This window comes from Canis aureus, chromosome 12 (genome assembly GCF_053574225.1).
Source record: "Canis aureus isolate CA01 chromosome 12, VMU_Caureus_v.1.0, whole genome shotgun sequence".
In the NCBI taxonomy this organism is placed as follows: domain Eukaryota; kingdom Metazoa; phylum Chordata; class Mammalia; order Carnivora; family Canidae; genus Canis; species Canis aureus.
Genome location: NC_135622.1, coordinates 34,909,262 through 34,981,350, shown reverse-complemented (window position 1 = coordinate 34,981,350; position 72,089 = coordinate 34,909,262). Strand labels below are relative to the sequence as shown.

At 43.5% G+C, this 72,089-nt stretch overlaps 1 protein-coding gene and 1 long non-coding RNA gene across 4 annotated transcripts; one reads left to right on the top strand and one right to left on the bottom strand.

Annotated features, from left to right (window-relative positions):
* Positions 1–27,492: 27,492 nt before the first annotated feature.
* CDC42EP3 (CDC42 effector protein 3) lies at positions 27,493–51,005 on the bottom strand. 3 transcript variants are annotated; one of them, XM_077843584.1, is made up of 3 exons: positions 50,852–50,897; positions 30,146–30,233; positions 27,493–29,487 (listed from the first exon to the last, which is right to left on the bottom strand). In XM_077843584.1, the coding sequence occupies exon 3, from the start codon at positions 29,249–29,251 to the stop codon at positions 28,490–28,492; it is 762 nt and encodes a 253-aa protein (XP_077699710.1). In that variant the 5' UTR covers positions 29,252–29,487; positions 30,146–30,233; positions 50,852–50,897; the 3' UTR covers positions 27,493–28,489. The 3 variants fall into 3 exon arrangements, with proteins under 3 accessions (XP_077699710.1, XP_077699709.1, XP_077699711.1); XM_077843583.1 differs by lacking the exon at positions 30,146–30,233 and having other exon boundaries at positions 50,852–51,005; XM_077843585.1 differs by lacking the exons at positions 30,146–30,233; positions 50,852–50,897 and adding an exon at positions 50,926–50,949.
* On the top strand, positions 33,717–38,498 carry LOC144280970 (uncharacterized). The gene is made up of 2 exons (XR_013349421.1): positions 33,717–34,613; positions 36,252–38,498. It is a non-coding gene; the product is annotated as an uncharacterized LOC144280970 (long non-coding RNA).
* Positions 51,006–72,089: the final 21,084 nt, after the last annotated feature.

Sequence of the window (72,089 nt, the reverse complement as noted above, 5' to 3'; positions counted from 1 at the left end):
AGAGAGGAGGGTGGTGTATAGAAAATGAAAAAAGAAAAAAAGGGAAGGGAGTATATTGAATATAACAATAGGCCTTGGAATTTGGAAAGAAAAAATAAAAGTGCTGGGTGCTCTCGTGTGTATGGGGCTTCTTGTCCCCAGGCAGCCATTCTACCATTGGCAATCATTCTTTCTAATTCTGGCATTTGGGATGGAGAAGTCAGCTTGAGTGGGTATAATTAGGCTAACCAAAATGTGAAAGAATATAATGCAACATTTCTTTTCATCAGCCTCTTGTTTTAGTCCTTGGCAAAAAGAGTCCGTCTTTCCTCTGGCTGTGTTTTCCAAAAGTTCTCCCCCGAACAATTTGGGAAGCAGAGGGCTGGAGAAAGAATGGGGAGTGGAGGGAGCTATACCCTGTAATAATGCAGATTTCAAAACATAGCTTAGATTTTTGGAAAATCCCTTCATGAGCATGAAAAGTGCAACGACTCATGTTCGGTTGCTTCTGCCAGCTGAAAACCACCATGACACTTGAGTGTGGTTGCAAATGTTCTCTCCTTCCCCACCAGCGTCCAGGGCTGTGTTCCAGGCGATGAACACAGTGTTTGGCCTGTCTCAGGGCTGAGGGTGTATGAAGCATGGGTATTGTTGGGTGAGCCTGGTTGGAAGGGCCATACTTAAAAGCAAGAGAATCATGTGGAAAGATTAATGGAAACTTATATTAAAATATGATACCTCCAAAAATAATTTCTTGCAAGCAGCAAGAATTAATACATTGTGAAACAAACAGAACTTTCACTATTAACCTCAGGGAAGAAAAAAAGAGAGAGAGTGGCTGGCTCAGTGGAAAATACCGCCTGTGATTTTTTTTTTTTTTTTTTTTTGGCCTTTTCCATGCTAGATGGCACTAATTGATTGAAGGGCTTGGTTGTTTGGAGGGAGGTGGGGTGCCCTAAAGGGAAAGAATAAAATTAGACCGTGTGATTTTTGATCTATTGTTGGGGGGCGTGTCTTTATTTCATTTTCAACCCTAAGTCTCATTACTTAGCTATTGTTTTGATCTTAGAGGTAATTTTTAATTTTAGGTCGATTGCTTGGTTTTTCTGCCTGTTGGCACTTGGAGGAAAAGCTGACTAATGGTCTGCCAAATCCCTGGGATGGGTGTTGACAGATCTGAGTGACATTTGCATGGCATTTCCTTATGTCCTCTCCCCCCACCCTGCGCCCTAGTGGCAGTAGTTTACTGGTACAAAAATCCTAGAAAATAGCATCTCTTAACCAATTTCTTTCAAAGGGAAGCCCATAGAGAAAGGACTCATTTTATCTGAGCAAATAACAAATTCCTACAGAAGCTTGTAATCGCTATCAACTCTCCCCCTCCAGTCCCCAAAAATAGACCTTGTGGTGTGACATGAGGACAGCAAATGATTCATACGTGAGTTTGTAATTCATTTTAGAAATAAAGCTGAGCCCATAAAGTACAGTCCAGGAAAAATAGGAAGACTGAATAGCTTTAAGGACACATCAGATACTTGGGCCAAAATTAAAATATTTGGTATAACTTAAAATAGATCTATATTTATTTTTTGAAACATAATGTGCAATTAAAGTTTCCTCTGTCTATTGAATAATTGCTTAAAAATAGTTTTGTGGTATTGATGGAGCGACTTCTAATTTATGTCAGGGCTGGGTGCTCTGATCTCATCAGTGGTTCTGTGAAGAAAGTTTTTCACATAATACTGTTGACAGATGTCAAAACAGAGGCTGGGAGGTTTTGTCATTTTCCTTAGGTTACATGGGTCGTAAGTGATAGAGCTAGGACTTGAACTTGGGTATTATGGCTGTAAAGCTTATTCTCTTCCCATTAAATTGCTCTGAGTTTTGCTCTACAAGGCTTTGTAGCAACAGTAAGCATGGGCCCGCTCACCTGCTATCTGGATGGTGGAAAGAGTTTTGGGGCCCAGAATTAAGAGCTAGATTAGACGGATGCCTGGATGGCTCAGTAGTTTACCGTCTGCCTTCAGTTCAAGGCATGATTCCTGGGTCCTGGGATTGATTCCCACATCCCACATCCGGCTCCTCGCAGGGAGCCTGCTTCTCTCTCTGCCTATGTCTCTGCCTCTCTCTGTGTGTCTCGCATGAATAAAAAAATAAACAAACAAACAAAATCTTTTTAAAAATAAATAAAATCTTTTTTTAAAAAAGAGCTAGATTGGAGTCTCACCAGATAGGACTTAGCTGAGGGACTTGAAGCACATCACTAAACCTCTCCCAAACCTCAGTTTGATCATCTGTAAATTGAGGGGAGATCTTCATCTACAGGGCTGTTGTGAGAACAAGGATCATGAATGTAAAAATTCTTGGTAGATGGTAAAGTGTTGTATAAAAGCACACCATTGTTATTTATTTATTAAGCACAGACTATATCCGGTAAGGCCAGAGCTATGAGAAATTCAGAAGACTTTTTTTATGGTCCATCCTGACATCTGCTCCTTACTTACTTCTTTCCCATCTGTTCTAGAAGCTCCATGCCCTAGTCACATTGAACTTTAGTTTTTCATACATAACTTCCTCTCTCTGTGCTTTTATATATTTTAATCTTCCTGCCTACAATGCCCTTCCTCTAGGAGCTCTTACACATCCTGCAGAGGCCCTTTCTAACTCTTCTGGGTAGAGTTCATTTTTACTCTTCTGGGTTCCCATAAACTGTGTTCACATCTCTATTAGAATACTTCCTGCAGCATATTGTAAGTCATCTGGTGGTATATCTGCTTCTGTCCCTTCCTAAGCCATAAGCTCCTCAAGGGCAGGTGCTGCCATGTGGATTAGGTGTGCCTGGCACATAGGACACACCCAAAGGCTTGCTTGCTGAATGAATGGTTAGAGATGTAAGAATTACTGCCCTCACCCGCACAAACATCGCAGTCTCACTGAGGGACAAATACACAAGAAAATTGAGTGAAGCATGCTGGACAATGGATTATATGATACAGTATGTACAACCCTTAGCAGTGCTTAAATTCTGATGAACAGGAGATTATTTAAACCTAAGGTAACTAGGGAAAGTTTCAACAGCGTGTGGAATTAGTTAATGATATGAAATGAGTGGAGAAACATTAAATCCACCAGAATTTCTGTAGGGAGGAATTGGTTTGGAAGCCAAGCTGTCATAGACACTAAGTACTGCTGGGTATCTAAGGGATCTGCTTGGGGGCAGGACTGTCCTGCAAGAGAAAGGGGGTTTACCTGAAGTCCCAGGGAGATTAGGGATGACAAAGAGGAGGGGAGGATGGAGGTGAAATGAGGACCACAGCTGAAGACCACATGCCAACAAATCTCCATAAGATTGCCTAAATCCTAAAGAGCTCAAACAGAATAGATGATTCTTTTATCATGGAAACAATGGATAGATTTGAACCAGAGACCTTCCATTTGAATATTGGGACAGGGAGGCAAAGAGAAAAGCAAAGCATAGGCACTTCTAGAAGCATGACAAGGACTTCTGAGGGTCCAAGGAGATAGATTTGGGATTTGGGCCAGGTTCAACCAAATCTCTAAGAAATAGAGCCAGGGAGGTGCAGAGGGAGGGGAAGGTTGACATCCAGATGATCATATAAAATGAATTGTTCCTCCAAAGCAAAGAATGGGCCATAAAGTGTTGCAAGGAATCATGCATGTTAAAGCAAAATGATACTTCAATCTTCTTTATAGACATTGCTGTAGCCACTGGTCCTTAGACCCGTAGTGCGTAAGTGTCAGTCCTCCAACCATGCTGATGATAGAGGAAGAATTTTCACCTGTCTGGCTAAGTGAGGAAAAATGGCAATGGGAGTCAGTCACTTGTAACATAAATTCATTTAATTTCAAGATGTCCTTACATGGCAAAATTAAAATGTGTCAACTTTATGCCCATCTCCTACATTTCTTTTTTATTTTTTAAAGATTTTATCTATTTCTGTGAGAGAGAATGAGCATGAGTCAGGGAGAAGGACAGACGGAGAAGCAGACTCCCCACTTAGCAGGGAGCCTGATGCAGGACTCAATACCAGGACCCTGAGATCATGACCTGAGCCAAAGGCAGATGCTTAACCAGTTGAGCCACCCAGGTGCCCCATCTCTTACATTTCTGGGAAAATTAACTGGTGTAGAAAATCCAAAAGTGTAGGTACCACTTCTCTTAATGTGACTGACTCTTAGTGTAATTTTAATTAACTAGTGTGTCCTGAATAAAATGGTAGGAAGGAGACTGATTTTCATCTCCAAAATCCACTACTCCTGATCTTGATTGATGCTGTTTAAGATGATGCTTTTTTTTGAGTCACAACATCCAGAAACTCTTCAAAGTAAAACGTGTGAGCAGAGGAATGGCCATGAGGTGAAGGCTGTCTGCATATTAACAGGGTTTAATTCTCCAAAAGTAAATCCTGCACCTAGTAAAAACAATACCTGGCATTGTATTATTCCAAGGCAGTGTTTATGTAATGATTACATATTTTTACTTACATAATTATGAAATGCACCACTGTTATTATGCTGCACAGTAATTGACCACAAATGGCACACATTTCATGTATATGGTTATAATTCCTGTAACTTTCATAACAGGTCCACCTTCACAGGCATACAGGTTGTGCAGTCCCACAGGACCCCATTCTTAGGAGGGCCTGCACTTGATTTAATGATCTGAGGGCGCTGTCTCAAAATTGCTAATAATTTCTGAACAAGAGGCCCCACATTTTCCCTTTACACTGACTGCAAATTATGGAGCCCTCTGGCACTGGCCTCTGCCTTATTCTCGAGGCTAAGCTCAGATGGCTTTAAGTCTTATTAAGGCTATATGTACTAAAGGGATGGGCACAACAATCTGGGTTATCTGATCTTTTGCAGAAAGATTGTCATTGCAGAAAGATATTATGCCCTAAATATCTCCCCATGGTCTAAAATCCCATATGATAGAGACTATTGAGGTTAATACAGACCAATTCCCCTAGAAGGGTTCAGGGGTAGGATGGGGAACCCCTCTTCTATGCCTGCTCTGGTGTAACCCTTGTGCTGGAGGTGGGCTCTGCTGGGAGAAAAACAGAGAGGGTAATTCACAGTAGTCTAGTGGCCAACAAAGGGCATTTGGCAGATCAAAAATAATTGGTGGGCGTCAATTGTTGCTGTGAGATATGTACTGTAACCCATCTGGCTCCCTCCAACTCTTCTATAACACCTTTAGTAGAGGGGTCATTGCTCCTTATAGTTTTGTGTTAGTGGCTTTCTTTGGAGAACTCAGAAAAATGTAAGTTCTGAATCCAAGTTGATTCAACATAAAAATAAGGATTGTTCATGTGGGCTCAGGTACCAGAAGACAGAGATAGTGGGCAACTAGCTTCTGGGTGGGTGGCCTTAGTGAGAATTTTAGTTCTGCCATAACCTTCCCCATGAGGTCAGGAGAATAAGTGTCCTGAATAAGGTGTCCTGAATAAGTGTCCTGAATAAGGAGAATAAGGTCCTGAATTTGTGGGGAGGGGAACAGAGGGCATTCTTTGCACTTACGAGCAGAGTGAAGCCCAGGTGAATCTGTCAGCTTTGGGGATTGTCTTTGCCCAGGCTCTTTATAAGATTTTTGTGTTTAAAGGTAAAATGTTTTGTTTAATTCATATGGTAGATGTCAGACATCATCGGAAATAGTACTTTTGTCATTCATTATGTTATCACTTTAATTATTTTTTCAAATTTCCTTCTTTTTTTTTCTCTCTCTCTCTGTCTTTATTCCTCTACACTACCCAAAAGTACACTCACAGCTTGACCATTGCTATGAAGTTAACTTAAGACAGAAGGTACATTGCCAGCCACAGGCCAGAACACTGGGCAGGCATGAAGGAAAGAAATATTTTGGCAGCAATAGAGCTTGAGAAGCCAATATTTTTTACCATAACTTACAGTAAATATTTACAAATTCAGGCTCATGTGGGTGTTCAGGGTTTTAGTGAAAAGCGATCTCATGCACTGATATTTACTTTGAATGTGTTCTCCTCTTTTCAGTAACCATGACTAATTCCCCTTTTCACAGACAGTAGAGAGTAAGTTGGCTCTCATTCTAGCAAAACACACACATGCATCCCAAACAATTTATTATGCATATTCTGGTAGCCGGTACATAGAATGCAGGCGTAAGAAAACAAAGGCAACCCCTAAGATCCTAGTACCAATCAGTAAAGGAACTGAGGAAGCACTATTGCTACAGGGCCTGAATCACTGTTCCACTGATTTTTACTTGGATTTTGCTAGGAAAGAAAAGAATCTGTAAATTCTGAGTGTGATGCAGCCAAAGAACTAAGTCCAGTAAAGATCCTTACTGCATATTATTGTTGAAGCTGTGAGAGAGGTGAGGGTAATATGACAAGATCCTTGCCTTCAAGAAAATTATGTTTGTAAAGAAAACACACCAACAATGCAAAGTTACGTGACTGTAAAAGACACGAATGCCACCTGAAGATAACCACACAAGACAGGGGTGATTACTTTATAAATGGTATTCATGGAGTTGTTTCTGAGGGGGAGAGATTATCTGGGATTGGCAAGAAAGGAAAGCCTCTCAGGAGGAGGTAGATTTGAGGTGAGTATTGAAAAGGGACATTCCAGCATGAGGCCTGAGTAGAACAACAGAGGTGGCCAAAGATCCGGGCCTAGGAAAGAAGGACAAATAAACCAATCTGGCTGAGAGACTTTCAGCTGGTGAATAATCTGAGAGAGCACTGGAAATAGCCTGTGTGTTGGGCTATTGAGGGCCTTGACCTTTGGGGTAGGAGACTCACGATGCACCACGAAAACCTTGCTCTGAAATGGTAACCATCTCTGGAATCCACATTTCCCTCAGGTCTTCAGGGCCTTCTTTCCCTTTCTGCTTTTCCCTTGAAGCCAAGAGTCCATTCCCATGGGCTAGGCCTATCCCTCCTGACCCCACTGGTCCGAGTCTGATGCAAGTCTAGGCATGGCAGGTGAGTGTGCTAGGCCATGTGAGAGCTCCTTAAAACTCATTACTATTCCAACCAGGGAGGTCGCTTTAGAAAATGGAGCGAATATTGTTGAAGCCCCAGAGGAAACGTCCTCTGTGTGCACAGTAGACACGGAGAGGGCTTCTCCTCCTCATGACCCCTAGAACCCACTCACCTGGGCCCTGATCCAAGAGCCTGAGAAGTAGGTGTACAATTGGGAATTTACTCAAAGGACAGGTAATGCATAAAGTTCCAGCACAGTCCCTGAAAAAGGCTTATGAATGCAGACCTGATAATGCATTGTTATAAGACAAGGAAAAGCATAGACTTTGTGGCGATGTCTTCAGACCTAAGTGATTCTGGCGAGTAATTATGAAGCAGGAGAATGACTGTATAAACTGCAGACTAAACATTTAAGCCCTGCGTGTGGGGCCAACTGACAAGTGGAGGTAATTAATAGGCAGTTACAATGTGGAAGATTCCAGAAAATAGTTTTGTCATTTGAAATTCATGGTCTCTGACAGAGGAATATTAGTAAGAAGAATGTTGTTGGATCAAGTAATCTTGAGAGGAGGGGCATTCTCCGATCACTTTTGGAAAGAATCCCTGGTGGTGTTTGGTTTCGTCTGTCCCTTGGTGAAAGACTGTTCTCCTGGAGCATCCCGGTTGGCGAGCGCGCGGCTCAAGGAGATGTCACAAGCAACGGGTACAGCTGTACAAGCAAGCCGCTGGGAGGATTAGACACTTGTTAGTTTTTATGAAGTTAGGTGTCTGGTCTCTGTTTCTTTGCCTTCCAGAGGCGCTTCCTGCCAGAGAGTTACAATGATGCCTCACAGCAAAGCGCAGGCCGGCAGCATCTGCTCTGGAGCTCTGCAGACTACAGCTGGCCCTGAGCGCGGCTGGCTTATTCTCTGGCTCAGGAGCTGCTGTGGTGATGGTGGGTGGGCCTCAGCCAAACGGGACCCTCCAACCTCTATTCCCCTCTTCTGCTTCAGATGCGCTGATTGTTAGGTGTGACAGGGATTCCTGCCTGCATTTGTGTCACAGGGGAAGGGAAGGGAGCTTTTTGGAGAGCCGGGAACTCAGTCTCCAGAACTGAGTTTTGCAAAACCATGAAGCTGACTACTTCTTTTTCTCCTGTATCCTTTTGGGACCCTTTCCTGCTGACCAGCCTAACCTCACTGCTCACGGATACTTTGTCCTAGTCTCTAGATATCCAATTTAATCTTCTTTTGCAATACCATCAAAGTTTTCTTTTACTGTTATGTACCCCACCTTCCAGAAGGACCCCCAGCCCCATCTCTTCAGGGCTAATCCTAGAAGAAGCAAACGGATTGATTAATTCACACTAATGACTGATGCCTTGGAGGGTTGAAAAATTAAGGTGATTATTCACCATAGATCTTTTAAAGCCAGGTGGTTAAGAATATTTCGTAACTATCCTTTCACATGTATTATCCTGTTTATCCATGTAAAGCAGATATTTACTATCTCACTTTTACAGAAGGGGAAACTGAGGCTCAAAATAGTCAAGTAACCTAATTAAATATAGAGTCTAGGCAAAGCTTGAACTGAGATTTCTGGCTCTAAGAGAACTGTTCATTCCCTCACACTTCCCTGGCTGAACAACAGATGAAAATATATTTTGATAGTTAATTCTTTTGAACTCTTAGGATGACTAATAGGTTAATCTCTAAAAACCAGCAATCTAAGGGGGCACAATGAGTTGAATCATGTCTCCATCAGATTCATATGTTAAAGCCCCTAACTTCCAATCTGTTAGTACTTAGATATGGGAGCTTTGGGACGTGGCCAGTTTTAGATGAGGTCATGAAGGTGGGGTGCTTAGGACAGGATTAGTGCCCTTTTAGGAAGAGCCATCAGGAAGCTTACTCTTTTTTTCTCTCTCAGTCTCATGATAGTCTCATGAGAACCCAGTGTTGCTGGCACCCTGATCTCAGACTTCTAGCCCCCAGAACTATGATAAAATAAATTCCTGTTGTTCAAGTTACACATTCAATGGTATCTTGTTAAAGCAGCCCAAACTGACACTGGGATTGTCATGCCAACACGTAGCCATGTGCCCATATCTGCTGTTTGTTTAGCAAATGTCTACGTGATGAACCCAAGAAACCAGAGAAGAATGAGGAGGAAAACAAAAAAGCAAGAAACTAAAAAAGCCTGAGAAATTGGTTTCTTTTTTACTAGGTTTTCCTAAAATTGTGTTTTGCTACAAAGCCCTGAGTACAGACCACTTACTATAAAATAATCCATAATTTCTCTCAGCCCAGTGATATCAGCTTGGAGGTTTCCTTTAGAAAAGCTTTCCCTGATTGGGCTTAATATTCCCAATTGTATTAGTTATAAAAAATAATTGCAAAGACCAAGCCCAGTCATTTAAAGTAATTATCCAAAAAATAAATAAATAAATAAATAAATAAATAAAGTAATTATCCCTCTCTCTCTGTCCCATTGCTCATGCTCTCTCTCTCTCTCTCAAATTAAATAAATAAATAAATAATAGATAAATAAATAAATAAATAAATAAATAAATAAAGTCATTCTCTTCTTGACCTAGTTGATTCCATTTGGCCCTCTAGATGAAAGAAGTGCCCTCAAATGAGCTTTATTCTTTGGAAGTTACTTTCAATGATGCCAAAGCCACACATCTGGTGAATGGCAGATGGGAAAGTTTCCCTTGGTATGAGTCAAATGGGGATGATTCACATCACCCAAGGGTGATGTCATCACAGTTCAAGATCAGCTGAAACTTGCTTGGGCAAAGGGATATTCATTGTCTCTCTTAACCAAACCAGGAGAGGACAGGTTTGTGGCTTGACTTTGGAGGTGACTGGGTGAAGACTCCATCATAGGAAGCCTCTGTCCTTCGAACCCTGGCTCCTGCTATTTGCTACTCAGTGATTCCATTCTTTCTGACAAATGTCCTCCTGGCAGCTGGAAATAAGACCAGCAGAAGCAGTTCACTGCTTGGATCCAGAGCTCACCTCCAAACTCAGCTGGCATTGATGGTAGCTATTTTAAAACATATGACTAGAATAGAGGAAGGGATCATTTCCCAAAGTTAAGAAATGCTGTTTATAAAAAAAAGTACAGGAAGGGGGCTGTGTAGATTCCAAATAGATGATCCTATAAATGGTGATAAAGCTGATTATGCATTACATGTGTCCCTCCTTCCATCTCTTTCTCTCTCACTTCCTTCCTTCCTTCCTTCCTTCCTTCCTTCCTTCCTTCCTTCCTTCTTTCCTTCCTTCCTTCCACCCTCCACCTTCCTTCCTTCCTCCCTTCCTTTCTTCCTCTCTTCCTCCCTTACTAGCTCTTCCTTCCTTTTGTCATTGACCATTAACGATTGAACTGAATCTCCTGTCCAGCCCCAGTCCTCTCCCTGGAGGTCTGGTTGGGACTGAAAATTCCAATCCTCTAATTACTCAGTTGTTTCTCCTGACTACCAGACTCCATCCTTAGGTGTGGTCCCAATGTCATTTCATTAACATAACAAAAGACATATTTATTGCTCTCACTACTTAAGAAATTCCAAGGGGTTTAGGAGCTGGGAGCCAGGAACTACGGACAAAGATCAAATATATAAGAAATACATATTTCATTTTATTATTTGAGAATAATTGACATACAGTGTTACATTAGTTTCAGGTGTACAACATAGTGATTCAGCAAGTTTATACATTGTACTGTGCTCATCATCTGTCACCATATAGCATTACTACAGTATCATTGACTATATTCCCTATGCTGTATCTCTTATTCCTGTGACTTATTCATTCAATAACTGGAAGCCTATATCTCCCTCCCCTTCACCCATTTTGCCCCTCCCATCTGGCAATTATCAGTTTGTTCTCTGTATTTGTATGTCTGATTGTGCTTTCTGTTTGTTTATTCATTTGTTGTTGTTGTTTTAGATTCCACTTGTGAGTGAAATCATATGGTATTTGTCTTTCTCTAACTTATTTTACCTAGCATGATAGCCTCTAGGTCTATTCATCTTGTCTCAATGCATGATCTCATTCCTTTTGATGGCTGCATAATATTCCATTGTATGTATGTGCCATATCTTCCTTATCCATTTGTTTATCAATGGAAACTTAGTTTGCTTCCATATCCTGTCTACTGTAAATAATGCTGTTATGAACATAGGAGTGCCAATATCTTTTTGAATTCGGATTTTTGTTGTCTTTGAGTAAATATCCAATAATGGAATAACTGGATCATATGGTATTTCTATTTTTAATTCCCTAAGAAACTTCCATACTATTTTCTACAGTGGCTATACCAATTTATATTCCCAATGGTGCACAAGAGTTCCTTTCTCTCCACATCCTCACCAACACTTGTAATGTCTTGTCTTGAGTTTAGCCATTCTAATAGGCATAATGTGATGTTTCATTGTGGTTCGATATGCATTTCTCTGATTATTATTGGCTGAGCATCTTTTCATATGTCTGTTGGTCAACTGTAGGTAGGTCTTTGAAAAAATGTCTACTTGAATCCTCTGCCAATTTTTAAATAGGATTCTCTCTTTATTTTTTTGGTGTTCAATTATAGAAGTTCTTTATATATTTTGGGTATTAATTAATCCCTTATCAGATATATCATTTGCAAACATCTCCCATTCAGTAAGTTGTCTTTTCATTTTGTTGATGCATTCCATGTGTTTTTAAATTGTAGGTTTCAAGGAAAAATTTGATTTGTAGTATCTAAAATTCCCAGTTTTATGTTACTGAAGAAAAATGGATGAAAAAAATTTATTTTAAATACATAATAAATCCACACTTAAGAGATATCAGCTCATTTTTGTAATTATTGCAGCATAGTTAGGATACAATGTTATATTGGTTTCAAGTGTGTGCAACATAGTGATTAGATAACTATATACATTAGTCAGTGCTCACATGATAAGTATACTCATCATCTGTCACCATACAATGTTATTACAATATCATTGACTATATTCCCTGTGCTGTACTTTTCATCTCTGTGACTTATTTATTTTGTAACTGGAAATTTGCACCTCTTTAATCTCTTTCACCTATATTACCCAACGCACCCCTCCCAATCTCTTCTTGGGCAACCACCAGTTTGTTCTCTGTATTTAAGAGTCTGGTTTTTTGTTTGTTTGTTTGTTTGGATTCCATATATAAGTGAAATCATATGGTACCAGCTCATTTTGACTCACACATTTCAAAGACAATGTCAGTTTTCAGATGGCAAATAACTCTAGAAAGTTTTTAAAAATAATAGTAATGAAGAGGAATTAAAAAAATTAATTATATACTCACCTATTATTTTCCCCAAGTATATACAATATAACTGTAAAATAATGAGACAAAAAAAAGTGACAGGCATACTAAAACCTTACACTAACAAGTTTAGAATGTAGTCATTCTGTTGGTATAATAATAACAGTTAATATTTATTGAATGTTTTTTAAGTGTGGGCAACTTTTATAAAACTTTTATTGGCATTATCTGAACTAATACTCAGAGCAAGTAGTTGGCAAAGTAAGCCCTATGTGGGCCAAAGCCAGACTACCGTCTGTGTTTGTATAGTCTTATTGAGACCCTGTAATGTCCATTCACTTATGCATTGTCTACAACTACTTTCACACTAGAAAACAAATACTTTCAACAGAGACTGTATGAACTGCCTAAGGAATTATAATCTGTTCCTTTATAGAACAAGTCAGCTGATCCTTGGAAAACAACCCTGTGAAGTAAATACTATTATCCCCATTTTTTTTTTTTTTTATTTATGATAGTCACAGAGAGAGAGAGAGAGAGGCAGAGACATAGGCAGAGGGAGAAGCAGGCTCCATGCACTGGGAGCCCGACGTGGGATTTGATCCCGGGTCTCCAGGATCGCGCCCTGGGCCAAAGGCAGGCGCCAAACCGCTGCGCCATGCAGGGATTCCCCTATTATCCCCATTTGACTCCAAGGTCACATACTGGTATTGTCAGGGTGGTGAGTCAAACCCAAATCTGTCTGAATATTACGTTATAATCTTTTTAGATATTTCTACAGCAGAGAACACAGGCCCTAGAGCCAGACTATTTGGATTCAAATGAGACTCCACCACTTAGAAGCTGCAAATTGGTCATTTTGTTTAACTGCCCTGTGTTTTAGATTTCTCCACAACTCTTCAGGTTGTTAATAGATGTTACCGGTCATCATTGACATCAGCACAGCCCTTGGACCCCAGCATGCGTGTTCCAGGCCCTGTACTTCAGGGCCTCCCATGCTTTGGAGTGACTTTCTCAACATTTTCAAAGTTTTCCTCAGGTATCTGGGAAAAACTGGAATGGCTATATTATCTGGTCAGGATCCTAGGATCAATATCCTTATGGATTCTTGTTCCCATTTCTCCCTCTTGGGGGGTTCTTTGATCTTTACTCCCTATACACCATGTGGAATCAACCAGATGCCCCAAAGAGCTCCAGGACTCTTATCTATGGGATCATTCTGGGAGGGTGGCCTGACAAGCAATTGCTACCAGCATAGCCCAGTCTGTCTTTGTTGAGACTTCACGAGATTGAACCACCATACAAGGGCAGACACACTGATTTTGATAACTTTCAAGTAGGAGACACCAGTTCAGGGCTCCAGAGTACCCATGGCATACTGCCAACTCTTGGGCTGCCACATGTTGCGTGTATGTGTCAGCTCTCACTCCCCATGTTCCAATATATAGCAGCCTCTGGTCTGTAGCACCCCAGGATAGTAAACATGGCAGCATACATCCTTAATTTTGCTCACCTCTCATCATAGGCACCAGAATGGTCAAATCTCCTCCCTGAGTGGTCCTCCAGAGGTGGCTATGTCATTCTCTTCTGACAGCTTTTAAGCCATTGCTCTGTAATGGCAGCAGACTCTTCTGATGGATGCCCTCTCTAGGTGCCAATCAATGTGTTGACAATGAAATCTTGTTTTAGCCGTTTTGGTGAGAGACAGATATTCCTTGCACAAATGGGACTACTCTTCTTTGTCTACTCACAACTCCTTCTCCCCCCCTCCCCTCCCACTGGTGGTGGAAAGCAGAGGTGGTGTCAGCATTAAAAGAAATCACATTCTAGGAATTCAGTGATTACCCAAAGGAGTTCAGGAGAAGATAAGGTTAGAAAAATGTGCTGTTCTATGTCTATTGTATACAGTTTTAAATAGTGAATTTCACATGATGAGAAAGTAAATTAACATTTGATATTTCCCTTCATACTCCGGGTGAGACTGCCAGAGTACAGTCATTATTCTCAAAGCCAGTTGAGAGTCACTGGGAACTGAGATTCATGTGTGGCAAGATAGATGGGGCATCATGAGTGATGATAGATCAGCATTAAATAAAGGGTCCTAGGGAAATGCAAAGGCAAGAAGATCTATGTTGTTTCAATACAAACATATTCTGAAGAACCATGGTGTGAGTGATAACGATGCTGTTACCCTTTCCTCCCAGTGGGAAAAGTGAAATTAGCACATCTAATGCTAAAGAACAGAAATAGATGGTTCTGGCATCTGCACAGGAAACACTGGTACTTAGGCACTATAAATAATCCTCACACACGCTGACTGGACAAGAAACAAATATGAATAATAATCTGTTATTCTAAATCTCCATTGATAAACCTTATGTGTCACATAGGTACACCATTTTGTATACATTTTAAAAATCAAATTGTTTGTATACACAGGAGCCCCACAAAAATATATTTATCCAGGGACCCATAGTCTAGGGATAGTCCTGCCTACGATCACCTTATTTTCTTTCCAATTAAGTCACTCTTGATTCCATTTGTAGTTTCTCTTACATCTTTTCAGGTTTGTGCTTTCCTGTATATATTCTGCTCATTTAAGCTGCTCTTTCTTGTCTCCCTTGGAAAAATCAACTTAGGCTTTGTAGTATTGTGTACTCCTTGCTTTCTTTTCAAGCAGACAATTTGCCACCCTGTCCCTCTGTCTCTTTGATCATCTGCCTTCGCCTGTCAGCCGTTCTCTGTCTCTCTCTGTCACACACACTCGCACGCACGCTCTACCCGTACACACCACATCATGCAGGCATGCACACAACTAATGAACATAATGCTTTGATGTGTAGGCAGTGCCATGAACTTACAGTGGTTAGTACTCTGCATTGTGATGTGCAGGCAGCATATTTTTATGGGATTTGTTCTTGCTTTAGGAACTGTGAAACTCATGAAATAAAGGGCTTCTATTTGATACAGGAGAGTCCAGGGTTACTTACCCTCATCCTCAGCTCTAGCGTTGGGACAATGAGGTCATCCATAGCATGCTAAGAATGCCAAGATGTCAGGATGGCACAAATGGGAATTCTTTTAGATGCCCTGTTGTGTGCTTCAGTCTGTGGTTAGAAGTTGGCTCTGTAAATCTTTACTGGCCTGTGGATCAAGTGTCCTGTGACTTGTGACAGCTGCAGTGTTGGGGGAGATAAGGGATGCTATGTGTAATTCATGGCTGTGTCTACATTTTCACTATAGAAAGCTAGTGAACTAAAATCACATTTCGTGGCATTTAAAGATATTTGGATAGTCCAAGATCCAATTTTTGCTTCTTACCAGGAGACAATACAATCAATTTTACACATTGTTTCTCTTTGTTATTATGGATAATTTATATGTCTTTATTCCTAGCACTCTCTGGCTGTCCTAGAAACAGCCAATGCCACCAATTAGGACATAAAATCAGTTGCTGCTGACTCCCTGTCCTATTATGTGTTCATGCATCAGCAGGGAAGGGCACTTGAAATGCATTTGCTTCAGCACATTTAGATAATGTATGGTAAAGGTGACAGCTTTTTTTTTTTTTCTTTTTTGCCAACTTGCACATTAGTGTCTCTTAAGTGGCAGATTAAAATTTTCATAAAGCACTAACGCTGATTAAAAATGTTTGTTTAGGCTTGTTCCGGACTGTAAGTGCCCACAGGCTCCAAATCACATTCTTGTCCTTCTTTAAACCAACAACATTTTAAAACCTTGCTATAATGGTTCTGTCTTATTGTAGCAAACAATAATACGTTTTTATAGGGCTATATCCCTTTATACGATAGATAACAAAAATGTGTGAATATGAAAAAACAATCCATTTTTCCACTTGCGGAAACATTTGCAAGTATATATATTCTTTTAAAAGTCTTAGTTCTGCTAATCTATAGCTCATTTTAATACAATAGAGACATGCATCATACCTTGTTTTCTTTTTCTCAGAAACTCTTTTTCAGAATTTATGGCATGGCTCTCATCTAGTTAAGGTTCCTGATAAGTCTTAACTTTCTGTGGAATAATAATAAAAAAATTCTTTGTCAAGCATTGATTTTAGTTGTCTACTTCTTATCCATTTATTCATTCTTTCATCTTTTCCTTCATTGAACAATAGCTCCTGCACCTGGCCAGGGGTCAAGTGTGAGGATGGTATCATCTCTTCACAAAGATGGACTCAGCTAGAATATTGTGGAAGTCCTGCAGAAAGAGGCCTGTCCAAAGTGCGATGGGTCAAGAAGGAGAGAGTGGCTGACCAGCAGGGTTTCTCACTCAGGCATCACAGAAAAGGTGCCAGTGGGTTTGGAATAGAGGAGGAGCTCCTGCCAAGGCACAGAGGCTGAGAGGTTTGGTATTTGGGGAGGTCTGTGGTAGTTGATATGACAGAAGCCAGGAGTATAAGTGAGGTTGGTTCATCACATCTTCAAAGAGAAGATAGGTGGGTGCCTAAGACCTCAAATCCTGTGCTAGACCCTGTTACCAGTCCCCAGCAAAGGGATATGTTGTTACCTACCATCCAGGGATTTAGCCCTCACACCAATCTGGCCCCCCATACCTGTGGGATGAGCCTTGTGGGACATGTAAGGACCCCCTGCCTCCTCTAATCTCAAGACCAGTAGCCGGTGAGAGATGTCCCTGGCTTCTTTCTACTGGACTCGACCTGGTTCCTGATTGACTCTCTAGGACAGGGAAGAAAGATGATGCTTCTCTACAATCATGAGACCCCAGACACGTTTATCCCACCAGCATCTAGGAAGGAAAGAGAAGTGATCTAAATTTTAAGAAAGTTGAACTTCAAAGATATTTATTTATTTATTTATTTATTTATTTATTTATTTATTTAAAAGAGAAAGAGTACATGAGCAGGGGGGAGGGGCAAAGGGGGAGGAGACAGAAGAAATTGCAAGCAGATTCTGCGCTGAGTGCAGAGCCCACCAAGGAGCTCGATCTCATTACTCCTAGATCTTGACCTGAGCTAAAACCAAAAGTTGGAGGCTTAACTTACTGAACCACCCAGGTGCTGTAAGGAAGTTGAGCTTTAAAGGAAGAACTTCTGAATGAAGAACTACCCCTCACCCTCAGAAGCCAGGATGTTTGTCTTCTAAACTTAACCCTTAGCAGCATAGATCCAATTTTTACCTCCTTGAATATGGCTTAGGGTGTTGTGGAGGGGGGTAAGCATTAGACTTTGATTTGTGAAATTTGGGTTTTTATGTACAGGTTCGGCTACTCACACAGTGAGTTCACGGAGAGCCTTACATGCCTGCTTAGGAGTTTGGACTTTATATGGTAAGAGGGAGTCTCTGAAGGTTGTTAACTTGCAACTTTATGGGTTTAGATTTTCATTTGAAGAAGTCTAAAAGATTTTTTTTAATATTAAAAAACACTTTGAAAACTTGCCACCAGCAAAATAGCATGAAACCATTGACAAGGGTCAATATGAAAACAGGGAAATCGTTAGGAGCTGTTGCTATAACAGAAGCAAGGGAAGATGAGGAACCGAACAAAGTTAGTGGCTATAAGAATGGAGAAAAGAGGTTGGATGTGAGAATTATTAAAAGGGTGGAAGGAGAGGATTGTAGGAAGGAGTCAACTCCCATATTTTTGTCTTGAGCAGCTAGATGGCTGGTGGTATCATTCACTAGGGTGGGAGAAGGGGAGGAAAGCATATTGTTAGTGATGGTGAGCTCCGTGTGTTTGCAGGACAAACAAGTGGAGGTGTGCAGTGCTCAGGTGGGTATTCAGGTATGAAGCCCAACTGGGCAGGAGATATAAACCTGGGAGTCATCAGTAAGTAGCTGGTAGTTGAAGCTATTCCATAAACAGAGGGACAAAGAGAAGGACAGGATGACCCCCAGGGGAACAGTAGCGACAGTGTGACTGATCGATCTAGCACAGCCACTAACTCAGGAAAGGAATGGTGAGCCCTGGCCCTGCTGGGGCGACCTGCTCCTCCTAGGGAATCCCAAGGACGCTGGACAAATTGAAAGCATAGCTCCTGGCTGGACTCACTAATGCTACTGCCAAACAAACTCAGATAAACTCACTGCAAGAGAAGCCAATAACTCAAGAGGTGAGGGTTTGGAAAGGAGAAAGGGAGAAATTTATTTCAGGTGTCAGCAGCCCTGGGAGGTGGCAGGAGCAAGTTTTAACCACAAATCTCTGCCTGCAAGATGGACACTTCTCTAGAGTTTTATAGGAGAGGTTCAGGGGGGTAATTGCAAAAGAACAGGCAGAGAGTGCTCTAGAGGGCAGTAGGTGTTCAACTCATGATCTTGAGCAGAGAAGCAGACGTGTGGTGTGTGGGCTTCTAGGCATTGTGTTGCTTTCAGAACTTTACTGGTCTGGTGGTCAGAATGTTCTGGTCATTGCAAAACATTAATTGTCTCAAGAAAACTCAATGAGAAATAAGCACAGTGACTTTTAGGGCACAAGTGAAGCGGTCTTGTCTATTTCTGGTTTTGGCTGTTGAGCTCTATAGTGCTCACTGAAGACTCACTGAAGAAGGCTCACTGAAGACAGGGCAGGTCACGGAAGAGGGACCAGAAAGGACCCAGAGTGGAATGGAGGGAGTAGGGAGGAGGACAATCAGGGGTCCAGTTGAGTCAAACGCTGCAGAAAAGGAAGGGAGGTGGGAACAGGAAACACCTGTGACTTTAGGAACAGAGTTCATTGGTGACTGGGTTGAAGCCGCTTGGGTGGAGTGTGGTGGTGGAAGCCACAGGAGAGGGCTTCAGTGACCATGAAGTGAGGAATGGAGACAAGAGTGCAAACTACCCTCTTGAGGCTGTGAGAATGAATCACAGGTTTGAGGTGGGGCTGATTGGTTTTCAGAGTGAGAATTTAGCATACTCTCCAACCCACTTTCTCCAGTGGTCAATAACATCGATGAGCTGTTTCGGCCATGGGCAGTCACAGGCAGACTCCGTTCTGCTTCTCCTGTCATCAGATGGAAGGCTTTTTGCTCTTTTCTTCAACTCACTGTGCTCAACTCCTGGGCTCCCTTTCCTGACATGGCTCCCTGAACCCTGTTACAGGTGAAGGGTTTGTGTGTCCCTACTGCCCCTACCACCACATAGCAATCAGGCCTCCCTTGGTGTGGCATTCAGTTATCTCTCTAGAGCTACCTTTCTCTTTCATCTGCTTGTGCCATACATGGGTCTCAGGTCTTAGAATCCTATGAAGAGCTCAGGGTGGTCGTATAGTCAGAGGGGCCAGTGGGATGACAAATTCTCTGGGGTGGGACTTCCCATAGTGCCACTCTTGGGTGTTCACAGGTTACCAGGGTGTGAGGCATTGAACCCATGGCACCTGTGGTAGGTGGGGCCTGCTCAGCTGTATAGTCCTTTCATTTCCCCAGGATGTCCTTCAAATGCCTCCATCTCCTTTGTGTGCCATGATGTGGGGAGCACTGCGTCGAAGGGCTCCACCTCCAGCACACCAGCTGTCTCTTTGCCAGTGGAGGGTAGTTACCATTCCCTCACGTCACTCCTCAGTTTCAGTGAGCTCTCTGGCCTCTTCCTAGATTTGGTCTCTGCAGAGAAGCAAAGGGAAGGTCTATTTAAGTTTGCCTGCATCTGGGTGGGGAGGAAGGAGGAACAAGGAACACGTCTTTGGCAAAGAGCTACTGAAGAGTATGTCCCTATCAACAACTGAGTGCCCCTCTGAGGTCTTCTCTGCTTTCCTTTTGTTGTTGTCTGGATGACAGGGGTAATCTGGCCCCTGCCCACATCAAATACTGCCTAGGCTGGAAACAAGCCTCAAAACATGTTTTAAATCCTTCATTTCTCTCCATCTCTCCCAAATCTGCCCACCAAGCATACACTTGACTTACATTACATAGCAACAATCAATTGTGAGTGACAGTGACCCTCCTGAAGGTAGCAGACTTGGCCCCCATGGGCCCAGGAATCACACCTGTGTCTGATTAGACACTGTGTTACCCATCTAAACATGTGGCACATGAAAGCAGCTTTCTCTCGTGCACTTGTAGGGGGATGCTTCCTGGAAATGGTAATGCAGGACCAGACTTTGTTCCTACTGATCTCCTGCCTGGAATGTTCTCTCCTCACCCTTGCTCACTGCCAGCCAGAGCACCACTAAATCAGTATAAAATCCTAGTCTTACGGTGGAGACTGAGGTCCAGGGAGGTGGGGTTATCTTGGCCTTATCCCCTTAAAGAAGCAGTCTTAAAGGCTGTCTTCTTTGTTAACTCTCTATTGGTCTGCTTGGACCACCATAACAAAATGCCATATACTGGGTGGCTTAAACAACAGGAAATAATGTTCTCACTGTTCTGGAGGCTTAAAAGTCCAAGATCAGGGTGCTGGTGGGGTTGTTTTCTCTGAAGGCCTCTCTTCTTGCCTTGCAGATGGTATCTTCTTGTTGTGTCTTCACATGGCCTTTGCCCTGTGTATGGGGTGGGGGGAGAGGTGGTGGGGGAAGAGATCTTTCTCTCACCCTCTTCTTGTAAATCTTCCAGCCCCAGCAGGCTAGTATCCATCCTTATGGCCTCATTTAACCTTAATTATCTAGCCAAGACCCTATTTTTCAAATAGTCACACGGGGATTAAGACTTCAACATATGAATTTAAGGGGAAACACAACTCAGTCCATAGCATTCTCTGTCCTTAACATACTCCATTTTTCTGTCTTCTGTCCAGTGCTTCAGTATTACATTCATTTCCTACGCTGCTTTAACAAATTACTACCAACTTGGTGGCCTAAACAACAGAAATGTTTTCTCTTACCGTTCTAGAGGCTAGGAATGAAAGTATCCCTGGGCTGAAATCAAACAGTCAGCAGGATCACACTCCTTCTGGATGCTCTAAGGTCTAAGGGAGACTCTGTTCCATGACTCTTCCAGCTTGTGCTGCCAACTAGCATTTCTTGACTTGTGGTCATACCACCCCAATCTCTGTCTCTGTAGTCACATTGTTTCTTCTTCTTCTGTATGTCAAATTTTCATCTCTTTCTTATAAGGACAATTTTGATTGCATTTAGGGACCACCTGGATAATCCAGGCTAATTCCCCATCTCAAGACCCTTAACTTAATCATATCTGTAAAGATCCCTTTTCCAAATAAGGTAACATTTTCAGTGATTAGGGTTCCAGGGATTAGGACTGGATATCTTTGTGGTAATTATTCAGCCTACCTCAGATATAGGAACATTTGGTGTTTTCATAGGGGAGTCCATCTAGAGATGAGCCCTTGTTGGAAGGGCAAGAGACCCAATCATGTCTTTCTTGAGCATGTCCAGGCGAGGTCACACCCTACAAAGCATCCTCCAGACAGCTGGCTCTGTCGTCTCCCACGGCATTCTCATAGGATCGAAGGGAGGGCTGGGAACTGGGATCCGGGGGCTGGGGAGTCTCCCTGGAGAGGAAACACTCAGATGATCAGGTGTAGGAAGGAGGGTGTCTTCTCTGAAACCTCATTTCACAACTGCTTAGAAGGGTGGGCTATTTCACTTGTTGCACTTTGTTTACCTCTGGTTCAAGTAATCTCTGAGAGTGAGGTCTCCATCAGGAAGACCCTGCTTCCTCTCCTCTTACACAATAGAGTCTGCCCCCCAACCCCCCCCCCCCACCTCAGTTCTCCTTTCAGGACACAATTTCCCCTCTCAATTACCTAAAACACCTGATCAGTTTTCAATGTGCTTATGAAGTCCAGAGAGCCAACTGTGTTGAAAATTAGCAATTTTAATAACAGTGAAGCCACCACTTTATTATTATTTTAAAGAAGGGGATTACTGCAGAGTGAATCTTCACAAACAGTGCTTTATTTGGTCACAGGACCAAATGGTCCGCTATGAGGGTGGGAGAACTTTATTGGTTGCTAATCTAATACCTCAGCTTGTGTTTGTCTGCTTTTCCTCCTGGCCATTTATGGAAAAAAAAATCTGAGACCAGAACACTATAAATGTTTTCCTTCTTGTTTCTAGTCCCATCCCAATTTCATTTTCATGCAATGAGAGTAGGGGTTAGAAGATAATTAGCAATTTTCTTATCCTACTTTTAACAACGCCTCTGCTTACTTTACAAAGAGATGTTTGAACGTTACTGCTTACTCTGAAAAATTCAATATGTAATTTTAATGTTTCAGGCTTTTCAAAATTTCATTGTGTTTCTGGAGCATTGCTAATGGTTTACCTCAGAATGCAGAAAAACTATTATGAAGGAGAGTTTACGAGAAAATCATAATCTCCTTAAGGAAGCCATGCTAAAATGCCAGTGTTTAGGGCAAGAGGGGAAAGGCAGAGGGAAGATCAGACAGTGATTCAGAAATATCAACTCTTGGCATCAAGACATTAATGTCTTGTATCCTGTAGGGTGAATGGAAACATGTAACTCACTGAGAGCTTTACTTTAATCTCTTCCTGTACTATCTAATTTGTGTTGATTCAAAATTAGATTTAATTGCAGTGGTTGCATTTACTCCTCTGGCACCAGGGAGACCAGCCAACTATAACCTTTATTATCTCTTCTGGTGAAGGCCACATTTGGTGAAAGGTAAGTATCTTGGAAAAGCTTATCTCCCCAACCCCCTTTTATTAGATTTCAGGCAAAATTCTGCATTAAGTGAACTCATTCTTCATGCTTTACCAGGTTTCTCTTAACTCTTTGTCTCCCTTGCCCCAGCCCATTTGCTAGAGGCTTGTGTTCCTGGAGTAGATGTCTGATAAGCAAGTTCACATCCCATTGTTAAAGGGTTTAAGATGCTGATTCTCCAGGGAATATTCTAAGGGGACCCCATGCCTAGCATAATGTCTTATCCAAAAGAACCCATCTCCATTGGTGGATTTTCTGGCGTGGGGTAGCTACATAAAGGAGAAATTGTTTTGATCAGGATTATCTTTCTGGGGCCACTCAAGTTCTTCCTACTTGACTTACAAACAACTCTGGTCATGGGTACAGAGACAACACATCCTTTGGGGATTTGAATTCACATTTCTTGTGACTCAAATTAAAGACAGAATTTTCCATGGAAACACTACCTCAAGGGTGTCTTTGTTCAAGACCCAAATGTAATGGAAAGATCTTCCCACTTCCCACTGGTGGTTATTTGTGGTGTAAATGTTGGGGACTTGATGCTGTGCTTAGATGACCCTTTTCTTGATGTGCCTTGTAGGATAAGGGCTAATCCAATGAGTGGATGCCATCATTCCTGAGGGGGGAGTGGCCCAGAAGTCACCACTGGGAAGAGACACATACTCAGGCAGGAAGGCGGAGTCTGGAAGTCCAGGACTCCTGCCTGTTTCTGAACCTCATTTTGTGAATGTGGACTTCAAGGAATTTGTGAGAACGTCAAGGGCTATTTGCTTCTGCTCCATTGAGCTTGTTTTCCTCTCAGCTGAGACTCTTCAATGGCATTTAGACTTTTCTTTCTATTTTCCAAGGACCTTTATCCCTTAATCTTGGGGATGTTCAATCAGAAATTGCAACCCAGCTGGGAAAAGATGGTTGAGGGGGGGCTTGAAGAAGCAACCCGGAGGTTCTGCTGGTGGGAGAGCTGCCTAAGTTGGTTCAGTCCAGGGAGTGTCCTTGCTTCATCTGGTGCTGTTTCAGGAGATTCTTTGCGCCTCTTGCTTTTTCTATCATCATGAGTGACTTTAACTGAATACTCATTGGCTTCACAATTGAAGTGTCCCCAGGCTGGCCTTTGGGTTAACTGGACATGAACTTTCATCTTTCATAAGATGGTGGCTTATTGTAGATAAATTTTTAACCTTAGGAGCCAACTGTTCAGTAATCTCAGAGTCTTCTTACTGCACTGGGAGACCATTCTCAGGCATGGATGCAATTCTTTCAGGCACACCAGCATTTTCTACTTCAATCCCTGTTCCTGGACTGTTTTGAGTAGAAAACTTCCTAGGATGTTAATGTATTCTTCCTCCTGAGTATTCTTCACCTCCTGAAAAACAAATCTCACTATTTGGGGCCTTTTCTTCCATGAAGCCATCCAGGTCTTTCCCTCCCCAGAACTCAGAGGTCTTTTTTTCCCAATGATCTTTTGGCAGTGAATCACATATGCCTTATTGACTTACTCCAGTAATTGTTTTATGGCAAGCATAATACTCACTTTACTTATTTTGATGTATGGCAGGCATCTCTCTGTGCAAGGAGACTCTGGAATATTAACTGTATTCAGCAAAGTGGCTTCAATTTGGGCAGATGTTTTCATGTATCTATCACCAGTATTTATCTACTTTCTATAAAAGAAATTTGGCTGAACTTCAAAGTATAATTATTGATCTCTCTTGGAAGCCAATGGAAGTGAATTCACTATCAGATTTTTTTAAAAATACAAATGGAGGACAATTAAATGCAGTACATTACAGTTGTCCCACTTTATCCACAGGGGATACATTTCAAGATCCCCAGCGGATGCCTAAAACCACAGATAGTACCAAACTCTATGTATACTGTTTTCCTGTACATCCATACTTTAGTTTGTAAATTAAGCAGAGTACAATTAACAACAACAATAATAAAAGAGAGCAATTATAACAATATACTGTAATAAAAGTTATGTGAATGTGGCCTCTCTCAAAATACCTTGTGTTATAGTTACTCTTCTTGGGATGTTTGGTGATAAAATGCCTACATAATGAGATGAAGTAAGGTGAGTAGGCATTGTGACACATGGCATTAGGCTACTATTGACCTTCTGGCAATTGGTCAGGAGGATCATCTGCTTCCAGTCCGGATGGCTGTGAGTAACTGAAACCACAGATAACGGGGACTATTGTAGTGAAACAGACTTCCCTGTGTTATACATCTCTTCAGAGAACAAGCATGGTTCCCATTCTTCCACGTGACTTTCTTTGCAGCATTTTACCACAAAATGATGACTCTCTTACAACTCAAGTAAGAAATGTTTAGGCCTATTTCTTAATAATCACTTGCTCCAAGAATAAGAATTCCACATTCTCAGATGAAAGACTGGATGGATGAAATCGTGTGCTATCCCAACAAAGCATGCAGCTTTCCAGGTATCATCAGATGAAACAAATATGTCAATCAAGCAACCAATGAGGGAGATCATCTTCTTCCCTAGAAAATAATTATATTGCTTAGCCATATGTAAGTTAATGTCTGAATATCATTCTGGGTATTGTGACATTTTCAAGTCCCATACAGCCAAATAAACCAGAAGGCTACCTATCTGAGTCAATGCTGGCGTATCATTTAGCATATGGAAACTTCTCTTATTTTGCTGGATCTGGCCCTAAAGTATGGGTGGAGACACAGGGCGACGGCCAATAACCTAATTATGTTATGGTTTATTGACTTGTCCAAAAGAAAATAAGTCAATCATTCATATTAGTCCGGTAAACTAATTCTGAAGTCTGAGGATTTTATTAGAACTGATAAATTAGGTACTAGGTTGGCAATGGTTTCCCAAAGAGAAACTCTTATTGGGGAGAAACCATCACGTCAACTTGTTTTATTGTTTGTATGTTTCATGGCAAAATGATTCAGTCTCACTAGGTTTCACATTAAGAGGAGTGGAGCCATCCCAGAATGTATACTTAGTTGTCTGTTTAAGAACACTTATCAAGTTAATGGATTCATGACTTCCTCCATTCCATGACTTCAAGTATTTTGTGGGTCAGGAGACTTGAAAAATTTAACTTTGAATAATATAAAAAAGACTGTGATTCTGGAGATCTGAGTTTCTGTTTTACCGGTTTAGTCTACTGTGTTTGTTGACAGTGAGCTAACTCACTAAAATGTGCTAAGTAATGACTTTATATCCATGAAGAGCTAAGTTACCCTGATGTTTTGATTTTTTTAACCAAATAATTTGAGGCAAAAATAATATATTGTGTCCTTTGTTAGGTCTCATTGCCCAAGGAAAAGATTACCTTCAAGAATCTTGCCTACAACATAAAGGGTCTTACTTTGACTAACTGCAAGATCTCCTTTCTGGTTGTTGGATCACAGATGGCTCCCCATTCTGAGTTTGCAAATAAAGTGCATCTTGATAAGTTAGGTTAAAAGTGGTAGAATGTTCGTAGATGAGAACATCAATTCAGCTCTCAGCAGGTGCAAGTTCAAAGTGCCTTTTTGCCGAAAGCCACCACCAGCTCTGCACCTGCTCCTTGGAGAAGGAACCAAGTATTAGGAGGGTTGCCATGGGAGAAATGACTTAACAAAATCATAAGCCGGATATAGCTGTTTCCTCTCTAGTAGGCGCATGTGTGCCCTCTCTGTTACACCCAACCCAGGAGACTGCATGTGAAAGTTGTCACAGAAAGAATAAAGGCTAAATATCTGCGAGGATGCACTGTTACTTTGAGTCTATCAGACAAACCCAAGCAGAGGAAATGTGCACAAATTCTGCTTCACCTAATAATCTTTTCCTTGAGGTCATGCTGCAGGTGAAGAGTAAACAGAATAAATCTGACTGATAATGAAATGAGGAAAGTGTTGAAAGGGTCTGGCTGACAGAAAATGAGCACTGGAAAATCACAGGATAGAATTGCAGCTGAGAAATCAAGGCAGGTACTCTGGTGCTCCAGGGAAACTGGTTTCCTCTTCTACTTGGTCCTGTGTTTCTCTCCAAGTTCAGAGGTTGTTCCAGATGATTGGATGATACAATTGTCCCAAATCAGGTGGGACAATCACTGACGTGTTTGGGTGAGGAAGTAACTTCAGGGATACAGAATTCTAGGAGAAACGAAAGTTATTATGTGCAAGTGTTTGACTTTGAAGGGGGCAGGGGTTGTTGACAGCAGGACAGGAAGTGCTGTGTACATTTCCTGTTCTTGTTTCCTTAGCCGACATCCTTGGGCATCTCTCCTCCTTGGCGAGGCGGTGGGGGAGGGGGAAGTGTTCTCTACTGCCCTGTTTTTAGTTTTCTTAATCTTGTTTAGGACACCTGCAGCAAGGAAACATCTGTCCAACAGGGATGGGTCTAGGGTTGCAAGAGTGCTATACAGTGTGTTAAAGTAAGGTTAAGAGATTCACAGAAATGAGTTTTGAGAGGCTGGCATCAGTGTTGACTTCAAACAGAAATCTGACCTCACATGTCATGTTTATTCTTCCTAACACTGAAGGGCTTCAGGAATCTCACACCTTTGGGAAATAATCAAAATTACAGAGTGGATGGCAATCACCTCTTATTATAAAGGCTCACGTACACTTTAGAAAAGCAATTTTTCTAGTCGTGGACTTAAGGAAAATATTACTATTCTCTTATGTTTTTATTACTATAAACAAGCAATTTCATTTCAACATTTACTCTTTATTGTGTTGCATGAAGTACCTATGTAATGCAAGTATGTACTGTACTAAAATACCTATATTTCCAAATAACATTATATGGTGTAGCCCACAGTCTCTGCAGAAGCATCATGAGTAGCCTGTGCCTTTATACTTTACAATCCATTGCTGGGTGCTGTGAAAAGTATGCTGACAGATGAAGAAAAAGAAATAAAGCTAAGTATGAATACACTTTTCCAAACATATACATACACAGCTTACAATGGAGCCCCAATGGTAACAAGTCATATGACAACATTGGATGTAATATCTATAAAATGTAGACTCTGCAATAAAAAGCCAAAGGCACATAAAAATATATTTTAACTTTAAAAATAACTTAGTTACAGTAATACTTTGCTTGTGTCTTACCAACATGTAGCTGACAGTCAAAATTTCGCGATATAGATATAATATATAGGGATATATAAGAGCTACAAGAAAATCCCCCAAACCCATAAGGTTGTTCAAATGTGAAAACAGAGAACAGTTTTAACACGGAAGAATTTGCTACTGTGAGCCCAAATAATGTAATATAGAAAAGAGTCTAGAAAAAAAGGCCTAGGCGTTAAATAAATGGACTTCTTCTTGCTCAGAAAATGCTGGAGTACTGCCAAGTTCTTTAATGTGATTTGTGCAGCCCTTCATAGCTAGTGCCAAATCCTGGCCAAGCCAGAGTTCTCACATGTCTGGAAACAAACAACAAAAGAAGTGAGCTGAACATATGCAAAACCTGCCGAAAGTGGGTTCTGACCCACTCCCTTCCTTTCTGCCAGGATAGTTTGTTTTTGCAAACAGGGCATTAACAGGTACAAAAAATACTTCATTGGAACATTATTTTAGAAAACCCATCACACACAACTGCAAACATAGCCGGGGAAGCTCTTGTCTTCGACTGCGGTTAGTTTTGTTTTTATTTTTTGATACCTTTTTACCCCACAGGCCAAGAGTTGGCGCTGTTACTTATTTTTATCCATGACATTCAGCACCTCATCCAAAAACGAGGGCCCCAGGTCGAGCTGCAGGGAGAGGAGGGAACCTGTGAGATCAGAGAGGGACTCCTCTGACTTGGTCTTCTTGACGAGCTCGCACGCGGCCGAATGCTCAAACATGTCCTCGGCCGACCAGTCGGGGTACTGTTCCGAGAGGCTGGAGGAGTGGCTGTCCCTGCCCTGGCTGGACTGTGACGCCGACCCGCTGGAACCCCACGAGACGTCGCCCTGGTGGCCCGTCCCGTTCTCCAACAGGCTGCTTTTCTCCGGAGCCTTTTCCTCCACGACGGGCTCACAGCTAAGCCGGGGCAGCTTTGCTGGCCCAAAGGACTCCTGTTTGGAATTAAATGTCACTGGCGACAGCAGGGGCAACATGAGTGCTTGGGACCCCCCAATGGTAGGTAGGGAGATGGCGTTTTTGAGCACTGGGGAGGGCGTTTCCGTGAACATGGAGTCGGACGTGCTGTTGGCCCGGAAGAACTCGCTGTGCCCCGGAAACTGACCTGCGCGCGCTTTCTCCTGGTTTCCGGGCAACAGCTCGTAGTTCCCTTGCAGGAAGGAGATGTCACCAAAGACGTCGTGCTGGCCCTCTTTGCCGATGTGGATGGTGTGGCGGAAGTCTCCAAGCGGGGGGCTAATCATATCGGGGGACAAAATGTCCCTCAGTTTAAATTTCTTGCCTTTTTTGTTATTGGCAGCTTTTAGGTAAATTGGGGTCTTGGCTGGCATTTTGAAATTTGAGGACGTCTACTGTGCCAAAGGGAGAAGGGCCACTTTCTTCACGAATGCTGCGTTTCCAGAATTCCTTTTTTGATAAAATCTGTCACATCATTTTTCTCAAGTAGCTTCCAGAAGTGGCTCTGCAAGGACACTGGGGTTTAAGACGCCTTCCTGACGCTATAGCCAAGTGGGGCGTCCTGGAGAGCCAGGTACATCATCCAACCCCTTCCACGTTGGGGAGAAATCTGGAAAGGAAACCAAAGTGGGTTATAGTTAGCTGGCCAGTCAGGGTTTACCGGGGCCACCTTCTTCACAAGAGCGTGCAAAAATGGCATGACCAGTTCTATCTAGAGCCAAGCTTTATTATTATCTTTTCCCTCTATTGAGTAGGATAAAAACTTTCATTGTAGGGTCTTTTTTTTTTTTTTTTTTTCATTGTAGGGTCTTTTATGAAGGGTCCACTAATCTTAGTCTTATTTAGGGGGAGAAAAGAAAAAAAAGGAAAGAAAGAGATTTAAAAACCTCCTACCTATGACGTCAGCACTGTCTAAACATGGCCATGGACACAATTTTCTGCACGTGTCTGAGACTTTTGATTTTTCCTCTATTAGAAGAACTGCTGTCAGCACGTGACCAGATTGATTTCAGCTCCTTACATGCAAGTGGATTTGCTTTAAAAATGTGTTTTCGCTTTCGTTTGGCGTTCACACCAGCAAAACTGATAATATTTTGTTGTTGAGTTCCGTGTCTAAGTAAAATTAATGCAACAGAGTAAACAGTCCTATGGAAAGGGGCTGGAAATATTTACTAAGTGACAGGGGTCAACAAAGTCTTAGCGAACTGCATTCTTACAAATGAGAAAAGAGGGATTCGTGATTCAGAAAATCACCCTTTCTCAATCACCTGTGGCCAGTAAATAGAAGGGCTGCAGCTGGAATCAAGTTGTGGCACAGAGAACTGGGCTGTAAAGGGTTTCAGGACTTGAGGCATTCTGAGATGGAAAGAAAGGAACAAAACGGTTTCTTTGCAAAGAAAACAAAACAAAACAAAACAGTGTGATCATCTGTAACAGGTTGGGCTTCACTTGGGAACTTTGGAACTTTTACTGATAAAGCTTGTATCCTCTCCCTGGTCGTATGCCTCTCCCCTGGGGGAGGCAGAAGCTCAAGGTAACCTCCATGATGTAGCTCCTGAAGTTAACGCCTTTGGAAGCACAACCTGGGACCCGCTTCTAAGGTACAGAATATGGCAAAGGATGGGATACCCCCCACCCCCGCCCCGACTCCTGCCATGGTCAGGTTACATTACAAAAGAAGCCATCTTAGCAGACTGGAGAAAGACTCCTTTTACTGGCCTTGAAAAGGTAAGCTGCCATGCTGAGGGAGGGCCAACAGAGAGGATTCTGCCAACAACCTGAGGGACCCGGAAGTGGATTTTCCCCCCAGCTGAGCCTCTGATGAGACTGCAGCCCTGACAGCTGGCTCACAGCCCAATGAGATCCTGGTGCTAAGCCCTGCCTGGACTCCCACCCCACAGAAACTGGAGGACAGTAACTAGGTGGTTTTATAAGCCACGAAGTTTGTGGTAATGTGTTACCAGCATGGAAAACTTGCACGTGCTACTTATACCATCAGAAGTGCTAAGCTAGGCAGCGTGGGGCTCCAGGTTCTCATCTTACAGATGAGAAACTCTTCTCTTAAAAATAAGCTTCTAGGGGATCCCTGGGTGGCTCAGCGGTTTGGCGCCTGCCCTTGGCCCAGGGTGCAATCCTGGAGTCCCAGGATCGAGTCCCACGTCAGGCTCCCGGCATGGAGCCTGCTTCTCCCTCCTCCTGTGTGTCTCTCTCTATCACAAATAAATAAATTAATTAAAAAAAAAAAAAAAAAAGCTTCTAACGCTTCAGTCACATCAGCTGACGTGGGGAAGTTAAAACCTTTCCCGCTGCGGGAATTCCTGACATGGCTTGACGGAGACCTCTCCCATCGGGCTCTCTCCCACTGGCAGCCAAGCAAATAAATAAATAAATGCTCTGAGGGCTGAGTCGGGTGGCGGCTTGAAGAGAGTCAACCACGTTGGCTCTGTAGCAGCTGGAGGCTGTATGTATTTGTTCCATACTTCTCTCCTTCTGGCGAGAGTTTTAAATTCATCTCCCCATGGCAGGTGGGAAGAACTGTGCCCCGGCACCCACCAACCAGGTACCAACTAGCTCTGTTTGAGAAGTGGCTTGCACCCAGGCCCGACAAGGAAGAGAACAATGAGCCGGAGGAGAGCTAGAGCTTCGTGTGTGGGGAGGAGGCCCAGGCCGCCTGAGGGAGTTTGCACCCAGAGGGAGCTAACTTTGAAGCTGCCACCCAGGACCATACACTTGCCATCTCTCTTTCTCTTTGGTCCCAGCTAAGGCCCTGGCTCAAACAGGCTCCTTGAGGTGCTGCTGCTGTGGCCGCATAAAGGTGCCCTGAAGTTTTGCTTCCTATGGGAAGTTAGGATCCCATGGCGACATTGTGTTACTAACAGAGATGCTTGATAACGAAGAAGGGGAAATCCTGGTGTAAAGAGCCAGGCCAGTAGGTCCGGATGTTCTCTCAATTTTAACTCAAATTTGGGTCTGGTGGCAGTCACAAGTGTTACAAATCCAAAACCTAGGAGCCCAACATCAGAACTTCCTGTTAAGTGTATAACAGCCAGTTACACCCTTAACCAGCTACTCAGGGTGGCAGGTGCCGCCTTCCTGCGCCTCTGGGCACAGCACAGTGGAGGACAGCCTGCAGGAGACATCAAGACACGGAGCCCACATAAGGAGGGACAGCTGCCTTCTGGACTGGTGTCCACAGCACACTCAGCCAGGAGGACAGCTGCCATGGAAAGATACAGTGTGCCCACAGCAGCTCAGGGGCAGGGGAGGGCTGCTCGTGCTCAGCTGGTGGAGCCAGGGTTAGAGGAGGCCAGAAACTGAGGCAGGACACTTCAAACTATGCAGAAAAAGAAAAATGCCATGAAGATGCAGCCAGAGGCTGGTTCTCTGCCCTGCTGGCTGGATCACTCACACACATAGCCCTTCACTTGAACACTGGGTGAGCTGGAGAGAAGGGAGAGGAAGCACTTGCACCCGGAAGGCTCAGGGGAGGAACACCCAGCCCCTCCTCCCTGCCTGCCTGGCCACGGCCACTGCAGGCCCTTCGCCAGAGGCTGGCTTGGCCTGGTCACCTGGTCAAAGCTGGGTTTTAGGTCAGTGGCATGGACACAAAGGTGGAAAGGAAGTGTCAAAAAGGAATGAAAAGGGCTAGTGAGTGAAAGCTCCATAAGCTGCAGGCAGGGAGTCTGGAGTGCAAGAAGAGAGAAGATACCGTAAAAGGCATTTTTCTTTCTCTAAATATTTACATAGTGTTTACTGCCTGACAGGGATGTAGGCTTCTAGGACTTTGCAAATAATAATTTGTATTGAATTTCTACTATGTGCCAGTGCTATGAGCTCCCAAATACTCTAGAAATTTGTTTTTTTAAAAGGAATTTTGGACAAAAATGTCAGTTTTACAACTTTAGATGAATTGCTATTTGCGATGTAATGCTGGGGAGTGGAGCTCTGACCCCAGGCCTCTATCCTATCTATCCTCTTCCAGCTCAGGGGCAACTGTGCTTGATCCCACAAATAATCTAATAGGGAGGATTTCTTACATTGGCTGCTTCCTCCCCTCCTTTTTAGATATTTTGGGCTCCTGGGCTCATGAGCTGATGTACATCAGTGCCCCTTTCCCTTTCTGGCCTATTTTTTCCACATCTTCTCTCCCATTGTCAGTGCAGAGACCTAATGGGCAGTTTCTCCACTGGTAACGATGTGGTGTGTCCTGGGGAGGGGACATGCATGCTCCTGGGAACCACCAACACTGAATATTACTGAGAGCATCTCTGCCTTCTGGGCCCTGTTCCCACCTTGGATGCACACTAGCTCATGCATGAGAACCCACGAGGCTGCTACTATTAAAATCTCCATTTTACAAATGAGTCACTGAGGTACACAAGATGAGCCCTGAGTCACTTTGCCAAGGCTACATGGCTATAAAACACTAAGCTAAGTGGCCGGTCTCCAGAGTCTAAGGTCCCAACACTTAATGAGCACACTGGCCGGAAGTTCAGTCAGCTCCCAAATTAAGAAGGGGGTACATTCCAAAGCCTGTTCGAGATACAAATGTGTGATAACACATGGGGCTGATAAGGGTGGGGTCAGGCTTTGCACATACCAATGGTGGGAGCCCCAACAGACCCCACCCAGGTAGAAGGTGGCTTGGTAAGATCTATCAAAGCTGCAGGGCACCTGCATGCCTCAACTGATTAAGTGTCTGCCTTTGACTCATGATCCTGGGATCCTGGGATCGAGTCCTGCCTGCACTGAGCTCTTTCTTCTCCTTCAGTGGGGAGCCTTCTTCTCCCTCTCCCTCTGACTGCTGCTCCCCCTGCTTGTGCTCTGTCAAATAAAATCTTTAATTAAAAAAAAAAAAACAACCCAAACTGCAAATCCTAGGCCTTCAACACCGGAATTCCACTTTCAGATTTATCTAACTTACATAGATGGGAAAGAATACATGTACGAGATTGTCAATCTAGGAACTTAAAATAGTCTGGAGTTGGAAACAACCTAATTGTCCACTGACAGAGGACTGGTTACACCAAATTAAGGTGCATCCAATACAAATGAATATTATACAGGTCTTCAAAAGGATGAAGCAGCTTTTTGTATGCTGATATAGAAAGAACTCAAGATATCTACCTTTAAAGGAAAACCAGAGAGCTGCTGAAGTACATAGATATACTTGTCTCGGCTTGTATGTCTGTAAAATCTCTCTGGAAGCATACACAGGAAACTAATAATGGTGTGGCCCACAGGGAAGAGTGATGGAATATGACAGGCAAGGGCGGGAGAGAAACTTCTCGCTATTATGATTTTGGGTTTTTGAACCATGTGAATGAATTAGCAATTAGCTATTTAAAAAAATGTGCTGCTTAGGGCTCAGGCTGCACCTTGGAGCTAATCTTATATATATAGGTCCCAAAATGCCTACTGAATCTGAGTTATTGGATCATAATGCAAACACTTCTGTGGAGGTTGTGTCCAAAAGCCAAAATCTAGGGTGGCAGCGTGTGGATGTGACCTCATAAAAGGCCTGACCTTATCTCAACGGAGCGTGGCCAAAGGACAGATCACCTCTTCCTGCAGGGACCAGGCATTCATGTAAGAGGCAGCACACTGGTGTTATCTTGCAGAATGAACAAGATCTCACAAAAGAAGGATTTTTCATCAGAAATGAGAAAAAGCAAGAGGCAAGAGACATAAGGATGCAGCAAGTGTCCATGTGGAAGGAAGCAAGGGCAAGAAGAGGTACTGGGGCGTACAGCTCCTGTTCAATGGTGGCTAGTGATGCACTGCTCTATGATGGGACGGTCCTACATGCCCAACACGAAATCCTGTTCCTGCTCACCATTTTTGGAAAAGGAGACCTGGGCTCTAGGAGGCTGCTGGCAGCTGACCCATGTGGCAGTAGACGGAGCAAGGATGAATCCCAGTGGGAAAGCCCGAGTTAGGGTGACACCTGAGAGGCTTTGCCTTCTGCCTCAAAGGAAGCGGGGATTGCTTGTTGTAGGATGGGGTGGGAGAAAGGAAGGAAGGGCTAATCGGCCAGCTGTGAACTCCTCAACCAGAATCAGTGAGCTGGCCCTCTAGGGTGTCCCACAGGCCAAATGAAGAGAATTGCTAGCCTTTCCCTATCAGTCCCGACCCTCCCAACCACCATGAACACTTAGTACAGAACCACCCACAGGATGCTGCCCACCCACACCTGGGGATTCTCCTGGGATTGCCATCATTCCTCAACTCCCACTGTCTTCCTCAAATACAAAGACAGAAAGTGAGAGAAAAGGCAGAAAGGCAAGAAGGAAAAAGAGAGGAAGATGGAAAGAAATCTTCCCATGTGTAGCCTTTTCACAAAAACCCTCCTCTGGACCCTGAAATCTGAATGTTCAATGATTGATAATCCCTTTCTCTGAGTTCTTGGATCACTCTTTACTGCTCCCCCCCCCCCTTAGATGACACTTGAGATAATATTCATCTGGGAAATTAGAGCCCTTAGAAAACAAAGGTCCTAGTCCCTGGGCACTGGAAGAGGACAGATTTGCCAACAAAAGAGGTCAAACTTGTCACCTCTATCAAGGTGAGAGAGAATGTCTGGCAGATGTGGAGGCATGGAGTCCAGCTGCAAATGCACAGGCCCCCACTTAAATGGATTTATGAGAGATCCAAGGGTGCCAGGATACAAAAGGACTTGAGGCGAAGTTGAAGTCATGGTCTTGATAAGAATAGCAGAGTGTCAGCCCGTCCTTCCGGCACTAGACTAGCCCATTCCATTTTCTGGTAACTGAATGAAACATAAGTGATAGTGATAATAGAAATCATCCCAGCAGTGATAATTCAATGAAAAAAAACCCCCAAACCTGAAGCGGCCCTTTGATTCATTTCCTTACCATCCTTTTGGTAAACAGAATGATGCCCAAAAAACCAAAGCAGGGCAGGGGCCAGGAGATGGGGAAAAACAGGGTTTGTTAAGAAGTGACACATGAAAAAATCAGTTCCTGAATCACTTAAGAGTTGACTGGACTGGCAACTCATCTGAAAAGAACAAAGAGGTTTAGATTTTTAAAATTCCATTTATTTTAAGAAAGGAATGTTTGGTTTGTCTACTAATTGTTTTTAGAGTAATTCTTAGTGGAGAGAGAGGGTAAAAAAGTTCTTGCATCCTGCAAAGAAGGTTGCAGTGCTAATTTGAAACACACATGTACAAAAACAGGGACAGGTAGGGGGGTGGGGAAGGAAGCTATCCCAAGGGACCTTTGGGCTTTTTCCTTTCTTCTACTTTCGGGAAGTGATTATGTGTGCAGACTTCCCCTTTCTTGCTTAGCTGTCACATCCTTTAAGGACATTCTAGCTTCTGATCACTTTTCGCTTTGCCTCCCTTCTTCCTAGCATTCAGACACAGCACTGCCACACCACCTGGGCCCCAAGCAAAAATATGAAATGGGTCCTCCTTCAAGTCTGAACCATCAGCCCCAGGGACGGATGGTGATTCAGTTAAGAACCTCCCTGCTCCCAACCATCTTTGGGGTATTTCTCTCTGCTGCCAACAAGAATATAACTCTACTGTAATAAGCCCTGGAAAACTGTATTTGACCTTGGACTCCACACAATATTTATTCATTGATTTTTTAAAAGATTTCTTATTTTAGAGAAAGCTGGGGGGAGGGGCAGAAGGAGAGGGAGAGAAGGTCCCAAGCAGACTCCGCACTGAGTGAGAAGCCCAACACGGGGTTGGGTCTCAGGACCCTGAGATCTCGACCTGAGATGAAACCAAGAGTCAGACACTCAACTGAATGAGCCACCCAGGAGCCCCTGAACTCCACACTTTAGAAGGAAGAAAGGTTACTTGAAACATGTTTCTGTATGTTCTGAGGAGTCCAACATGGAGACAAAGAACTTGATCATGACATGTGAGAAGCTGAAGGAGGGGAGCAGCTGAAAGAAAACTCAGATGGAGGGAAAACAAATCTTTAGGAATCTGAAGGATTAATTTAACTTGTTCTCTGAGGCCCTAGGATTACTGGGCAGAAGCTATAAGGATGTAAATTTTGGCTTCTCCAAAGGAGAAGTGGCTCCACAGTGGCTGTGGGATGTGTGACCAAGTCTGAGGACGTGGCAGGGAGCAGCCCTGATCCTAAGCTGCCTCTGGGGGCACGGCGGTCGGTGTTTTGTCCCTGCTCATTCTCAGTCTCCGAACCGGGAAAACTATCACCGCTCATTTCTTCATGGACTCCTGTCACATTCACCTGTGAAAACGCTTACACACTTTACCTAGAAGACTTTCCATTTGAAGATGGCCATGTTATTACTAATTGAGGGACAACGAGCCAACCTTCTGGATCAGAAACAGTAAAGTTACCACAGTGTAGGCACTCATGCCAGTCCTTTTGCAAACCTCTGTAAGACAGCTTCTCTGAATCAGACAAAGAATTTGAAATTCATGGAAAAAAATAAAGTCATAGCGTTAAGAAGTTTCACATTGAACTTCAATCAATATCTATGATGGAAAAAAATGTTACCAGAGAACACCCAATAAGCAGCATCCTGAGGGGATGCTTTTCATATTTTTAGTCTATTTACTCCACCCAGGAGAAGATAAGAAGATGCCATTTCTATTTTTAGATTCTTATCCTCTCCCCTATCATCCAAACTGAGGAGGACATAGCTAGATGCTACAGACTGTGAAACTCTATGAGCTCCACCCCCAGCTGTTCAACTTTCATGAAAATGAACTTATAGCCAGACTGAGCAGGCTCTATTTTGTGGACCCACTCAAAAAGTCTAATCCATCTCACCTTCGCTTATTTATAAATGGACTTCTCGTTTATGATTCAGCAACAGCTTGTATTTATTTTGCTTTTACGACCTGCTTTGTAGAAACCCACAAAATACCATATGGGAGACTCACTACTAATTTGTGTACACACCTCACATTTATAGGATCTAATTGAGCTGGTTGAAAGATTTTTTAGAAGCAAAATTGGAAGACAGCACATCAACCTCACAAGTCTGCACTTTTGAAGATAGGCCATCAAACACCCTTTCTCCCTATTAAACTTGGTTATTGGGGAGGACTCGATATGGGAATGGATTCCTGGCAGTTGGAGCAAGGCAGGAGGACAGGTTCTCTCAAGATGCCTAGCTCACTTATCACTAGTTTTACATGGAGCACAGTGTCAGGCTTCATCCGATGGACCAAGGTAGACACTGTAGTTTGGTGGATGTGAATCAAATGACCCCATTACCATGAACTGCCTGCATGGTTCCATAACTAATGTATCCCACCTGATCTGTGAAGCTCAACGACATTATCAATACTGAAAGAGAACTTGACCCCAGAGTTTCGGCCTCTTGATTACTCTATTTCCCTAACAGGGTGAAAGGACAGATATAGGATTTTCCATGTCATTCTCTCAGCCTGCTCGGACCCTTGATAATCATTCATTTTCACCGGATGGGCTGAAACATGGCTTCTCCACATCATACCAGCACTGGGTGTATTTGGAAGCTGGCAGTGGCCATTCCCTTCTCCACCCACTTCCAAGGCAGGCTCTCCTGTGTTATTTGTACATAAATAGCTGTACACAAATATTTGTTCAATAAATGAATGAACATTCCCCTCCCCCCACCACACCAGATTGAGTGCTCTTCTATGGACACTAATTGGTTCTTCTCTTTTTGCCTCCCACTACACAGAGCACACGGTAAACATTAAGTCAAGAAGTTTTAAAATCCATAACCCCTGCTACCCTTCCCTCATGAATGATGAGGTGGTCTGCTCCCAGGTGCCAACAACCAGTCCAAGCCTATAGGGGATCCTCTAGGAAGCAGCAAGTTTGAAATGCCTGTTTCTCAAAGGAATTTATACTTGTGATAGGAGTGACTAACCTCTGAGTGTTTGCCATGGACCAGGGAGGTATCAGAACACATCTCTTAGGAAGCAATCTTAGACTATGCCCATATCTCAGGTCCATCAGCTAAAGCCGTGGAGGAGCTAGAATTTTTGCCACCATCGGGCTCCAAAGTCTGTGCTCTTCATTGCTGCTGGTTGGCTAATGTGACGATTTGCATGCAAGTGAGTTTATTTTATTTTATTTTTTAAATTTTTATTTATTTATGATAGTCACACAGAGAGAGAGAGAGAGGCAGAGACACAGGCAGAGAGAGAAGCAGGCTCCATGCACCGGGAGCCCGATGTGGGATTCGATCCCGGGTCTCCAGGATCGCGCCCTGGGCCAAAGGCAGGCGCCAAACCGCTGCGCCACCCAGGGATCCCTGCAAGTGAGTTTAGAATGGGATGGCCACTGCAGGTTACCTGCCTTGAGGTCTGACAGGATGAAGAAGAAATGATACACTGTGATCTCAACACTAACAAGAGGCAGGGATAATAACTTCTTCACCTTGTCGGGAGCCAAGAATGAATAAAATGGTCCTAGACAGCAGCCAATAGAATTTTGTCAAAAAGAATCTCAAAAGGAATTTGACTTGATGTAAAAAAACAAACAAACAAAAGATTAAAATTTTGCAGTAATAAAAGCCCCCTGAGGCTCAGGGAAAAAAAACAAACATCCTGTTCTAGAAAATAGTGTTCAGTGCTGTTAATTCTTTTCCCAGAGGAAGCACGTGCACCGGGCCGCACAAAACCACCATGTGGCTTTCACTGGGGACAATGGCTCCCTTCCCTCACTGGGGACACTTCACTTCCCCCGTAGCTTTCTGAAACTAAGAACCCTGTGTTCCTTACATGGAATGTCCTCCCACCTTCTTACCATCAACCCCTACTCATAACATCCCCCAAGGTCCGCTTTTAGTCATTTCCTTCCCAGAGAAATTCTCTAACTCCCCTCACGCAATCCAGGCTCAGTACTGCACTGGCCAAGGTTTTCTTAGGACTCCTATGTTATTATTTTTTTGTTTTCTGGTTTTGTGATTTTATGTCTGTTATCTCCAAGTAGGTGCTAAGCTCAGTAAGAATAATATAGACAAAGGTACTATGAGTAAAAGCTACTGTTGATAAAAATCTCCTCTTTACGACAGATCCCCTACAGAGCCTCCTCCTGGCCTATGAATACCAGAAGGCCTCATATTTTATTGAATAAAAGCCCTTTGAGTACTCCCTCCATCCATCCGCTAGACCCCAGGTCTGCAAATTATAGTCAACGTGCCAAATCCAGACCTTGGCCTGTTTGTGTAAATAAAGTTTTATTAGAACACATGCATGCCGATTCATTTATACATTGTCTATAGTTCAGTAGTTCTCAACTGAGGGTGCTATAACATCCCCCACCCAGGTGTCATTTGGCAATGTACAGAGATATTTTTGATTCTCATGACTGGGGGGTGCTGGTGCTATTGGCATATAATGGGTAGGGCTAGCGGTGATGCTAAACATTCTACAATGCACAGGACAGCCCTCCAAACAAACAATTGTATGGCTCTAATTCTCAGTAGTGCTGGGGTTGGGAAACCCTAGCAGAGATGCTTTCAAATGACAAGGTCAGAGTTGAGTAGTTATGACAGACTATGTGACCTTCTAGGTCTAAAATATAAACTTACCCCTCAGCGAAAGTCTGAGCCCCTACCTTAGATATGGCATTTCCACAGGGTTGGATGGTTGTTGTCGATCCCCCCAACCCTCAACAATTCCCCCTGTAATCACAACCATGCACGTGGCTTCAACTTTCCCCTCTAACAATAACTTCCACATCAGTGTCTTTAGCCCACATAACTTAACTCTCAAGTTAACTACTCAAGGTAGCTCTGTAGACCAGGGCCAGCCGATGACAAGATTTTAAAGAAATCAAAAGTGAGCTACTGGAAACCTTTGACAATGCTGTAACAATCAACACGGCCAGTGGATTTTTCTCCTTGGATAGGCTCCCGACAAGTTTGGGAGCTGTGTAGCATTTGGCTCACAGGGGAGCTGGTTGTGTGCCCAAGGGCTTACTGTGCACACTAGTATCAGTAGACAGTGGACTGGAAATTAGAAAATACATACTAAAAAAAACCCTGCTCCTTCACAAATAGCATCAGGCTTTTCTCCCCTAGTTTTTTTAGACTTCACCTGGCTCCCCCCAGGCACTTCCTGTTCAACCCAACCCACAGGCTGTACCATCTTTCCTCCTGCCTACCCTGGTATAGGCCTCCTGTACTGTCTGTCCTCTCAGTAAAGGGCAGGAAGTCACCCAACTCCAAAACCCGGTTGTCACCCCTACTTCTTCCCCTGCCGTGTTCTTCACATCAAGGCCCACTGATATCTCCCATCGCCAATCCCACTGTCTCAGCCTTTTCTAGCCCTCGAGATCACTCTCCAGCATAAGGGTATTGGCCTCCCCATCTGTCTCCTGCCTCCAACCTTGTCTCCTAGAGTTAGCCAGCTACTGTGCCCAAGTGACCTAATCACTCTCAGTCTTCAACCCAGGCCCACCCAACAGCCTGGTTATAAAATGACTCCTGTGAGGCTGGGTTTTGCAGTCTGGGTCCTGCCCACCCCTGCAGCTCATATTTCCCACTAGCTCCCCATGGCCTCTCTTATACCTTGCTTATACCTCAAACCCACCAAATGTCACATTATACTGTAATCACTACTGAGTCTCCTACGAGGCTGCCTTCTTTGGGAGAGAGACAACTAGATTTAATTCAGAGTTGGCACTGAACAAATGTTTGTTGAATGAACAAATAGGAGAGTTTGAAAGAGACTGCCTTGCACTTCCTTCCCTGCCCAGCCTGCTGAAAATGCATGATGGAGTCTTTCTATGAGTCCTACGGGAAAATAAATAAATAAAATCATTAAACAATGGAGCAGTGGCCTCTTGTGCAAAGGCTTTCTTTCCTTGTTTCCACCTGTAAGACATTTTAACCTTTCTCTATCCATGTAGGCTAAGAATCTCACAGCCTATCACTGCAAGCCCCAGTAATTCTGCAGGCTTTTAGAGATCTTTGGGATTAAGGCAAAGAATATTTGTTATCATGCTGTTTGAGAGGGAAAGGGCTTCTATCCTTGACTGCAATGTGCAAATAGCGTCTCAGAGAAACGGGCAAGACTCAAGAATAAATTGACAATATGTTTCCCTGAATGCAGACTCGCTAGTTATATGGAGGCCCTGGAGAAACTATGAGCTCGCTCTCCTGACCTTTCTTTTCAAAAGGAAATGGGTTAAGGGGGAAAATTTGGATCATTTGGCCCAAGAGGTACAAAGAAACCTGACAAAACTATGATGGACATTTTATAGGAAAGGATTGCTTTAAGTATTAATTGGGACTAGCACAGAGAGCACATAAGAAAAATACTTATTGAATGAATGAATATCCTGGCAAACAAAACAGCAGACAGGGCTCTCTCACTGTGGTTCTAGCCTGAGGGGAGAAGACAGCCGGCCTAAAACTTGCTGCCAAGCTTGCATGATCCTTCTAGAACTCCAGACACACATGGGTGCCAGCTATCTGCTCTGGAAATTGAGACAATTACTCCAAGCCTGCTTCTCTTACAGGTGCCTACCAGAGCTGAGTGCTGCACAACACAAACCATCATCTTCATACCAAATGAAAAGCCAGAGCATCCCCTGAAATTCAAATGAAGTAGGCGAAGCATGCTATTGACAAAAAACCAACTTTCATTTTCTCCTTAAATGCTATCCGCAGCAGTCAGCAATAAAATGGTTTGTGTGTCCACCCTGTGAACCATCTCCACCACTGGAAGGGGTCCCCACCACCAGCCTGCTCCGAGGATCATTTCTTCCTCTGATGTGGGGCTGGCCTCTCCTATAAGCGTACAAGCAAGCGTCCTTTCCTCTCCAGAGGCAACTCTCTCTGTCTTGAGAACAAGTGGGGACTTCCTGGAGTTGGGAAAATGGATCAAGCGTTACTGATCAGATAAAGAAAACTGCTCAGGGCCTCTAGCTATTTTCTTTAAATGTCTGGTAAACTGTCAGGTGAGAGGGAATCTGGAGGGTCCCAAGGAAAGAACAAGGCATGTGATGCAAGTTCATAGCGAGGCCAGGTGGGGCTGTGTCTGAGGAAGGAGTCTAAAACAACTCGAGTTAATCAGCTTGAAGAAAGGGAGAGGCTTTCCCCGCTGAGTCTGAGATCTGGAGTCAGGATTCCAGGGGTGGGGGGCGGGGGGAGGACGCATTCCTGCCCCGGGGAAGTTAGGGTAGCTGGCCCGGAGGCCACACTCCTAACTTAAAGGAGCCGTCCCTGGCCAGGGTGTGCCAGCTACGCTGACATACAGGCTGACATACAGGCTGAGACAATCAGAGACTTGTGTGTGAGATTTATCTGTCCTCAGTATTACAGATGAGGTACTTTACGACAGGGGTTCTTCACGGCGTAGGGCCAACTTCTACCCCTCCTTTCCTCCTCTTTCACAAAAAAAAAAAAAAAAAAAAAAGAAAGAAAGAAAGAAAGAAAGAAAGATCTAAAATCTGTTAATATACCAGGTTTATATTTTCTTTCTTTGCTTTGGGTAGAAAAAAGAAGTTTGAGGGAGACTGGGCCAAGAAGGAGGACTCGTGTTTTCTGTCATTCAACTCTTGGGGCCTGAGTTTCATCTTGTCAGAACGAGAGGGTGGCCTGAAACAAGGACCCCTTCCATCTATGAGATGTTGTTAGGGTCTGTGATTCTATGTCTGCAGAAACATCTGGTGTCCAGGGAATTTTAAGGAAAAAAAAATACTTTTTAAGAAAGTTCACTAAGACTGCCTTAGAGTCAAAATACTGGTTACCAGCTTATAAAATGTTCATCATCTATTCCCATCCTTCTCGGTACCAAATTAAGGGTGCAAAGCAATGCCAGTAATTTTCTCTGGGAGCCTCAGCGTACTTATCCACACAGTGGGGACAGTAGTAATGTCTTCTCGGGAGGAGAAAACACACGTACCGCTTGACAAAGTTCCTTTAGGCTGTGAGCTGGCAATAATCAGCAACTATTACTAATTATTCCAAGAAACTAGAGCAAGACAGGCTGCAGGTTCACTGTTGGGATGTTTCTCCAATCTTATTTCCTTGGGATCTGGTCATGTACGTAACCTGATTGTTTAAGTAGTGTGAAAGCCCCCCAGATGTGTTGGTTCCAAGCATAATTCCTCATTCTGAGAAAAAAACTGGACTTGGAAAGAAGTCCCGGACCGTTTCCCTCCCCACGCTGCCCCAGGGACTTGCCAGGCAGCATCCACCTGGCTGGCAAGGGAAGCCCCACCTGCCCCCTCAGGGCAGGCCACGGCCAGAGGTTTCCCCACCAGGAAGACAGAACAAAATCCACCCGTGAACAGAAACTTCATACTAAACTTACAGGAAGCCAAAAAAATCAACATTACTGTGGAAGACACTGCACTCTGAAGCCATCTGAGGGCAAGAAAACACTTTGCAATTTGGTGCTATGACACGCACACACTGGCACAGGTGGCTCGAGCTGACGGACGCAGTGAGAAGTGGGCTTCGGAGAGAGAGGCTGCCTTTGTCCAGCCCCTGGTTGGGATCAGAGGCTCCCACACAAGGACCTTACTCGCCTCAGTCCTGGGCTGACACAGGGCACGAGCAGCCACCATGGCACCTGGGCGCGAGAGAGCTCTGGCACAGGTGGAGCTCCCCCGCCAAGAAGACTCACAGGAAGATCTGGTGCCAGCCTGCTTCTCAGAGCACCTTGCATCATCCTCACCACCAGACCGAAGGACCCGAGGTGCCTCCCTGGGGATGTGAACAGTCTGTAGCCTGGGAAAGGGTAACTTGACTAGAGCAGGATTTGAATGTGCTGCTAAGTGAAAATGACTTCTGGCCTGACAACACGAAGAGAAGACCATGCCATAGGCAGAATCATGTCACAGGCTAGGACGAGACTGTCTACTTTTCCGTTAGGTCTGCTGGAAGAAGATGAAAGCTGATATAAAAAAAATAATAATAAAAAAATAAAAAAATAAAATAAAATAAAATAAAATAAAGTAAAGTAAAGTAAAGTAAAAGAAAAGAAAAGAAAAGAAAAGAAAAGAAAAGAAAAGAAAAGAAAGCTGATATAAACTAAGCTCAGTCCCTACTTTCAAGGAGCCGGCAATAAATGATCTTTTACATGCAGTTAAGTATTAGAATTCAAAATATAAGACACTGTGGAAATGCCTCTGCTACAAGGGGAGAAGGAGTAAGAGACTGACAGCAGTCCAGAGCTAGAGAAGAGTCTGGAAAAAGTCCATCTGCTTCCTCTGCACCCACATCCCTCCCCTTCCCCTGCTTCACAGATGAAGGGGCACAGCCAACCCAGAGAAGGGTCGGGGTGTGCCTTGTGACACAGCCGCTCAGTCAAGGGCTTAGAGCCTTGTCTCCTGCTGTGTTAAAATCAATGTTATGTGTCTGAACTGACCCTTGGCAAAAAAAAAAAAAAAAAAAGTTAAGAAAGTAAATTAATTAAAAGGGAAAGAAATCAAATATGTTCTAAATAGCAAAGCCACATTAAGCCAAAAAAGCCTTGTTTAAAAAATGTGTGTAGCCAAAATGATTATAATGAATTTGAACAGAACAGGTCTTTTTCAACTAAACACACAGTGATTTATCATTGGTGTGATGTGTCCACAAATATGACCTTCGAGCTGTCACCAGAACATGACAGATTCCCGAACGTGTAAGCTGTCTAAATAGAGACTTGACTTTGAAGTTCTCTGCCTTGCACACTGGCTCAGGTTGCTTTGCTGCAGATCTGCACTGGTCTGTTTTTTAACCCAGGGTTTTATACTATTAGTAGTTAAGAGTGCTATGCTGATAGATGTCACTGATCTGGGCTCCCTGGATGCTACAGCTAGAGGTGATCCAGCACCAAACGCCTCACTGAAGAGATGAGAGAAAGACCCTAAAGTCCATTACACCTGGATCAGTGCTAAGACCAGAACCTATTGTCTCACATCCAGGACCTTTGTGATGGTTTCCTTCGGTTTTGCATTAATTTAATCAAATACCAAAATGACAGGGGTGCTTACATCTTCTAGTGTGTTTTTGTGGCTGGCTCTAACCCTATGGTTCTCTAATCTCTTCATCCTTGGGTTTCTTCTGCTCTGGAGGGCAGGCTGCAGTGTGTGGCTTCTGTCTCTGGCTCAATTACTCCCAGAGTGTGTTTCCTGCCAGACTAACCCCACCAGCTGCTCTGTGGGCTAATGATTTGAGAGACTCTGGACATCGTCTCCCTGTGGAGATTCACCGAACACAGTGACATATTAAATGGTCTGGAAAGTCCTGCAGAAAGGGACCTTAATCAAACTAGTTTCCCATAGAATCCTTTTCTGATGCTATTCCTACCTCAGGGTAGAGTTAGGTGGTGCTATACTAGCTCACTGCAGATGTATTACCACTGCAACAGGGTTTAACAAAGAACCAAAAGCTAGAAGGTGAATAATGACTTTTTCATATGCAAACAAAACCCAAATCACTGAAAGCAAGTTGTTCTGATCTCAAATTTGAGACTCAAGGATTCTACTATTAATCCATGACGTGGGTGAACAATAAGGATTCATCAAATACTAATTTGGAACTCACTAGCTTTCAAATTCATCAGTTTGCTTGGCTATTCAGAAACAGAACTATTAAACTATCAAGATTCATATTATAAAACTGTGGTTTCATTTTAAAAATGGCTTTTCCACCAGAGGTACTGTCGAACTCAGCCCATCATCATGAGACACTGGTGAACTTGGCATTGAAGAAATGTATCAAGGCCAAGGAAGGCATTCTTTTCTTTTCTTTTTTTTTTTTTTTTTAAAGAAAAGAAACATACCAGACTATTGCTGTAAAACTATTTGGCTATTTATATTATTTATTCTGGTTTGTGGGGGTACTGTTTTGTTTTGTAACCTTTAAACGGGGCAGGAGAAGGGCAGATTCCAAATGGAGGCGGACAGCTCAAAGGCTACTGCTCTTGGTTTTGAGTTAACCTGAGTTATTCTGGGCCACACTTTCCAGAACCCCTACTTCGGTCTGAGCAGCCTCCCCCAGCTAATCACAATCCCACAAGTCCAAGACAGCGGAGGCCAGGCCAGCCCCCACGGGTTATCCAGGGCACCTCTGGTAGGTTTCCCAGGCCTCCTTGCTCTATCTGTCATACCAGAAGCTTATCTGGCAGGACCCTGGGCATGTGCAGTGGAACTGTAATGAGGCCTGACTTCCACCAAGGACAGAACCTTCCTGCCCAGCTTATTGGCGGCTCCTGCCACTTGCTTAGCACCTCCTGAAGCAGTGTCTTTATGAAACACGAATTAAAGTCCACTAGTGCCAGGGGATGACAGGACCAGGCCCTGTGGATGTGGTCACTGGCCTGAAGGAGGTGAGCATCCAGCCTGGTTACGGGACACCTGCAAGCCCTGGTTCTTCAAAACTTGAATGCAAGGATGTGGTCCACACTGCACTCCACTTCATCCCTGGCCCCGGAAATTCTCTGCTCCTGGATGTTGCAGGGTTCTTTTTTTCCTCTTCATTCCTTAGTCCTACGTTTTCATGTAGCAAATCTCTTCATTTATGGTATAAATGAAACGCTCAGGTTAATTCTAGCAGTTTGAAGCTGGATCCACTGCAGAAGAAGACTGTTGCTATACCTGTGAGATTAAACTATTTTCAAAAATGAAACCATTCATATGGTATTCCCCTGGGCTGGCAATTACTGCCATCTTCCTTTGAATAGAGAGTACTACGAAATGAGTTCTCTGCCAGAAGCCAAAAACCCTCAGAAGAGTCAGATTTAAGAGCCTCCTTGCCCCTTCTCCCTAGTGGTGGGGGTGTGGTATTTAGTACAAGGTCAATTAGACCTGAATTCAAACCTAATTCTGCTACTTACTCAGCTGTGTGGCCTTGGCCAAGTCACTAAACATTTCTGAGGCTGCGTTCTCATCCTGAACATAACAATACTATCTACCTCAAAGAGTAGTTATGGATATTAAGCAAGAGAGCCAGTATTAAGCACCTAGGAAAAAAAATGAAAGCATCAACCTTTTTTGTGCTTATTCTGGACCGGGTACTTGTCAGTGCATTACATTTTTTTTTTAATTCATTTCACTCTCATTGTAATATTATTACCTCTATTTTATAATTGTTAAACTGAGGTATGCAATAAGTAATTTGCTCCAAGTCGCACAGGTATTAAGTGCCAGAGACAGGCTATAAGCCCAGGGCAGCCTGACTCAGTGAGGCTTCTTAACCTCAGGGTTTTCTCCTCATCTCCCTACCCTAAAGAGGTGCTGACATTCATGCAGGATTAGCCACTCCTGCATGCCAATTAAATTGCATATGCATATTTAGGTAGGTTCCTTTTACTGTAATTTTGGTCAAGTACAGAACAGGTCTGCCCTCAGCTTCCACATCTATAAAAAGAGGATATTAACAGTTTTCCTTCACAGCATGATTGCTAGAAATAGATGAGTTAAATCGAGGTAAAGGGCTGAACAGAGTGCTTGGCATTTACAACAGGCCCCATGTAGGAAGTGCCTTTATCATCCAAAGTCCTGAACAATGCGATGTAATAGCAGAATTCACTTGGTAAAGGAGATTTTGTACCTGGCTATCCTTGTTCTCTGGCAAATGCATGGCATTTAAAAATAGACCGAAGTTCTTATTTAATCAATAAGTAATCAGGTCCACAGGATTCTGGTTAGAAAGAAATTAGGCCAGGCTGAAATGAAATTAGACCAAAAATAAGAATTTTAATAATTAAAAGGAAAACATCAGAGCAGTCTTTCTGGAGGGTGCCTTCAGATTATGAATTGTACTGTACCCATTGAACAAATGCTATGGCTACTGGGCAAGGAGCTTGTGAAAAATTTATGGCCTGGTAAAAATCTTTGGGTGATATAGGTTAAAACAACTTTATCCCCACTGCCATTGAATACCATGAATTCTAGAAGCAAAAAAGGGCAGCTTTTGTGAACATGTTGGACATAAAACAATACACCACATTAAAGGAAAAGCTGGACAGCAGAGAGACAAACTAGCTCATGTGAGCACTCCAGCAATAATTTTTAGGGCTTTGTATTTACTTCTCTTGCACATTTAGATTTGCAATGAAAAGCAAAAGAAAGAAAGAAAGAGCAACACTCCTTACTTTAGCTGTCTTTACATGTTACATTCAGATAGAAAACAGAATTTCACTGCTCAGATTTGGAGGGAAGGGGGAGCTCATCTTATTTCACGTCTGTAGCTGCTGCCACAGCCACAGCACCATGTTCCAATCATGGAATTCATAATGTAAATCTCTTGCAGATGATACCACTGGAAAACAGAAACTGCCATGGATCCAGAAACACATCCAAATTTCTGTAAAGTTCTTATCTGAGAGCCCAGAGGCTGGTACTCAGTGTTTTTCGTTCAGTGAGTGAGGCCCATTGGGAAATCTACATTCTTTGGGAGACTTAAGAAGAACTTTCAACCATTCTTTGACTATAAAATACCTGCTATCCCTTCTTCCACATGTGACAATGCTGAACGTTTCACAACTGCCCCAACTTATCTCTTGAACGTTTAAATCTATACTGAAAAGGGTTTGTGTCACACACATACAGTCTAGCTTATTCTTTAACTGTCAGTCAGAGCCCATACAAATTACAGGTGGTGTCAAAGAGAAGACCTCTAGAACCGTCCAGAAAAAAAAGGAGAAGTTGCATTTCTTGGTTGTTAGACACAAGATCTTTCCTAAGTTAGAACATTATAGGGAATCTTTTAAATCACCTTAGGGATACCCCTGGGGCATCATCACAGCTTCACGTTGAGCCTTTTGTCTCCCTGTGATGTGGGGGGGGGGGGAGTCTCCAAGACTGGCTTTGCTATTCAAATACAGACATCTGCTGCACTCCTAATTTCTCCTTCTCTTTAAAAGGCAGCACCCCCAAGAAACTCTTGAATATTGTGAGGCCTAAAAGTTGGGGGTGGGGAGGAAATCTTTGTCTCCCTAACACATTCATCAATCCCCTCCTCCTTCCCAGCACCTCCCTCCCCAGAACCCCCTACACCCTCAGGACACATAAGCAGCGACTCCCCCAAATACACAAGGGCTGGAAAGATTCATGTTGCAATACCCTCCTGACATTCCTCTTCCCGCCCTCATTTTAATTCACTCACTTTTCTTTTTTTTTTTTTTTCTTTTTAAACAAAATGTAATTACTTGACTGTCAGCCTGGGCTGCACTCTGGGGCTTTTACTCTTTTCAACACAGCTGCGCTTCGGGCTTTGATGCTGCTGTCCACGCAGCTTGTCCCAGCCACAGCCTGGCTCTCGGTAATTCAACATTCAAGTGCATATTTATTTTTAAACTGACCTCTCCTAGACTGTACAGTATAAAGGAGGTCCTGCCAAAAAATATGCTACTTTCTATTTATAAGATGAAACACATGCCTCCCAAAGTCGAGAGGAGGATGGAGTACAATAATTCATAACAAAAAAATGACTGGCCAGATCCATTCGTCCTCACATGTCTGATACTTGTCTGTGTCAAGACAGTTTCAAGGAGAAAGAAAAAAAAAATCTTGAAAACGGTTCAGCTGTTCAGAAACCACAAAAAAAAAAAAAAAAAATTAAACAGCCAGACCTGCAGGTTGGATGGAGCTGCAGCCAGTGCCCCCGTGTCAAGGGGGGCGAGGGCACCCGGCGGGCACTGCCCCGGCAGAGCGGCGCGGGGCACCCATGTGCGGCCCTGGTGCCCACCCACGACGGGAGCGGAGCGGCGGCCATGTGCGGTTTGTTCTCCGATGGAAAAACGCAATCCGCGCCCAGAATGGCTGTCAATAGCTCGGCGGGTGCAGTGCAGCCGTGCAGCCCCGCCCTGGAAAGCGGTGGCCGCGGACGGAGGGGCCCCGCGCCTCGGCCGCGCCGCCCGAACCCCTCCCGGTTTGCTTTAGGTCCCCTGGGGTCCCTGAGACACCAGCCGGGAAGGCGACGCGCTCGGAGCGCCCCGCGCACGCCGGAAGCGGCCACCACCGCGGATCCGAGCCGCTCTCGGGCAAGGAGGAAGGCGCCCCGGGCAGGCAGCAACTCACCGGCCACCCCGACGATCCCAGCCGCGGCCCCAGAGCGGGACCCGCGCAGCCCCGGCCCGCGGACCCGGCCGCACCTCGCAGCGCCGGGCACGGGGAGTGGGCGAGAGGGCGCCCGAGGCGGCGGGCGTCCAGGCTCTGCCCCCGCTGCAGCCCCGCCGCCCGCCTCCGAGCCCACGCCGGGGCCGCCGCCGCCACCGCCGCCGCCGCCGCCGCCAGGGAAGGTGCGAGCCCGACTGCGCGCGCGGCGACCGGCCGCGGAGCTGAACCTGCGAAGGGCGGGGCGCTCGGGGCGGGGCCGGCGGCGCGGGGGGCGGGCCGGGGCGGGCCGGGCCGGAGGGCGCGCGCGGCCGCGGTACCTGCGCGGGGGCCGGGCGGGGCGCGCGGGGGTCGGTCGCCGCACGCCCGCGCGCCCCCGAGTACAAGGGGCGCCCATTGTTACCGCGCTGGCGCCGCCCGCAGGGGGGCCGCTTGGGCCCGAGCAGCGGCGCCCCGCTCCCTTGGCACAAAGGGAGGTCGCGGGACGCTTGCTGCAAAGAGCGCCCCCGGGGTGCTGGCTCCCCGGTGCCCGAGGACAAAGGGGCCCCGCCCGCGCCCGGACACCTGCACTACACCTCGCGCCCACCCCTCCCGGTCCGCACGGGCCAGTCGGGCGCGGCGGGCGGGGGACCCTGGAGGAGGCGCGGCCACCCGACCGCGCGGACCCCGCCCAGCCCCGGGGCCCCCGGCCACCCGGGCCCCCGGCTCCAGGCGCAGGTCGTGTTTTGTCGGTTTCTCGCTCGCTCCCTTTGGAGCTGCTGCCAAAACCCGGAGAGCGGATTGGGCGTCCCGGCGACGCCCGGGGCTGCCCGCTGAGCGAGGGGGCCCGCGAACCGCCGACGCCGCAGGTTTTTCCAGCCCGGGGGAGGGGCTTCCTCTCCCGCGGGGTCCCCAAAGAGACCGGCCTGAAGCCGGGGCCGGCGGGTGGCGGCTGTCCCCGACGCGCGGCGCAAGTGGCGCAGCTGCCGGCCCGGGAGCCTAGAATTGGGCCCCGGGAGGCACCTGCGCCCGCCGGTCATCCCGGCGCCCGCCGCGGCGCGCCCCGCCCCTCCGCCCGCAGGCTCGCCCTGGACCCGGTTAATTAATTTTCTTAATCCGTCTCCGTCTTCCTTCTCGAGTCCTCCGCCTGGGTTAACGAGTAGGCGACAGGAAAGGGCGGTGTTTTCCGGCTGCGAGGTCCCAGCCCGCACGGGCGGCCCGGGGAGGCGGCTGGAGCCCCCCGGGGTGGAGGGGGCTTGGAGGGGAGTCGGGCGCTCCGGGCCTGGCCCGGGCCCTGGGACTCTCGGGTTGGACGGAAATCCTGGCACAAAGCAGATACCCTGCAGAGGCCCTTGACTTTCCCGAGCGCGGTCAGCTTCAGGTCCTCGCCGCGACGCGCACCCCCGCCCCCCGCCCCGCGCACCCCACCCCCTCGGGTCTGCAACCTTAGAGGATGCACCGTGAGCCGCGTTGGAAGCCCTGGGCTGCGTTAAGGTGAAGGGAAAAGGGAAAAGGAAAGGCAAACTGCTCTGGAAAGCAGAAGGCTTGGGTGGAGTGGTAAAACCCTCAAAGAAAATAATAGTTGGCAGGTCAGATGGCCGTGAGGCTGGAAGTCAAATACAAAACTCAGCTGAAGAGATGTTAGAAATCTGACCAGCAAAACAGTCGTGGAAGATAAGAGACCCAGCGTTGTTTCTTTTCTTCAAATGACAACTACTCCAAAGTTTCCTTTGGCAGATACCTGGATTTTACTCCAGATTCCTCGGAGTTTTACTTGGTTCATATTTCAAAATATATGTTCCATTTGGCACTAATGTATATATTTTATGTATGGATTTATTGAAAAATATTAAATGTTACTGGCCTACTTAGATAAAGGGATTTTTATAAATATTTATGCATAGCTTTCATTGCATGTGGTATTTTTATAAGTACAAATAATATGTGTATATATTTATTAAGTACCACATGAAAAATTCCTTTTGCACACACAAAGGCATTCTTTACACATATGTCTTACGTGTAAAATTTCTTTTTCATTCGCTCTATAGTTGGCTGCTGGTAAAAACACTTTATTTCCACATGACTAAGTAAATAGCTTCTTTTACAGCTTGTGCAAATATAGAACGGCAGGTTGTTTGGGATAGCTATTTCATTCCAAAACCCCATTTTCACTTTTCTACATCATTCCTCACCTTCTAGAAACTTTCCCTCTCTGCTCTTCCTAAGATGTCATTTCTGAGCTCTAAACAATTTATCCAGAACCTGCCCCTTCTAGGGCTGCTGGTGCTGATTTGATTTATCTTGGTCTCTTTGATGCTTCTCACTATTTATTTGTACCAGCCGTCTTCCTGATACTGAACATCCTCAGGGTGAGTCCCCTTAGATATACAGTGAATTATTCTTCCAAATGAGTGCATTTCATATACTAACTCTGAAGGCTTTTAGGTTTGGTGGATTTTTATTTCATTTATGGGGAGAGAAGAAGTTTGAGGAAGATTTTAGAGGTTCTAGAATTCTGCTCTGCATTACGGAAAAGTTTAGCCTTGAAAACTTGAGGGAATAACCTTAGAAGCCTAAGAGACTAAGAAAATGGACATACAGAAGATGTTCTAATCAGGCTAAATTAATGCACTCATATCTGTAGAGCAAGCATCTGGCAGGCCCGATGGTGGGTATTTTTCTTAGTCCCAACCGTAGGAGAAGAGCCAAGAACTGTCAGCAGTACCCTTGCTGTCCAGAAACCTGCAGTCTACTTGAGGGGCAGAGCAACATGCCATTGTATGCAGGCAAGTGCTGGCTAGAATTATTCTAGCATTTTGCCACCTAGTGTGGCCGTGGGACCCTGGGAAGAGCAGCACCAAGCCTCAGTCCAGGGCTACTGAATTGTAGTCTTCATCGTAATGAAACGTAGAGGGTTCGTGTGCACATTTGATGTTTGAGAAGCACTGGGCAAGAGTAGTGGTTCTCAATCTTTTTAAATCAGAGATCCATTTAAAAATCTCATGGGACTTAGGAATACCCTTGTCCAAGAAACACATGCACTTCCCTACACACCGGTGCTTCAGCATTCAACTTCCTAGTTCCTCTGAACATCAGTCTATGGGTGGTGAGCAAGCCCTCCGTAAAAGCCTCCAGTCACAGACCCAGAAGAGCCTGTCACCATCGGCATCCTTACAGGAAGCAGAGCTTAAATTATGCTTTGGAATATGGGAGAAATTAAATAGGGAGAGGAATCACGAAGGGCATTTCAGGCAGGAGAAACGTAGAGAGAAATGGGCCCAAGACATAAAAGACTAAACATGCATTTTTTTTTTTTCTATGCAATAAGGTGAAATTTAATGAGACTGTTTGGTAGCCATCTCTCCTTGCAATTTATTTTCATTGTTTGAACCTCCAGAAAATGAAACTGGCCTCAGTGGCCCTTTCACTTCGGGAACACCAGGAACGCTATGACATATGGTTTCCTGTAAGACCTCATTTCCGATTACTAGCCATCCCTCTCACTCACTGCACATGGCCTTCAGGCTTTTACAGGAACTCCAGCAGTGCCTGGGGCACTCCATCTGCTTGGACACTTCTTCCCCAGATAACCAAATGATCCATTAAGGTCTTTATTCAAATGAGACTTCAGGGGAGAGATTTTTTCACTAAAACAGCATCTCTACCACATTCTCATCCTGGGCTTAAAGCAAGAAGAATTTCATTACCTGACATTACATTATATTTATTTATAGAGTCATTTATGGCCTGTGTCCTCTGATGTGTGGACTTTGTTCTTGCATCTCTTATACCTAAAACGGGACCTGGCACATAGTAGGTACTCAACAAATATTTACTGAATAAATGAGTACAACCAGTAATGAATGTAAAAGCCATGTTCACAAACTCCATAGCTCCAGAAATAACAATATATTAAACATTCCTGAAATATGCCACACATATGTTGAGACCAAATTTTTGACCACTTTTCTTTAGTATAGCTGAACAAGAAATTCTAAACACATGGAACATTTTAAGATCTAAAATTCAAACACTGAAAAGTAAGGCTTACAAAAAATGTCTTTATAGTCCATGTATAATGCATAACTATTTCTCTTCTAGCAAAGCTGAAACACACTCTTGTGTACTCAGCTGGGGCTTTCCTCCAAAATGCCACATTCAGACTGAATTTGTGTGTGTATGTTCTCGATTATCCCCCTAAGTTCGAGTTAAGGCAAAACGTAAGAGAAGTTGGAAGGTTAGAACATTCTGAACAAGAATGTCCCTGTGGCTGAAGGATTCCCCTCCTTGTTCCCCAATTAGAATTTCACCCGTCCTGGAAATAAAGCTAACCAAGGCTAATGAATTTGGTTGAACAATTGGTGAAAGTTAAGGGATTTGCAAGCCAGTGATTTCCTTGTAAATAAAGAACCTCAGGTCACATCATTTCGCCTAATCAAATGCAGCAGGAAATGGTATATGGGGAGACTACATCAGCATGCAGACCGCAGGCCTAGTATGTAGCTCTGGGCAGGTTAGACAGTCACTCGCAGACCCTGCCAAATCCTAGGACTGTCTTGGCATTTGAATTAGTTTTTAAACTCAGACAGCACCAATTTTATTTGTGGATAAGGCCTTCAAATATAGATGCATATTTGATTGTTGCCTGGAAACCCGTGGCCAATAAACAGCCTTAACCTTACATTAATATCGCCTTCCTCGCTTTACAAAACCCTTTATGTTCATCTGGTTTCTTCCTCTTCTTCTTCGGTTGTTTTGTTCACGTCTGGTAGGGAAAGGCCCTTATGGTTAACTCACATTTAGCCTGGTCCCAGAAGGGACTAGAGGCAATTTAAAAGGCTCATGTATATAATGAGTCATTCCTGTTGTACTCTTTGGGATGTTCTCTTTCTCCAGATAGCTGTATGCCTCCCTCCTTAGCTTTTATCAGGCCTCTGCTCAGATGGCAGCTTCCTGGACATTCTATATCAAATGTCACCTGTGGGCCTTTTCATCTCTTTACTGCCTTTATTCTTCACTTATCATTTAACATATTGTGTATTTATTTGTGGGTTGTCTCCTTCGCCCCATGCCCAACATACCATATATTTATTTGTTAATTACCTCCTCCACCCCGCACCACTCTACTATCAGCTCCATGAGGGCAGTAAGTTTGCCTAATTTACTCACTGCTTCATCCCAACAATCTGATTAGTGCTTGGCACATGGTAGAGACTTACTCAATATTTGTTGAACAAATGAATGATTGACTCCTCAGTGCTTAGTACAGATACGTGGCACACAATATTGGATAAAACAGTATTTTCATGAATGAATTTGAGGAAGGTCTGTGATTCATTCAAGGTCATGCAAATAGTGATACTTTGATTTATAAAGATTTCAATCCCAACTAATTCTTTATCTGCAGCTTCCTCATTTGCATACCTGCTAGCAAGTCCTAACTCTGTATTGTCAAAGTTTCTTTGTTCATCCAATTTCTACTTGCCCAAATGAACATTACAGAGCTATTTCAGTAATTATAAGATGAGCAGGAAATGCAGTTGATCATTTAAGTTAATGTTCTGGGTTAGCGAGAAACAAGATGAAAACACACAGGGGAAGAGAGAGGTCACAGTGACATCCCCCCATTTCTCCTGCTCCCCCAAGTGATTCATACATGGGCATGGAACCACATGTACCCATGTACCCCTCCCCAACCCATGAATCAAACTTACACCTACCTGACAGGTGCAAAATGTCTTCACTGTCTCTCCTTGTCTCACGTTACTCAGTGTTACAAGTCCCTGTGCACAACAGATAGACTATCTTCTGAGGGGCTTACCACAGGTCACTGAATTTGGAGTCTCACAACGAAAACCAGGAAATGTGCAGTGGGGGAAACACCTGGGATTGTCCTTACATTTACTTCACAGAGAATGTTCCACAGGGCTGTTTGAAAACCAAATCTGACAATAGTCTCCTACTCTCAGGTCCTCAAAGTCACTTGGGCTCAGGGCTGCAGCCCACCCTGCTGAGGAGTATATCAGACTCTCGAGGACACCTCTCCCTCCTCCTCCGGGGCTGCTCTCCTTAGCCTATGTCATCAACTCTCTAGAAACAATGGTTGCGGTATTTTCCTCAAGAAAGATAAGAGATAGGCAGGCACTGGCCTTGAGAGTGCTTTAAGTAGCCTGAATTCTGACTGAACAGGTTGCAGCAGGAGGGGAGGGGGGCCATTTCACACATTCAACACATTTATTAGGTACCCCTCTGTGCCAAGGAATCAGGCCAATAATGCTGGCACTCCTCTCAGGCTGACCTATATTTCTCTCTTCTTTCCAAACCTGCTTGACTAATGTGGAAACTGTATTCCAGAGTCCTTCATCATAATCCTCCAGGGACATCTAGGGGGCCCTGACTGTGGTCAGGTCATTTGTCTGAGCAGAAGGCCATATTAGGTAAATTAGGCACCCACCTCAGAGTTAACACTTGGTGATACCATGCTTTGCACCTTAACCCAGAAACACTGAGATTTACGTAAACAAGAGCCCAAAGGTAGGTATCCCATTCATGGCACAATATTAATATCTGTGTTCCTGCCGTGGCCTAAGACTTCTTTTTAGGCTTGTAAGGTTTTTTAAGGTCCTATCTTCAAGTTGCTTCTGTGTGTCTGTCTAGAAAGCAAAGTTTTTAGCACATTCATTCCATAAATCTGCTTGCTAGTAAATATGATCTGACATTCTTATTGTCATTCAACTTGTATTTGTTGAACACCAGAGTGTAAGGCACTGGGACATGTTGTAAAGGATGCAAAGAAGAATATGCTTCCTTCATGTAAGCTGTTTAAAATTTATAGGGATGATAAAACAAGTGCACAAGTAACTATAATACAGACAAGATATGATAAATTTCATCAACTCCCTGATATTTTCCAAATGCCAAAGGAGGACACATACTCTGATATGTTATCTGAAATAGGACAACATGTATCTCAAGTGAGACCATCTGGGTTATCTGGGATGGATGACCAAGTAAGATTGATTTCACTGTACATATGTGGTTTCAAAGTTTCTCCCTTTTTAAAAGGACGCTGATGTTTCTGACAGGCGAAAATGCAGCTGTTCTGGAACCCTTCTTCTCTGGGCCTTCCACCCTCTCATCAAGGAACTTCTTGAAATTCCTTCCCAACTCTCCTGGGCTCCAAAAAACACATTAGAAACCATGGAAAGATGATCAGTAAGTAGAGAGATTGCTTCTGGTCGGAGTGATTAGGATGGCCTGGTGGAGGAGGCATTTGAAATAGGCGTTAGGATAGGGTGATCATTGGACTTTCCATTATGTAGGGCTCAGGCATGAGGTCTGACTACAGCTGTATGGGTACTGAGATCTTTACCACCCAGTAAATGAGCACTGCAGAGGATGTCAGTGAGGATCCAACACTTGATTTGTGAGTTTCGTGGTGGTGAAGTGTCTGAGGTTCACCTCTGGCCTCCTCTGGCCTTCTGTTCTTCATTCTTTGTCATCCTTCTTTCTAACCCACTATAAGAGACTTTCTGTTGTTCCTTTGTAAGCTTAGAGCCCCAGCTCTTCTGGATATTTATTTTTTGCCAGCAGGAGCACTGACAGTAGATTCTAGCATTTTTTCCTTTAGCAACGGACTCCAGCAGCACATACCCAGGTCACTGTAATGACGGGTGAACACTGACATCCTTAGAGAGTGCAACACTTTCTTCCAAGGAGGGCAGGCTTGGGAGGGAGAATTTTCTCAGAAGCCATAGAACCAATGAACTAGAATCCTAATCCTTTAGCGCGGCATTTTGGCTAATCAAAGTTTTAAACCACCTTGGAGTATAGTTAACATTGCTTGGGAGGTGAGCTGCTTCCTGTGAGATTCATGCTGTCCTGAAATACCTAAAAATTAGGATTAACATGGAGGAATGACCAAGTCAGAGACATCATTCTCTTCCTTCATTGCTTTATTATTCCTTGTCAGGTGAATGACCTGGTTAATGGTGAAAGAAAACAGAGTTTATGGAAGACCCAAAGATGGAGCTCACATTCAGATTTACAAATGTGTGAGGGTTGCACTAGAAATTCAATTCAATTAAGACATGTATTTGTTATTTCCTTTATTTTCTAGTCTTAGTGGAACAGCAAAATTGAGCAGAAAGTACAGAGTTTCCGTATACTCTCTGCCTCCACACACACAACAGCCTCCCCCACTACGAACATCCTGGATCAGAGTGCTACGTTTGTTACAACCAAAGAACCTATATTGACAGTTATTATCACCCAAAGCTCATAGTTTATATTAGGGTTCATCCCTGATGTTGTATATCCTATGAGCGTGGACAAATGCATTGCCTTGCTTCTGTTTTACCCCTGGTGTGAGCACACAATGCTTTCAATACACTGAGTCTGCAACACTGAAAGACATGTTTGTTTGTTTTTTTAAGATTTTATGTATTTATTCATGAGAGACACACAGAGAGAGGCAGAGACACAGGTAGAGGAAGAAGCTGGCTCCCTGCGAGGAATCTGATATGGAACTTGATCCCAGAACCCAGGGATCACGACCTGAACCAAAGGCAGATGCTAAGACACTGAGCCACCCAGGTGCCCCTAAAAGACTTATTTTGACAGAAAGCCACCTAAGAAGATTTTGAAACATTTCCTGTCACCAGGTGACCAGGAAAAGCTTTCCTTCTCCCATTTGTCTCAACCTCAAAGCAAACAGTTCTCCAAAAGGGTGCTGCAGATGTGTCTGGTTGATTAAAAGAACATCAGAATTTCATGAGACTTTAGACAATCACTAGTTCTGCCCTCCCATTTTATAGCAGAGGAAATGGAAGACAAGAAAAAGTTAGTGATTTTCTCAAGATCGTCCAGTTAGTTAGTGGCAGAGATTGCTAGTCTAGAAAGGTTTTTGTTTGTTTGTTTACTTGTTTCTAAATAATTTTGCTTCTTTTTTGAAAAAGATGCTCATCCCTGCACAGATTAGAATGGGAAAGTGCCCTGAATTATGTCTCTGGGAGGGAGGGCCATGGCATCAAGGTGAAAAGCATGTGTTCTGAAGTCAGACAACTAGGTCCCCCGCTGTCCATTAGCTAGCTGTGGGACCTTGGGGCCAAGGCTTACACTTTCTAAGTCTTTGTTCTTAATCTGTAAGAATGGTGGGTGGGTGGGGAGGTCATCCTAGAGCACATTTTGAGAGTAGGTATGAAGATTAATTGAAATAGTTCTTACGAATGTGATTGGCACATTCTCAAATCTCAAAAATGTGTTCAGATCTATTCTACCTATCAGGTAGGAGGATTGTCTCTGTGTCCCTGGGACCTGGCACAATTCCTATCACAGAATCTGGGTGCAACAAGTGTGTGTTGAGTGAATGAAGCATCAGCAGTGGCCTAGGATAAACAATAGCACAAAAAGCTGGGAAAAGAAAAAGAAACATAGGAGTAAATATATGGATTAGGGAGATCTGTAAATGTTTAGATTCTTAGGCAAGTGGAAAGATTTGAGAAATGTTAAATGGCAGTAAAAGAGCCAGAAGAATTCCCCACCTCCAGGGTCACATGCACCCACACAACAGGTGTACTTGACATGCCTTGCAAAGCATGAAGTTTGAAACAGGTGTGCAGGGATCATCACTGCCAAAAGCAACCTCATCTTACTAGGATCTGAAGAGGGAAAGGCTGCCCTAAACATTCAGAGAGGCTCAGCCCTCAGGAACCAGGGAGGTCAAGGGGGAGGGGGTGGGAGTCTCAGGCAGTGGGGGTGAAAATAGACCTAACAATAAAGACTCTGCAAGATGGGGTGTATTAAGCATGCCTTTTTATTCTTGTCAACACTTTTCAGCACACAGAGTGAACCTTAATTATGCAAATTTAAAAATCATTTAGGAGGTTATAGGATCCCAGGATGGAATGCAAAATATGACAAAAGAATGTAACTGTGTTATAAATGCATGGACCATCAGGAAAGAGAGGGTGGGGAAAGTGCTGACCTAAGTAACTTTGGAAATAAATGGAGTTAGAAAAAAAAAAAGGCAAAAGGAATTGCACATAAACGCTCCGGTTTATAAAATTATGTTCTACTGAAGTTAAGGGCTAATAATGATGTAAACATAGTACACTAGAATTGAGCAATTAGGTAATGGATAGTTGATGGTGAGAGCCAGGTTTCTCATTGGAAGGGAGAGGATGCAGATGAGCAAGGGAAGAAGGCTAGAAATCCATGTGGTACTAGGTTACAGTTGGAGACATCAGTATGACCCATATTTAGCTTAATATAGATATAGAGAGTTACCTTTAGAAATATTTACAGGTATATACGTGTATATATACACGCATATTCTTCAGTCAGCCAGGAGGGCCTAAAAGCAATAACACATCCAGCACATCCAGATCATGATCTCCAACACCATTCTCCAATAAAAGAACCAGAGCTCCTTGGAGCCATGCCTGAGTCTAGGATGGGAGCAGGAAATATACAAGATAAGCCTGGAGCACCTAGTAGTTCTAAAAGTAAAGAAGTACACGGTAGAACACAGGGACCCAGGAGTCGACCAAAAGAACTCTCAATGGCCAAAGCTGGAACAATCTGAGCAACAACAACATCAAAAAAGGTAATACTGGGTTTTAATTCAAAGGGTAAAATAAACATCCATGAATCCATACTGATGTAGATAAATGATTGAATAAATAAATGGGGTACAATAGATAGATGGCCCCTGCAGAATTCCAAATAATTTATATAAATTTTTTTCTGTCGATGAGGTAGAGCATTAACTCTCCACTCCTTAATTGTGGGCTGCACAGAGTGATTTCTTTTAAAGAATACAATACACAAGGGTCGGGGGAAAGTAACTACGATGGAGAAACCTGACAAACACTACCTTAGCCAGGAGGTCAAGGTCAACATCAACAGTCACAGAATCATGTTGACAGTATGCAGCCTTGATATGATGTGATGAGAACGGTACTTCATCTCTGTGGTCTTCCTCCCCAAAAACTCATAGTCAGAGTCAAATTATGAGAAAAACGTAAGACAATTCCTAATTGAGGGATATTCTACAAAATATCTGGCCAGTATTTCTTGAAAATGTCAAGGTCAAAAACAAGGAATGATTTAGAAACTGTAAAAAGAGCCTAGGAAACATGACAACTAAATGCAATGTGTTGTGCTGGATGGAATCCTAGAACAGGAAAAAAAAAAAAAACAAACTAGGTAAAAAGTAAAGAAATCTGAGTATTTTATTCAGACTTGAGTTAAAAATATTATGTATAGATATTGGTTCATGGACTGTCACAAATGTCCCATATTCATGGAAGACATTAACAGGGAAATGGTATATGGAAACTCTGTATGATCTTTGCAATTTCTCTGTAAGTCTAGAACTATTTTAAAATTAAAAGGTTTATTTTTAAAAAGTTCTAAGAGGAGGATCTGGGCATAATCATTTTGCTTAAAGTTGGTTTCCGTCTTTCACTTATTATTCTTTAATTTAGAGCTTAGAAATTTAACTTTTGAAATAATAAAATGGATAAATTTTAATTCATTATACGTAGCTGAAAATCTTTCAGAAAATTGGAAGTAAACAAACCAGTATAAACAGGAGTTTATATGTGTAAAAAAGTATAAAACTCTATTTTTTCTGGACTGTTGATAAGTTCATCATTGCACTATTGATGTGCATTATTGAAATGAATATATAAAAGTTAATTTTACATTCAGCTATACTCCATATTGGTATCGCCTTAGGTATACAAAATACTGCTGACTTTGGAACACGGCTTAGAAATGGATGTCTTGAGAGAATCCTGGTGAACATGAATACTTAGGTATCAATAAATAGGTGAGTGGATATCTTGAAACTTTGACAAGAAACTCCTGTTCACTTTTGAACACTGGCAAATGTATCTCTGCCAGTTTTTGGAATTTCCTAGAAATTGTATAGACTCTAGTGCCCATCATGTCTAAGATGGGCAGCTCAGACATTCTGAAGTCTTTGAAGGTCTCTGGTGGCCCTAACTGTCTGAAAGAAGGGCAGAATGGCAGAGAAATTAACCTCTCCGCACAGCAAGTAGCTGAAGGATTTCTCTTGTAAGTACTAACCCTAGCACCACCTCTTTCCCTCGCCATTCCCAAACACAAATTCTGTGTTTTCTGTTAATTCAACATACATTTAGAGAACAGTATGTGTGAGGACAGTGCCAGAAAGTGTGAATAGCACAAAGTTGCTTTAAACATGAATCTCTCTGGTCTTCCCTCAAGGAACAGAAAATCCAATAGAGGAGATAACATTTGCATAAATAGTGAAATAAGAGGGGTGCCCAGGTGGCTCAGTTGGTTAAGCATCTGCCTTCGGCTCACATCATAATTTCCAGGTCCTGGGATTTAGCCCTGCATCAGGCTTCCTGCTCAGCAGGGTGTCTACTCTCTCTCTGTCTCTCTCCTCCCTCCCCCTCCCACCCCTCATTCTCTCTTTCTCTCTCCAATAAATAAAAATCTTTAAAAAAATGAAACAAGATAGACAGTGAGCATTGCAAAATATTATTACTGAATAGATAGAATTATTCCATTTTTTTCCCTCCTGCCTAGTAAAACCTGTGGAATCCTATAAGACTATTTACTTCTCAGCTATACTTCTGGTTTAAGCCCTCATCACATCTCACTTGGAGCTTTCATCCGAGCCCTGTCTCCAGATTCAATTAGTCTCCAGGTCAAATAGATTGGACCACCTCATGCAGCTTCTCATAGTCATAAGGATAAAATACAAAGTACTTAGATGGCTAAAAAACCCTTCTGTCATGCACTGGTCCTTGCCTTCTTCTCCAACCTCCTCTTCGAAACTAATAGTTTCGAAGGTTCCAAACATACTGACTTACTTGTATTCAGAACTGCTGTCTTCCTTCACCTCTCTGGGCTGTTGCTTCTTTCTGGAATGCCCTTCCCTCTGCCTTCCATCTGAAGAGCACCTCTATAGTCTTGGAGGCTCACTTCCTCTGTCAAATGCTCTCGAGTCCTATCGTCTGGACTATTGTCCCTCCTCTGTGTTACTATATATCCTTGCCCATGGCTCTGTCTCATTTCTAATCTCCTGCAATATTCCTCCCTACCCATATACTCTTACTCATTCTTCTAAACTCTTCTTTGGTAGCCCTTCTCCCAGAACTAATCTCCCCTTGCTCCAGTGACTCATTCAGGTTTTATCCCTCTATTATGATACTGAGTTTCATCTGATATGCATTTCAACAGACGTTCCCTTATCAATGGGGTATACATACCAAGACCCCTAGTGGATGCCTGAAACCATGCATAGTATTAAGCCCTATCTATACTATATTTTTTTCCTGTACATACATATCTATGATAAAGTTTAATTTACAGATTAGACATAGTAGGAGATTAGCAACAATAATAATAATAAATAGAACAACTACAACAATATACTATAATAAAAGTTGTGCAAATATGGTCTCTCTCAAAATATGTCACGTACTGTATCCACCCTTCTTCTTGTGATGATGTGAGATGATAACATGCCCACATGGTGAAATAAAGTGAGGTGAATGGCGTAGGCATTGTGATGTAGCATTAGGCTACTGTTGACCTTCTGACCATATGTCAGAAGGAGGATCATCTGCTCCCAAAGTGCGGTTAACCAAGAGTATTTAGATTCAGAAAGTGGACCCTCAACTAAGAGGGACTACTGTAGTCACTGGCATGTTTGGTCTGGCTTCTCCACCTGATTGCTAACCATTTCAGAATAGGCAGTTCTTCATCTTTTAGTTTAGCACAATGCCTGGCACAACACCTACTTATTAAGTTAATCACCCTTTCTGTGGTTACTGGGGCCTCTAGGCAACCAAGCATCTCAAGGCTGATGCAGAGGCTACCCTAGTTGGCCACATTTCTGGATATTCTGAGAGGTAGGCTATGCCAGTTTTTATACAACTTAACGAGCCTCCAACAACCTGGAAATGGAAATTACAGCCTGTTTATGTGTCTTCTCTAGATACCTGTTCTGCAGCCATGACCAAACAGGAATAAATCCAAACCAGAGTCTGAAACGTAAAAAGGCTACTTGTCAACTCCAGCATTGTTTTCTGCTGGAGCTAGCAGAGCAGCCTCGGCTGCACATTCCTGGGACATGAATAATATCAGTTGTGATTACACTTCAGTATCTCATCCATCACCAGCCTCTGAATGCTGAATATAACCTAATTAGGAAATGTGAAGGTCCCTTTGCTGGGGATGAGTGCTGGGGAAACACAGGTCCACATACCTCTCCCAAAGATGGGGCTCCTCAAGGCTTACACATAGGTTTTGATCCTGCAGGGCTCAAGGGCCGACCTCACCCATACATCCACATTCCTCACATAATCGCCAGTAAGCTAAGATCGTGACACCTTGGATTTCACCCTCTATTACACTCCTCCTTAAATGCATTGCAAAGGGCATATATCAGGACTGATAAATCAGTCACCTTCAAGTGGATAGTAAGATGTTAACTAAGTAATTAACTCTCTCTGCCTAACAAATTTTTTTGTTTATTACTTTTGCCTGGGCTCCAATAGGAGCTCTGAATTTGTTGACCATTGACTTCTCATCTTTTTTTTTAAAGATTTTATTTATTCATGAGAGATACACAAAGAGAGGCAGAGACATAGGCAAAGGGAGAAGCAGACTCCCAGCAGGGAGCCTGATGCCAGACTCGATCCCAGGATCCCTGGATCACGACCAACTGCTAAGCCACCCAGGTGCCCCCCAACTTCTTGTCTTTAATTGGATTCTTTGAAGTGGGTCTGTCTTCCTCTACACAGCTTTTAAAATGCATGCAGAGGACTGCCTTCTCTCTTCCAAAGTTCCAAGAGCAGAGGACTGAGGATGTCTGCAGGCTTAATTGTGAAGGATGAGACACCATCCTTAAAATTCCTTTGCATATGAGAAAAAGCACAGGCTCTTCTTTGCACAAAAAGCGGCAGCATCTGAATTCCCACTTGGTATGCGTAGACTTTAACTTGTATTCAGTATTCAATCCTCTGTCCACACACTCATCTGCTACTCATTGAGCATCTGCTGTGGTGCCAATCTGCCTCACCCCCATGGTGCCCTGGCACTCAGCATTTACAAGGTAACTGACAGGAGCAAAGGAAAGGCCTGTGGCCACAAGGCAGTGAGATGGATTCACCTGCTCTGAGAGTGAGTGCCCAGCCAAACACACAGAACCTCAGCTGACTCAACTATGGGATAAGTCAGCCTTCATTCTACTGGAAAATGTTTTTTCCTCTGCCAACTCAATGCACATTCCTATAGCCAATACCTAGCCCTGGTAATGTGTGAGCTTCAATGTCATGCACCAAGGTTCTTTTGTTGCTGGGCATGGGGTCTCAGAGATGACCTCTAGAATTCTTTATTTGCCTTGAATCATGGTTAAGCCACTCTAGAATGTCATGATAGTTTGCTACCTCTTTCCAAGTATCCCCTGGCTCCCCTCATTTCATATAACTGGACTTCTCTTGGATTCCTGTTCTGGGTTTCTAGTCTACCTTCATATAAGGTTGAATACTAGGTTCTCTTCCCAAAGGATTTAACCTGGCTTTGGTAAAGACCTCCAGGAAATACTGAGATGGTGATTACCACACACTCAATTTTGCTCACCAGGCTTTGACCACAAGGCAGGACAGCCTGTTCCTTTCGCCTTCTGACCAGACGGTTGCCTGAATCATGTCTGGGCATTGCTTAATTCCCTTGGTTGCCATGTCCTACTGACTTGTTTGAATTTCTGTAGTCACCATAGTCCCCACTTGTCTCAGCAACTCCACTCTTGCTCACAACTTGTCCTGTTGCCATACCTTCTGAAGAATCATGAAATTCGATAGGCAAGATATTGTTATTGTTACTGCTCTTGCTTTAATGTTAGGGAAACCAGGGCTCACATGGATTAAGTGACTTAGCCAACTAGATGTCTAATACATAGTAATCTTCACCTAGTCCTCTGTCTCTAAATAGTTTGCTCTTTGCCCAAATCTGCGCTATTTGCTCTAAAATCTTGAGTTATTTTGAAAATTAGATGTGATAAAAAGGTACAGATATATAGAAATAAATATTTTATTGTTCCTTTCATCAGCAAATGGGCTTCCTCCAGTTTTAGCAATGCATTTTTGGAAGGGAGGGTCTTTAAAACAGAAAAGATGCTGCTTCCTGGATCAGATATAGTGCAAGTAGAAGGGAAATCACCATAATGTTTATAGATGCCAGGTGTGTGCCAGTCACATTCCAAAAATTCATTTGTGGTTATTTAGAATGGAGGCCTCATTTTCTCAAACTGATAACATTATAAATGGTGGTTAGATTCTTGGGTTATCCCACAAAGGCTGTTTCATTAGTAATGCAGCTGGGGTACATTTCTAGTTCATAAGGTAGCTGAAGTAATGCATATATTATGCCATTGCAACACTATCGACAAAGCCCTGATTAATCAAGTCATGTTTATTTTGAGCCCTGTAGAACTGTCTACTGACAGCAGTACTGATTCTGTCACCATTGGCTCTGCAGTGGTTGGGAAATTTCCTGAATTTTAATAGCTGAGAGAGCTGGTGTGTCAGGTGAGGAGTGAGAAGGTATTCTAGAGAGGTCGGGTGGCTTGAAAAAAATGTGCAGCTATGGAAGAGAGAAAGGGCAGGAAAAGAGGAAGTCTAGGAACAAAAAAAGATGTGAGCAGAGTAGTTGGAAGAAATCAGAGTTATGTGAGGATGGGAAGTAAAATCTGACACAGAAATGGGAATTTATAAAAGGACTCAGAATGTGGATTTAGGAAGTGAAGGATTTATTTATTTAAAGAGATTTTATTTGTTTACTTGACAGAGAGAGAGAGAGAGAGAGAGCACAAGCAGGGGGAGTAGCATGCAGGCAGAGAGAGAGAAGCAAGCTCCCTGCTGAACAGGAAACCTACCAGCAGGACCCTGGGATCATGACCTGAGCCAAAGGCAGACACTTAACCTACTGAACCACCCAGGCACCCCAGGAGGTGAGGGATTTAAAATGTGAGAAACAGAAGATGTTTGGGCAGAAGATGGTTCTAAATGGCTTTGGATAGCGTCAGCTCAGATTTAGAGAAATGTTTTAAAGAGAAGCTATACTGACAAAACTCACTTAACTTGACTCTAACTAGGCATCACTAGTGGGTTACCAGATTAGCCATGGATTGTCACTGTGGGGGGACAGGGTACAACCCAGGAAGGACATGAGGTCTGAGAACTGATGGGAAAGAGCCTTGCAGTGAAGCTAAATGTTACTCTACACCAGTAAATAGAAAAAAAAAAAAAAGCAATCCTGTAGAGAGGAAGCAGATGGTTTTGGTGGAATATGCATCTCTATGTTCATTTTTTCCCTATTTCCAATACTAGCATGGGAAGAAATCTTGACTAGAATAGGATTTGGTACAAGGTAAAGAAAAACTATGGAGTAGCTATTAGGTTGATGACTTGCTTATTCTCAAAGATGCTATAATGGGCTCCTTGGTTGGTTGGTTGGTTGGTTGGTTGGTTGGTTAGTTGGTTTGCAAAGGGAAAAGCCTAGAAAAGGTCTGGAAGCAGGAGAATAGAAACAGGGGATTGACAACTCTTTATCAATAATGTAAAAATGCACTTCCTTTGTGACCTAGGGCAAGTGGTTCAGATCCTGTTGCCTTTATAGAAATTTTTTTCTCCTTTAAAATGGGTTTTGACAACATTTATTCTGTCAGTGTGCATGTTGTTTGACTGGAGGTGGAAAGTGTTGCTCCACATTGAATAACTCAACCTTTGGGGGCAGAGACTGATGTGACTATGATGTCTCATGGATTGCCCTTATTGGACTGGAAGAACATATTCTAGGATGAAACTGACCTTCTTCTTCTTCTTTTTTTTATTTATTCATGAGAGACACAGAAAGAAGGCAGTGACATAGGTAGAGGGAGAAGCAGGCTCCTCACAGGGAGCCCGATGTGAGACTCAGTCCTGGAACTCCGGGATCATACCCTGGGCCCAAGGCAGACGCTCAACTAATGAGCCACCCAGGCATCCCAGGACTGACCTTCTAAAGTAGAGGGATAAGTTTTCATAGAGGAAGGTAGAGGTTTGCAACATGATGGGTTTAAGAATTTTCTTTCTCAAATAAAAAATCTTAAAAAAAAAAGGCGGGGGGGGGGGCAGCTCACATGGCTCAGTGGTTTAGCACTGCCTTCAGCCCAGGATGTGATCCTGGAGACCCAAGATCGAGTCCCACCTCGGGCTCCCTGCGTGGAGCCTGCTTCTCCCTCTGCCTGTGTCTCTGCTTCTTTCTCTCTCTGTGTCTCCCATGAATAAGTAAATTAAAAATCTTAAAAAAAAAAAAAAAAAAAGAATTTTCTATTTCTGGGGGAAGAAAAGGGAACCAAGGCTAGGAATCAGGGAACCCAAGGAGAGGATCTGTGTAAAGGATTTAATTTGAGTTTTTTTTTTTTTCCATAGACCATGGGAACAATGATGTTCCTGGTCATTTTTAATATAAAAATGATAATTATCTCCATCTCCAAACCCCTGATCAAGTCCAACAGCCTTGTGTTGTTAATGGAATGGCATGAATCAAAGAATGTGATTGTAGAGGAAATTGCAACATTTTGCTGAGGTCAATGTAATGGCATCAGAGTTCTAGGGAGGAGACAGTGCCTCAGAGATCTAAGTGGTGAACTATCAGTGAGTATGTAGAGGCTCAAGGTGTAGCTGACAGAGGCAGCTAGACTATTTCAAGAGCAGGTAAAAATTCGAATGAACTTTAATGGGGGCAGTGCCCGCTGGGAATTACACAAATCAAAAAATGGAGGGTTTTCCATCTCCCCTTCCATTAAGATGTTGATAGGGCAGATTCCTCAGGATCTCAGATGACTGAATGCCTATGCAGCTGAGGATTTCCCAGAAATACTCTGCGTGTATTCTAGAAGGGTTAAAGATGAATGGAGAAAATAGTATCCAAGCGGGATCCACCAGAGGAAACCTAACAGAAGCCAGTGGGGAAGCCAAGTCAGGAAATTGTTCCACCTCATTGGTCACTGGGATGAGATAGAAAAATGCAGTCATAAAGATGTAGGATTTTGGTAGGACTAGGAATTGCCATTCCTATCTGCTATTTAGGGATACTATTTATTGCTTCCTATTAATTAAACTTGTATTAAAATAATCTTGTGATGACACTGTTGGAAAGAGAAACACCTGTTCTTTAAGGCAATACTAAGCAGATTGGGGTTATTGGTAGAATATTCCAGTAAAAGCAGTATTCTGTGAAACTAGAGAACATGTGGGAGAATGTCTGTGGTGGGTGTTACACTTAGATGAGGAATTTTTCAGGAGCCTGGAGGTCCCAAAGGATTTATTTTTGAGATAGGATAGCTGCAGAAATAATAGTTAACAGTTTCGGGTGTGGGAAGAGGAAACAGAGCCTGAGGTAGTGTTGTCACTGCAAAATTAGAACGAGGTTTTGGCAGTGCTTCCAGCCATATCACATCATCAGGCAGGAGGAGACCTGGGGAAGGGAACAACTGAGAATTGTGCCTCAATTGTATCACATTTGAAACGTTGATTTCAATTCCTGTTTGCATTTTGCTCCATTTGTTCTTCCAGCCTTTGAAAATGGAGTAATTTATCTACACCCAGGACTTCAGCCCCATCAAAATCTCTTCTTGTTCTGTCTGGGGACTGGAACCTAATCCAGTCCCGGATGCCTTAGTTGAGATGCTGGTTCATTGCCTTGGGGGGCTTTTCCTCATCTCTAGCTCCCACAAATGCCACTGTTTAAAGGGCTCTTATTTCATGTTCCTTCTAGAATCCCACATCCCAATTTTTCTGCAAAATGCTGTCATTTAAAGTCTTTACACAATGTATTTAATGTATTAAATAAACTCCTATAGTTTTGTTCTAATACTCACCTTTCATAGTTTGTCTTCATTATTGTCAAGAGAACCACTTGGCTTTTCCTGGTACCCTAAACAAAAACTTGGAGCTTATTGATGTCTAATATCCAATCCCTTATCAATTTTGTTAATTCCTTTTTACATAAAGTTCTACAGATTTAGCCCCTTTAATTAGACTTTAACAAAGACCTAGATACTTTGTATGTTTCCTGTCTCAGTCTTGTATATTATATCTTACAATCAGCAGTTAGCTGAACCTTGAAACAAGATGTTCCAGTTTCCAGTTTCTACATGCCTCTGGATTCAGTTCATTCATCCATTCCATTTTTTTCCCCAATATTGTTGACCTACTTATGCCAGCCTGGTCACTTGGAAATAAAGAAATATGATCTCTTATAACAACGTGTGTCTGTAAAGCAAATCATCTAATACGTGACCAGTAAATAGAAGAATAATATCAGAATAAGGCAGAACTCATGTTGGTTTATGTGCTTTCCATAGAGTAACATTTGGCCATTCATTGATTGTCTTTACACGAAGGAGAAACATTACCTTCTGCAGCCAGCTCTCATCAAATTCACCCCGTTCTGACTCTTTTCCCTGCTCTTTCCACATTCTCTAGACATGTAGGTATTTGGTTTGTATCTTATTAATTTACATTTGTAGAAAGGTTTTCTTTTACAAACTATGTATTGCCAAATATTGCAGATGTGTATCATCAGATCAGATTGTAAACCCATGGGGACACAGGCTCACAGGCTATCTTAGTTTTGCCTCTTCCCAGATCACCTAGGCCAGTTATTTTGTATAAGCCAGAGTAGTCACGTGAGAGAGTGATTCTACATGAAAGTGAATTTGAGGCATTTCAAGAAGTTGCAGCATATCTAAACAGCAGAGGTCAAGAATGCTAGGTAAATAGGATATAAATATTTAGTAGGCATTTTATTGCTGAATGAGTAAGTGAATGCCTACATGCATGAAGGCCACTGGGACTTGGCAAATTCTTTTTCAGTGGAAATTATTTTGGTGCATCAAATATTTATTAAGCACCTAATATGTTCCTGTCACTTTGCTAGATCCACAGATGGAAACGTAAAAATAAAATGTATTAAAAAATGTAAAAAATGCAGAGCTTTGACCTGCAGGAAAATAGATACAGGAGAAAGATGCATGCACACTCACATGGCTAATACAAACCAGGCAGAGGATGCTGGGAGAGCACAGGGAGGGTTACTGAGCCTGGCATGATCTCTCAGGAAATGGTTCCTGGGTAAGATGAAACCAATCAAAGCTTAGTGTGTAAGAGAC

Coding starts and splice junctions, on each gene's coding strand:
- CDC42EP3 (XM_077843583.1), bottom strand. CDS start 29,251: ATGCCAGCCAAGACCCCAATTTACCTAAAAGCTGCCAATAACAAAAAA.